Raw genomic sequence first — 67,251 nt, 5'->3', positions numbered from 1 at the left:
AAAATATTTAAGGAAATATTTTGAAAAAGCACCAAATCTTTCTGGAGAAATGGGGCTTAATGGTGTTTACTTGGTTATCAAGTTTGGCAAAACAATGTTTAGGGAAATATTTGACTGGATTGAAAACTAGCAACCTTTTTGGGTAAATGATCTTAGCAGATTAGCTGTAAGCACACGTGTTCTTAGCTGTTAGCAGTTAAAGCTAACAAAAGAGGCTTATAGCTTATCATCAGAATCAAACACGCACCTTTAAAATACCATTAATAAAAGGATTAAAATGCATAAGTGCAGACGGCACGTTATGATCAATCTTCTGTGTCTAAAATCACCTTTCAACTAAAGTTTGTCTTAACTTTAAAAACACACAAACACAGAACACAAAACTGAGCAAGTGTGCTGAGCAGATAGCCTGCTAGCACTAAGATAGCTGAGTTCAACACAAACAAAACCAAACTTCATAAAATGAAAAAATGTTTAGATTATTTACTCCTAAATTACTTCAATCACTGCTCAAACGTAACCTTGTATGTGAACTGTGCTGAGGAAAAGTTGTCCGGGCGATGAAGTCTGAAGAAAGCTTCTACAGTGAACAAAAGTGTTAGCTTCCAGCTATCCTCCCTAGCCGTGGTTGGAGGGGCGGCTCGCTCTATTGGCCGGCCGAACCGCACGCAACAGCTGCAACCACGGTCCCGCGGTCCCGTTGTCCCTCTTTCAGACCGGGAAAATCGCTCCACTTGGCGTTGTAGAGACAGGGTCTCTGCTGGGAACTCTTTATAACACAGTTTGATTCTGTAGACCTCAGAGAGAAAGTCAAGCAATGCTTGTACCGCTTGTTAAATCCATTGTCAGAAAATCTAAAGAGTTTGGCACAGCTACAAACTTATCAACAAATGGTCATCCACCTTAACTGACAGATCGTGGAAGAAGAGCATTTTTCAGTATAAAAGAAGTGTTGAAGATGACCAGCAGCTCCATGGTAGGTTGTATATCTTGAGTGAGGACCACTCCAGGTCCCGAGAGGGGGATTCTTAGAAACCGTAAGTGATCCACAGTAGACACAATGTTGTTAAGGATGGTGAGGGGAGGAAATGTGGGGGGAGGTCACCGAAAGTCCACCGTCATCTGCACAGTCTTGAGGGGGTTAAGTTCCAGGTGGTTCTGACTGCACCAGTGGACCAGCTGATTCACCTCCTGTCGGTATGCGGAATCTTCACTGTCCTGGATCAGGCCAAGAACAGTGGTATCATCTGCAAACTTCAGGAGTTTCAGAGATTGGTGCACTGAGGTGCAGTCTTTTCTGTACAGAGAGAAGAGGAATGGGAAGAGAACCCAACCATGGGGAGTGTAGGTGAAGATTGTCCTTGTGTGGGAGAAGATGCTCCCTAGCCTCACCTGATGCTGCCGGTGAGTCAGGATGCTGGTGATTCACTGACAGGTGGAGGCTGGCACTGTGAGCTACTGGTGGAGGATGTCTGGGTTAATGGTGTTGAAGGCAGAGTTGAAGTTCACAAATAGGATCCTGGCGAATGTCCTTCGGAGGTCAAGGTGGTGCAGGGTGAAGTGTAGTCCCGAACTGACTTCTTCATCTGCCAACATGTTTGCCTGGTAAGCAAACCACAGAAGGTACAGAAGGGGACCTGTGATGTCCTTCAGATGCTTCAACACCAGTCGCTAGAAGGATTTCATGACCTCAGAAGTCTGTGCGACTGATCTGTAGTCATTAAATTTTTTTATAGTGTGCTTCTTGGGGACCAGGAGCTCCAGAGACTTGCTGAAGATCTGAATGAAGATTGGGCCAGTTGGTCAGCGCAGGCTTTTAGGCAGAAGGGGAAAATACCATCAGGTACTGGAGATGTCATGGTTTTCTGATACAGGCTGGTGAAGAGTTGTTGGTGGGGGTGCATGTAGTTCTTTTGTGTGGGAGTTAGGTGTGAATGGCTGGTTTTTGTCAAAATAAGGTGAGATCTTTCCATGTAATCCATGCAAAATTTGTTAACTGCTCGCAGTTAAATCCATAAAAATTACAATAAATATCCTTTTGTGTAATCCATGCAATAATTATTAAAATACACAGTTGAAGCAGTAGAGAGTGAAAAAAGCATGTTCTCATATTCTGGAGCTGAGAGCCTGGAGAGGCCTGTGTGGAGCCACATATTATCTGCCACATGTTATCTGTCTTATCTTTTGCAGAAGTATCAACAACAAGTATCCAATGATGTATGATGATTTTAAATTCTTTCACATGTGTTAAATGAAATCGGTATGGTCTTGTGAGTAACTCTATGCAGCCTCCGTCCATCTAAGGCAGAAACTAATCGTGGCGTATCAAGAAGTACAATCTCAATCTGGGCCAGTTCTACCAACTTGCTACTGATAAAATTCTGCTCACAGCCAGAATCAATGAGTGCTAAAAGATTCCTAGTCTGCTAACTACCAATCAAGGTGGCTGGTAGGGAAAATCTAGGGGCTTCAAAATCATTAAAGTGGTCCGTTAGCTCCCCCGAAAAAACTAGCGGACCCTGTCTTTTGGCCGGGTAGGACAGGTTGGACAAGCTGCAATAAGGTGATTGGATGAACCACAGTAAAAACACTGGTTCCCCTGTCTACGACGTTGTCTCTCCTCAGGGGTAAGGCGAGTGCGACCTATCAACATGGATTCAGGTTCAGGCAGAACTACTTGAGGAAGAGACCTAGCGTTGGGTGGTGATCTTGCAGAAAAAGAACGAGCCCGGAAATGCTCAGAACGGGCTCTCCTTCTCTCACGCATACGACTGTCAGTCCGTGTAGCTAACAAAATTAGCTCATTAAGGGTCTTAGGTTCATCAATCAAGGTTAATTCATCCTTCAGTGGCTCATCTAGGGACTGGAAAAAAGCTGTTCTAAGAGCACTATCATTCCAGCCGGAAGCAGCTGCAAGAGTACGAAATTCTAGGGCTAAATCAGAGACTGGTCTATTTCTCTGATTTAAGGCCCACAACTGGCGAGACACGCTAGTCTGGTCGGTCTCAGAGGAGAAAGCCAGCTTAAACTCAAGAATGAAGTCATCAAAAGAGCAATCAAACTGATTACAGTCAAAAAAACGAGCCTCAGCCCAACGTAAGGCCCTCCCTGTAAGTAATCCCAGTATATAAGAAATCTTAGCATCATCATGGGGAAAACTAGCAGGAGAGCAGTTAAAGACAAGAGTACATTGTAACAAAAACCCCTTACAATGATCAATGTCACCAGAGAACTTCTCCGGAACAGGGGAAGTGACGTCACGTGAGTGTGAAAGACGTTGAGAAGTAGAAGCTGCTACAGCGCCCTCAGAAGAACCGGAGGTCTGAGGACTTAAAGAATGCTGGAGTAGCGAGACAATATGATCTAGCTGCTGATTATTCCGTTGGATCTGTTCAGAAAGAGAACAAAGAGCAGAGTCATGAAAGTGAATCTGGTGAGAGTGTTCAGATAGAGTTCTACTGAGACTCTCTGCTGGGTCTGTCTGGCCTGAGTGTTCTGACATAATTTTTGACACTGATCTGACCCACATGCAGAAAGAACACAAGTAGAGAGCATCAAACGGTGAAAAGAAGTTTATTATTTCTAAATTCTACACAGGGATGACAGGGATCTGGTCTCTCCAACTGTGCGAGAAAAAAGAACTGATAAGAAAACAGGACGGCAATGTATATATAAATATATAAATATAAATATCATGAATATAAATAAATGCTCTTACTAGAGAGTGAACGGAATCCGCCAGGGGAGACGGGGTTTAGGAGAACTGAAGTAGAGCTCACAGCGAAACGTGCTTTCTGTGGAAAGCGAGCGGAAGGTGAAGCAGGAGTTACGTAGGAGGGTGGACAGGTCTGCAGGAGAAGTACGCTTGTCGTAATGTAGCACAGATCCAGTAAAAGGTGAAGATTGCTCAGTCCAGGAGTGTACGTAGAATTCCAGACAGGTAATCCAAAAGGCTCCAAGCGCTCGAGGAATAGTTAAGAGATCGATGGACATCAAGGTTACTGATACCTAAGGCGAAAACACAAATGTCAGAAAGGAACAGAGCAGATCAAAACCCAAAAACTGGCTCGAGATGATTACCACATAGGCTCAACACTCAGGCGACGAGTAGCAGGCAGCCACGGCTTAAGTAGCGTACACGGCGATCAGAAGATGGGAAACACCTGTCCACATTCCTCCTGTAGCTCGACACCCTCTGCTGGACGAATAAGGTTAGCAGCAAGCAGAAAAGAGACAGGCTCCCAGAACCCGACAAGTGATGGTTTTGTAACTGTTTTAAAGTAAATGCAGAAAGCTGAGCATGGAATGTGTAATATTCATGCTGACAGAGAATCTTTTGAAGACCAGCACAAGGAAGGGAGGATGAGTCTACAGCCAGCTGCGTGGCTATTACTGGCATCTCCAAGGCCAAAAAACAGCACCAGAAAGTCACAATGACCATGACTAAGTATTGAGCAATAACGTACTGGGCAAAAGTATGTTGCACAATAACTAAGAAAACTAACAAAGGGCTTTCCAACAGAGAGCATCTGCACTATAAAAGCAATGCTAAAAAAGGGAACTGCGGTTGTTTCCTCGCAAAAGACCAGCGAACAAGATCGGACGGAGAAAAGACGCTCACATGAAAAAGGACCAGAGACACAGCCCAGCTGATCAACTGCATTAAAAAGAGGATCAACCCGTGTGCCCTGGAAGGACTGTGCCTCAAAATTAAGAATCTGATTTCATCTACAGCCTTTTTATCCAGACAAAAGAAGTGGACTTGATCGGTGAACAGCTGATTGCTCTACGTTTCAGGCTTCTGGAAGTCCTGAATCAACCTCATTTATGCCACTGGGGTTTCCTTCAACTCTTCAGCCTCTGGACGTTACTGTCCTCTGAGAAATATGACAACAAAGTTCCTGTTTAACCATCAAAACCTGGAGCATCAGTGCCTGTCCACTTAGAGGAAGAAAAAGGAAGATTAAGTCATATTTCCTTCAAGAAATCACTCGTTGTTACCAGAAGAATCATCTCCATCCAGTGCATGGATGAGCCTCCATCTTCAAAGCCTCTCCAACCTCATTAGTTTCAGCATCAGGCAAAGACAGGTTGAGTTGATTGATTCATTTCTATTATTGAAATTATTTTGTGTTGCCGAATTTAAGCTGTTACTGACCCCTGCATAAGTGATACTAATTAAAGAAAGCATATAAAATTCTAGTTAAATCGTGGACATTTAATTATTTGAGTCACCGTATTTTTTTGGTTTTTCATTGGTGGTAAAAAGTCTTGTTGCCTGGTTCTAAGACATTTTAGGAGGTTTTTATAGGTTGCCTTAGCCAAGTTTCCAGTTGAAGAAGGGCGAGATTTTTGTATGAAGGCTGTCAGAGGCTAGGCAAGTCATTTCCCAACACCAGCTTAAACAGAACTTTCAGTAAACCTGCTTAGTAAGATCCTCCAGGTTTAGGGAAGTCCGGACCCGTTGGATGGAGAGCTGGATTGAGCAATCCCCTTAGACATAGGGAAGTAGGAGGGAGGGGTTAGCTCATTGGACAACGAAAGTTGGCGCCCGAACAGGGACCCTGACAGAGAAAAAGGGGCCCCAGAAGAAGGATGCTCAACAGAAGGACGTCTCTGCCTGAGCATCCCGGACCGACAGCCTGAAAGGGAATAAGAAGTAATTGATGTTGTCAGCCAGTCAGGGATCCTCACAGCACTGGCCTGGGAAGGGCTCCTGTAGTTAGTGATGTCATTCACGCTCCTCCAAACTGCATCTGAGTCATTAGCTGAGAAGCTGCTTTTTAGCTTCTCCTTTTAGCTCTCTTAGCTGCTATAATCTCCTTGGTCTGCTTATTTTTTGATGGTGGGATATAGACACCGACTAGAACAAATGAGGAGAATTCTGGAGAGAATGTTTCATTACATGACAACATGCATGTTGCTTTAAAAATCATTTTTAACATAAAATTTTGTCTTTTAAATTTTTTATTAATTTCAGAAACAAATGACACATTTGAAAAGACTGTTTCTATCTGTCATAAACACCATAATGGATCTCCTCAAAAGGGGTAGCAGAAACTACACTGTTTATTCTTTCTGTGTTTTCCAATTAATTAGCTGTCAATTGAGCTTTTATAGGCCTAGATAGGTTGAAGTAGTCATTAGGTGCACAGCCAAATGTAAACTGTATCCACAGAGAAATCTGTGTCAGCTGTGTTTGTTGGCTCCTGGCCTAGATAAGCCTGTGTTGTGTCTACCAAAGCGATGTCCTACATTCACCTCGCTCATTGTTTTCAGAATGACTAACACATCAAAACAGTACAGGTAATGGATGTATAACTAGCATGGTGGTAACCTCCTCCCACCACTGCCTGATACATACAGAATGAGATCTGGCTTCTTTTTTTAATGATGTTCAAGTAAAAATAGTGACAGAAATGATAAATTCAAGTTTTTATGATCTTCAACATCAGGCAAGGAAGGCTTACAATAGAAATCTAGTCACTCACTTACTCTAGTATGAGTCACTGCTTCTAAAACTTTAAAGACATTTGTAGGCGAATATAATGAAAGGTATTTTTTTTTAGGATATTGAACAATGTTCTTTACGATCTGCCTTCTATATACATTTTTTTTTTTGCCAATAAATTGATTAAAACCTGAAATCAAGAAAGTGTAAATAATCTGTTAAATTTGTGTCTGCTCTTTTATTGAAATTATATATTGTCCTAGGAAAGTAGGTCGGCGTTAAGTTGGTATGGGTCAATTTTCATAACAGAAATTCCTCATTTACTTGATAGGAAAAAAATACTCTCCAATTCATGTATGCTCACATGATTTTATTTATAAAATATAGGGGTAGGGTACATTCATGTGGAACACAGAAACATGGAATATATAGTGGTACACATGCTGTAAAGAACAGTTTCAATCATTTTTGGAAAGAATGTACACTGTAGATTTCATGACACATATTGGATGTAAGGGAGTGTATTCTCATTGTTAGGCAATGACAATACTACTATGAATTTATTTTCAAACTGTTATTTGTTATCTCTATCCAGATGATGGCAAAAATAAATAAATAAATAAACACAAACATATCCCCACTCTGGGTCACTGGCTAACATCCATCTTAACAGGTGAAAATACAATAGAGAAGGATTCTGATTTCGGAGTACAGCTTAGCAAGTCACACACAACAATTGTAACTATTTTTAAAACATTTTTTTTACTGTTTTCTCTCAGTAATTAAACTTTTCACTACATGACTGAAGTGACTCAAGATACATTTACTAACTCACTTCTTTTTCCTCAGCCATTACAATTTTCTTCAAACCCTTAAACCAAATCACAACTACTTGGTTAACCATTGCATATCAGTTTATTTCTCTTAGTAGGATCTATGGTGACAAATATGTACAAGATTGCTAAAATCTTCCTTAGAATTTCATGTAACAGTTTTTTTTTAGGTTTTTGTTGCACTAGTAGCCTTTATTTATTAGTAGCTGGACAGGAAGAGGGACAGAGAGAGAAGGGGAAGACATGCAATAAACGGTCCATACCCCGTAATCAATCTGGGGCCATCTGCTTTGAGAATTATGTGGTTGGGGCATGATGGTCCCAAATCCCTGTTATCTTGCATAGGTATTTGGCCAGGAGTTATATGAGCTTTCACTTAAAAGAATATTAAGATATAAAATATATTTTTTTAAACAAAACAATTAAAAGAATGTGGAGTTAAGAAGAGCAAATGCCAAAAAATGCCTGCTAAAAACTTAAATGATCTTAGCATGAAAGAAAATTATTCAATGAATAAGTTAAACATATTCTTTAAGTTAACAGGCTTATCAAATTTTTTCAATGTCTGCGAGTCATCTTTAACAATGTCTGTACCATTGTGAGATTAAGAGCACAACTACTAAATGCAAAGCACATTTTGCTAATTTAGATATGAATCTACTGCATTTTTATTTGATTTGATATTTCAATAACCTTTTAGTGAGTACTTTCACTACATAGCCAAAAGCATGGGGTCACACCACCAATGAATGAATTCCAGTGTTACAATCATTTCCATGGCTGCAGGTGTGTAAAGTTTAGGTGTGGAGAAACCTGACTGGTTTGCACAAAGTCCTGACTTCAACCATTTCGAAAACTTCTGGGATGAATTAGAGCAAAGGCTGCAATTCCGGTTTTCTCATCTAGCAATAAACACACTCCTAAACTTAGGGGAAATGTTCACAGAATAGTTAAAGTTGCTATTGCTGGCAACGGTCGGTCCATCAATAAATTGCACCTTATAGATTAAGAACAGGATGTTATCAAAGTTATAATGATGATTTAATTATTTATTTCAGCTGTTATGAACATGATCAGCTGTGATCCAGTTTACAGCCATGTCAAGAACATTGACATGGCTGTAAACTGGATCACACCAAAAAAAAAAAATGTAGTAAGTAAGTATGAAAGTAGAGTTTGAAATTTCAAACAATCAAAATAATAAATGGGTGTAAAAGTTTTTATGTCTGTTTTTCTCCAATCCACACAAGACCTGAATATATAAAAAGTCTTAAATATATGCATACATTCACCAAAACCTTTTAATAAGTGGTAGTGATGACCAACTTCTCTTTAGTGATCAGGAATCAGTGCAACTGGTAATTTTTCTTTCGACCTTTGTGTTTCTAAAAAAATGGGATTTGTTTAACAGCTTAACAGCTGGAAGGTCCAAGGAACTTAGTGAAGATTGAAGAAAGAGAAGTGCACATTTACATTAGTTTTTAACTGTCTTTGGTAGCCATTTTTAAATAACAGAAGATTTCAGTGTCGGTGGTTCAAACTACTGTTGAGCACTGTTGTGGTGGCAATATCATGCTGTGCGGCTTATTTGATTCCACAGCTTGTGTATTGCAAAAATTGGACAGAATAGGAAAGGAGAACTTTCCTCAACTTCACCGCACATCAGCAATTACATGATTAAAACAACTGGCTTTTCCAACAGGCTAATTATCTAAAACACAAATCAAAACTGTTGGAATGAATAAAACAGTGTTACATTTAAGCTTCTGGAATGACTTTCCCAAAGTTTTAACATCAGCCCTTTTAAAAGCATTGTGGACTAAAAGGTCAGTCTGTATGAGGAAACCAAGCAATATGAATGAACTAGACTTATTCTGTCTTGAATAGAGGACTAGGCAAAATTATCCCAGATGCTTGTTGATGGCATCAAAACAAGTGTGGTCGATTTGGAACTTCCAGAACTTCCTTTTGTCAGTGCTAAGACAATGATGTAAAAGTCAGATGAAATGCAAACACCTCAATTGAGCCGTTCAGACTGCCATGAAAACAAAGAATATGGGTCACATATGGGCAAAAACAATTTGGATTTGGGCCACATTTGCCTGCTGTGTGAACGTAGCCTAAGTCAATCACTTGCCACTTTAAATATATGGACACTGCTGTGTAAAGGGAAATGCACAAACACTAAAAGTGCTGCTGGGGAAATATTTTTCTATGTCATATGTTGTACATGTTTCAGATGTATGGTTTTACATAAAAATAGCTTAACCATTTACTTTGGTGGTGTTCCACTCCCTATAATAACCAGTTTTTGTGTGCAAGCAGCTTGCAATGAGACCGCTATTTTTCACTGTGATGGCACTTCTAGTTTCCATAGTAACAGCATTTGAATAAAAGGGGAAAGATAAAATAAAATAAGATCCACATAAGTAAAAGTAAAGTTTGAAGTCAATTCTTTCTGTTTAATCAATTACCTAAATGTGTTTCAAGTTTAAATTGTTATCCTAACAGGTTCAATGTGAATAATATCACTCACATTTTTTTTTATTCATTCTTTTCAGTATGTATGAATCTTAAAATGACAGCTGAAGGAGCATGCCTTTATACCACCAAAGACCACCAGTTTTTCCAATGAGGCATTTTGATGAGTTTGATATTTCTAAGCAGAGTCTTAGTAGATTGTAATGCTGTCAAATTATGGCTACAAGCCTGACAGTCATGGTCCTGTTTAAAGTGTGTAGCTGCTAAACATCCCCACTTTTATTTTGAGACAAAACTTTTCTGAAGTTGCACAAGCATGCAGTGAGTGCAACAAGCACCTAAAAGTATTGCACAAGAATTCCACAAAAAAAAGCATCCAAACTGTGACACAATAAAGCCTTAACAGGTACTGGCAAAAAAGGTAAGTGCTATTTCTTCTAATACACATGTCCCAATAGATGACATCCTAGTTTTTCTATGCAGCTACATAAGCACATTAATTATATATTTTGTATCCTTGACAAATGGCCTGTAGTGCAAACAAAACATTTGCTGCATGATGTACATTTCTTTGAGGAAAATATTTTTCAAATATGTCGCTCAGGGATCCCACAATACAATGCACTTCAAAAAGATATGCTTTTTCTATGAGGATTGCATGCTTGGAGGTGTACAGAAAACAGTCAAGCAGGTCATTTTATTCTTGCCTATTCACAGTATTGATATGGTGTCAAAAGGTCAAAGAATGATATACTGTACAGGTACAGTTTTAGGTCCACTGTGGTCAGCAGATTTGGTCAAACAGACCTCCGCTGACCTTGCGCATATGCCCTGTTGACAATTTCCTGGTACATCTTTGACCTGATAAATCGTGGGTATGAGTCTTTCTCCATTAGGCTGTAGATTTTACCCTGGACTTCATTGAGACTGGTTGGAGTGGGATCTGACAGGCTCTGTTTGGTCTTCTCCCTTGTCCGGTGGTCAATGTTCACCTATCAAGACAGTATGAGATAAAAGGATTATTTATTTTTGTAGCAAGACAAGTAGCATTGCTTATATAAACAAAATAAATGTTAAAATAAAGTAAATAATGAAAGGCACCTAAGAGTTCTTAATGTTTTTTTTTATGACCAGAACCAACCGCCTTTGTTTGCGTACCTTCCTGACGTTTCTTCTGTCCTTTTAAAAAAACACTACTCAGTCTATTGCAAACATGGAAACTAGTGTCATAGTGCAGTATAGTTAGATGTAAAAAAACATGGTGAATGGTTAAAAACATTACACTTTGACACTAAGGCATTGTGCCATATTTTAATTTAACATTTCAGATTTTGTCAGCAAATTACCAGCTCATTAGTTGCAAAACAATTTTAAGTAACTAAATTTCATCATTGTGGCTATGATAAACCTGTGAAATGTTCATGTCCTGATATAATAAGCATTAGAATTAAAGATAGTTCTCATACTTTTTTAACCATGAAAGTCAAACACAACCCTCAAGATCTTAAAGTACTTGGAGTAGTCTGAGCAAGTGGACATTTCTGAAATGGAGCTATTATTTTGTCAGTAAGTAAGGCAGTTGTAATACCAGTTTTGATTTACAAAGTTTGTTTTATTCATAAACATAGGATTGCAGGCACACACACCTCTCTCGGTGACTGAACCTCAATGAATTCCTTGAATATCTTGTTTGCTTTTGACACAAGTTTGGTTGAGCTTTTGATTTTTTTGTAGTCCTCACAGGCCATCCAAAATTCGATGTTCTCGTCACTGAACTCGGACTTGAGAAATGTCCGAAATGCAGCCAAACCATCTGTACAGAATAGATAAAACGGGTCATACATCTCAAAAAGGATACAATGATTGAGAGATTACTTTCCGGTGTAATTGATCTAATTCATTGAAATATGTAACTTGTTATTTTGTTATTACTTGACTGTGTGTATTTTCCTTAAGAGGGGGTTGTCTAAGCCTTAATCGTTAAACCATATACAAACAAACATGAAAAATGCACCCTCAAAGATGTTTTGTTTTTGACTTTATCAATCATGATACATGGTCAGAAGAGGAAAATGTTTTTCTACTAGCTTGTGTCATGCTGACATTTTATTTCCACCCCCTTCATTTCTGCTGTTTACCTAACAAAACCAGTGAGTGCCAAATAAGCTGCTTCATTACATATACAGAAACGCAAATGGTCATGGTAGAAAGACAAGAAGTTTAGTTTACAGTTTAAATACACTGCTCATAAAAATAAAGGGAACACTTAAACACAATATAACTCCAAGTAAATCAAACTTCTGTTAAATCAAACTGTCCACTTAGGAAGCAACACTGATTGACAATCAATTTCACATGCTGTTGGGCAAATGGAAAAGACAACAGGGAGAAATCTTTGGTGATTAGCAAGACACACTCAATAAAGGAGTGGTTCTGCAGGTGGGGACCACAGACCACTTCTCAGTACCGATGCTTTCTGCTTGATGTTTTGGTCACTTTTGAATGTTGGTGGTGCTTTCACACTCGTGGTAGCATGAGATGGTCTCTACAACCCACACAAGTGGCTCAGGTAGTGCAGCTCATCCAGGATGGCACATCAATGCGAGCTGTGGCAAGAAGGTTTGCTGTGTCTGTCAGCGTAGTGTCCAGAGCCTGGAGGCGCAACCAGGAGACAGGCCAGTACACCAGGAGACATGGAGGAGGCCGTAGGAGGGCAACAACCCAGCAGCAGGACCGCTATCTCTGCCTTTGTGCAAGGAGGAACAGGAGGAGCAATGCCAGGAACCTGCAAAATGACCACCAGCAGGCCACAAATGCGCATGTGTCTGCACAAATGATTAGAAACCGACTCCATGATGATGGTATGAGGGCCCGACATCCACAAATGGGGGTTGTGCTCACAGCCCAACACCGTGCAGGACGCTTGACATTTGCCAGAGAACAACAGGATTGGCAAATACGCCACTGGCGCCCTGTGCTCTTCACAGATGAAAGCAGGTTCACACTGAGCACATGTGACAGACGTGACAGAGTCTGGAGACACCGTGGAGAGCGATCTGCTGCCTGAACATCCTTCAGCATGACCGGTTTGGCAGTGGGTCAGTAATGGTGTGGGGTGGCATTTCTTTCCGTGTGCTCGCCAGAGGTAGCCTGACTGCCATTAGGTACCGAGATGAGATCCTCAGACCCCTTGTGAGACCATATGCTGGTGCGGTTGGCCCTGTGTTCCTCCTAATGCAGGACAATGCTAGACCTCATGTGGCTGGAGTGTGTCAGCAGTTCCTGCAAGATGAAGACATTGAAGCTATGGACTGGCCCGCCCGTTCCCCAGACCTGAATCTGATTGAGCACATCTGGGTCATCATGTCTCGCTCCATCCATCAACATCATGTTGCACCACAGACTGTCCAGGAGTTGGCGGATGCTTTAGTCCAGGTATGGGAGGAGATCCCTCAGGAGACCATCCGCCGTCTCATCAGGAGCATGCCCAGGCGTTGTAGGGAGGTCATACAGGTACGTGGAGGCCACACACAATACTGAGCCTCACCTTGACTTGTTTTAAGGACATTACATCAAAGTTGGATCAGCCTGTAGTGTGTTTTTCCACTTTAATTTTGTGTGTGACTCCAAATCCAGGCATTGGTTAATAAATTTGATTTCCATTGATTATTTTTGTGTGATTTTGTTGTCAGCACATTTAGCTTTGTACAGAACAAAGTATTCCATGAGAATATTTCATTCATTCAGATCTAGGATGTGTTATTCAAGTGTTCCCTTTATTTTTTTGAGCAGTGTAGATCTGCAAATGTGTCAACTCAAAAAAAAAGATGCTTCTACTTAGGTTAAGATGACTCAACAACATGAAACTGTCACTTTTAAATTAAACAAGGGGCCAATAATTGAATCAGAAATTGTACAAGACACAAAGACAGTTAAAGCTTACAGCTGCTAATTTCCTGTTCTAAAAGTCAAGCTCATGTCCAAAAGTGCTCATTGATGTAGAAAGAAAAGTTTTCCCTGTGTATCTATTAACTTAGGTATTCTGCCAAACTGTTACTCCTGTCATTTACAATAATTGTTAGACATTCCCTTTCTCCACATTAAGCCCAAGTGCCTAAGTTCTTTCAGGTAAAAAGCCCTTGTTAGCTAGCCATTACATAAGGAAATTCAATAATGTTGAGTGTTTTTTAAAAGGTTAGAGTGTGGGGTACTAATTTAATATCTGAAGGAAACTGAGGGGCATAGAAGGACTGAATCAGATAGTCAAGTTGACATAGGAACACAGATGGACAATGAGTTAAAATAGGAATCAATATCATGTTAGAAACAGGTTATTGGGACCTCTAGCTGAGTTATTTACTTTGTGTGTAGTAAAATAAATGAATGAGACTCTGCAGAGACCAAATCTTATTGCAAATAAATCAGAGTAATTATGGGCAGCTTTAAATAGAAAGGACAAAGGGAACTCAGTAAAACTGATGTGAATAAACAGCACAGAGTTGTCGCCTATTAACTTTATAATGTTCTTGAACCAACCAGACAGGCCATATGAAATTGGCTTTGCACAAAAAAATCCAGTCAGGTGTGAAAAGCAATTCGTTATTTTTAATAAAATCAAAGCTTGTGTTAAAGCAAAATTTTTTTTAAAGGAACTTTATGTACCATGTACCATTTCTTATTAAACATATACGCATGTCTTTGCACATATTGTGGTGGACATAATTAGTGCTCACGCCACTGAAACAGGTTGCCGGTGTGTCTCGCTATTTTCTGCCAGGGAAAAGCTCCATTCCCACCTCTATAAAAGGTTTCATGCTTTCTCTGTGTGTGTGTTAAACCAGCCGTGCTTTGTGCCATAACCTCAGTCTAAACTAAATACAAAGATTATTTGAGTATCACACATTTCTTGCTCGAATGAGTCTAACCTCCTTATTACAACAGTCTATCAAATGAATGGAACAAAGAGTGCCACTTTTAAATGCCCACTACTTGATACCGGTCATGCAGTGTTTTCTATGCATTTCATTCCTTTTCTCACAGAAAAAAAAAAAAAAAACAAAACTTTCCTGCAAATAAAATATACCATTTTCTGCAATGGCATATATTAATTGATAGTGGCTCATTGGTTGTTAGCCCCTGGTCCTGGAATGCTTCACAGAGATTGTATGAAATTCATTGTACATAAACATGTAGCATCAGTAGTCAGGTATAAATATGCCAAATTCCCAGAAATTGCTACTGGTTTCAAAAAATACAGTGGCTATGGGGGTTCTAGGTGCACCATTTTAATAAACTGATTTCCATCATTGGTTGCATTTAAGTCTCTGAAGCAAACATTCAGATAATTTATTTTAAAAACTTTTTTTTAAGATTTCCACTGATCTGTTTGATTTTGGAAATGAAACAATATCTATGTAGGCCCTTATCTTCCTGTTAAAGCATAATTGTTTCACCAAAATGAAATTACAAACGATCTGAAAAAATAAATCCCTTTTCAAATAGGAACTGGGTAAAATTAAAAGAATAAGACAGGCAAACCAATAACACTTACACAATGATAAAATGTTTACATATGTAATACATACTGCTGAACTGTGATCATAGGTCACAAATAATGTGCATTTTCATAGGTCAGTTCAGCTAGTTTGGGGTCATGGATGCGACGTCACATTGCTTGTTAACTGAAAATAAACACATGACTTGTCGGTACAGAAGGAAGAGATGATAATTCTGTCCCAATTTGTGCTTGGTGCAACAAGGAAGGTCAGTGACAAGTATGTGACTCATAATGTGGTAAGGAGCCCTGACAACACAGAAATAAGATGCTTGCATAAGAAGAGCTGAAACGGGTGACGATTGGAGTTTACTTGTGTCAAGAGCAAACTACACTCATAAAAAAGGAGGGAGGTTATTTTTAGGTAGTCTTATTTTTTTAGTAAGCTGACTTCTGCAGAAGGAAGTGTTTTTAATGAAAAACAATATACGCAAACTTACATTTGTGAGCAAGAAGGTGATCGAATGACTCAGACCATCGAACAACTTCATCTGTTGATAGTCTGAAGGAGAAAAAGCCAAAGAGAAGCAACACATTAAAATGATAACAAACCACTATGTTTTCATCCATTTTTAACTCCAAATGGTTTTTGACATTTTAATGAAGGGTGTTAGATTTATGATTATTGATTAATTAACCTTTATCAATAATTATAATTAAAAATCATAATTTGACAAAATTAATTTCTTAACCAAAATCCTCATTTATGAATCGGGACCAGAGATGTCTTCTGGTGTTGTAATTGTGGCTCAACACCTTTGATAATTATGACCGTTAAATACTCAGTAATAATTAATAACTATTACCAGAGATGTCACTGTTTAATCGACCGTTTCTGCTGAAACGTGTGGAACTTCAACCTTATCTTGACTGACGAATCACTCTTGCACAAAATAAATACAAAACGCCTTCTGTTTATCTATGTGAACATTTATTAAATCACAGCCCTGATACAATCCGCTGTTCCGATTTAATAATCTTCACCTACTCAAACATACAAAGTTCTACACAAAAAGGGGGTAAAATATCTAACTAAACAAAATAAAGCAAACAGCAGTGGGTGTGTATGGGATCAAACCAGCAGTTATGGCAAAAATGATAATATGACAAAAGGGATGTGGTGGTGAGTGGAGGTTGGGAGCGGAGCTCAAACTGAAAACGGTGAATTTCACCATGAGGTTATTATAGCAGTTCAGTTTCACAGCGCACCTGCGCACAGGTGTTTGTACGGTAAAGACATACTTGCGAGACACTGCGGTCTCCGAAAGTACCAACAATGGCATGCACATACACTCAGAACACATTAGACTCTAAATGGTGACTCTAATCGCACTAAAAATCTCCTCTACCCTGCCCAACTATTCCTAAAAAGAAATAAAAGAAAATAATAAAAGGATGTGTTTTAATTTGTTGAAGCCTTCCTTCTGGGCGGAGTTGAGAGAGAGTGGGGTGGAAGTTGGAAGTTACTGTGCGTCCACAGTTAACTTCAGGAAAAGCAGTCAATCTTCGTCCTCTGGCCTCCTTGGTGAAAGGGAAAAATATGATCTGACCGTTACAGTTGACTAGAACACAAAACAAGGTGGCGATTCGTCTCCTTGAAACTCCGTGTTTTTTTTTAGTTACGTGTTAAGCTCATGTCTTCCATCGGCAAAGTGAAATTTCTGGCCTTCTCATTCCAGAAACCTCAGTTATAAATTTTTCTTTGGCCAACGAAGGAGAATAAATGAAATCCACTCGGGACTCTTCTCCAGATGATGCTTCAGTTGCGTGGTCACCGCGTCACAGTCTCCAGCTGAAGGCGAGCCCTCAAAATGGGCGCCTTCCTATATAGTGTCTTGTGATGTCAGACTTGGGACGCCCCGTCATATCAGACGCGGTGCCCGCTGGGATTTATAGGAACAGGCTGTCCTGGATACAAAATGGCCAATGACGTTGGAAAGGCATAGTGGCATCCAGCAACGTGCAAATGGTCCAATATTCAGCAAACAAGTGGTCCAACAAGGGTTTACTGTGTGATTCATCTTCAGCTCTAGAGGAATCTTGCTACAAAAATGCCAAACATTTTTGAAAGTCTATCACATTAAATCCCAATAAAATAAATCAAAGTTGACATTGTAACATGGCTGGATTGACTCTCCATTAAAAATATAACAATTAAACTCTTAACTAAGAATGCACTGAATGTTTCTACTCCAATCAAGGCACTGAATTCAAAGTAATTTAGGCAATGGTTGGAGCATGGATGAAGAAAATATTTTTTTTATTTAGCTCTAATGTTCACCATGCTTTAAACAGAATCTCTCTTCGGGGAGTGGACTTACTTTAGACATCTTGCTGTGGTCTCACGAGCAGGAGGCAGAAACTCAGAGAAGTCACTGTAGGAGTCAGATTTTTTGGACAGACAGCCTAATCTGGTCTTCATGGTGAAAAGCCTGGTAAAAAAGCATACCATACTGTAATGATCTCAGGTTTCTTTCCTGTTTTCTTGCTGCAAAACAGTCCAGGTTCATTGTGGAAAACTAGAAATACCTTCCAAGCAAATTTCTCATTTCACTACATCAGGCAGATTTTACCTAATTAAAAAAATCAAAAAACAGAAAATAGTGAAATATAGGAAGCATACCAAGTCATGACATCTTTATGTGGGCCTTCCCAAAATAAAGTAAAAATAGAAATAATTAAATAAAAAATAGATTAAAAAGTATCAAAGAAATTGAAAACTAAAAGTCTTACGGGTTTCTGTCATTTAGAAAATAAGAAATGTTGGTGTTCCTAACTGGCCTAAAACAAGGAACTTTTATTCTGATTTAATCTCAGACAGTGAGAAAAATGTTCTGTAGGCATCTGGTTTCAACTACAAACAGGCTTATGATATTGCAATGAATCAAATTAATAGAAATGAAAAAAACAAAAAACAAAGCAGAACAAATTATTTTTAATTAACTGATCATGCAAATACACAATTTAATTTTCCATATAGCATTTCATGTAAACAGGCATTGTTGCATGGACCATCTGAAATAGACATTTTATTTTAGCTGAGATAATAAAAGGAATAAAAAACTATTCATTCACTCCAACACAGTTTAAATGCATTAAAATAAACCATACCCCTATCGCCTAACACAGTCTGTCTCAACACACTTGTACACTGCTGCTGTCATGTAATGTCAATGTCAATGTTCTGCCAGAGGGACACATGGGTCACAACAGATGGGGCATGGTTATAAAGACACTGCATCAGAAGCCACAGACTTCTTTAAAAAACCTAGGTTCATTTGAAAGAAAAAAAGATTTTGCATTTTATTATGCCAGCTATAATAATTTTGCATTTCATTCACCCTAGAAATGGACTGCTATGTTGATTCCCACCTTTGTGTGCACAAAAGCCTCAGTAATTGTTTTTTTTTTAGCTGTTTATCAAGGAAACAAATGTCAGATTTTATTTTAAGTATGCATAAATAATAATAAAAAAAAGGATTTACACATTTGTTTTTTAAATCTGTTCTCTTAGAGTCAATTACACTTTATTGCTTTCATGGACAGGGGTAGTCTGAAGCTAATGGGATTTGTTTTGTTTTTGCAGCCCAAAGGTGGGTACTCAGAGAGATAGGATGAAGGGTGGGCAAATTAACAGTTTGGTACATTCAGTGAATCAAAAAAAGAACATAAGGGTAGGCTTCAAAACATAGAAAGGTATTAACATCCAGGAAAGACATCATTGTTGAATCAAGACTGTGTTGTCAAATTAGAGTCCCTTCACACATCCAACCCAGCAAAGAACTGTATCAATTAGATATTCAAGATGTTTCTTTCTATAGCTTATACCAATGCTTCAATATTTTTAAAATATTGTTTTTTTTTATTTGACTCTTTTAATCTGGGATTGGATTTTTCCCCAGTCATTGGAGATTAAATTGATAAGGTATATCAATCCTGTGCTGCCTAGAAACTGGCTTAGTATGGTCTGCTGAGGCCAATATTAAGAAAATTGGCAGCTGATATATTGATCTACCTCTTATAGGAATGTAATTTCTTTAGCCAACCATAACACATGCAAGTCAATAGAAAGGGTTTGCCACAGAAACAAACTTTTTCCAAGCACCAAGAAGTCAATGGTCAAGAGATGGATTAGATCTATGCTTAGAATAAAAAAAAATGTCAAATAAATATGTCAAATTTAGCATATTTGCTAAGTAAAGAGCATGTAAAGTATTGCATGTATGTGTGGATTACAAAAATAAGACAAAGAACAATTTCAGAATCAGGTAGTATGACTTTTGTATTTACACCCTGACTGATGTCAGGGATTTGGGATTCTTTGGGCTTTTGTATTATGAAGATGTATTCAGAGATGTGTTCTGAATAAAAGATCCCCTGTGTCGGCTTTGAGAGGAAACCAGTTGTCTTTTAATCATTCGTATATTTTAAGTTAACTTCTTCTCCCACACTTAGTTCCACAAAAGTACTTGAAACAAGAAAGGGCCATGCCTACATTGTGCAATGATAAACATCTCCAAATTCAGACAACTTCTGGTTACAATGTGTCGAAAAGCTGTTTTACAACAATCTGGTTTTAGTTAAAATATCAGCTTAAGGTTGGCAAACAACCCCAAATAGGAAATGTTATTTTATTGGAACACTGTGGTGTAAATGTTCAAAAACAATCTTGCAATGATTAGTAAAAAAACAAAAAGTTCACTCTCGCATTTTTTGTTTTTGTATGAATGCAACAATCCAACTATCTTTTTAGAAGATAAATATTTTAGATTGATAGGAGAGAAAATGCTTAGTTTTTTTTGTTAGATCACGCCTTGGCTAGTGGCCTCTTTGTTCCCTATCACTGTTAGATTTAAAATACCTGTTTTTCATTTAATTGAAACATCTACCTTTAATTATTCCTTTTTATATTTTCAAGAGAATGTTTTCAAAAAATATGCTTCTAGGAGAGCAAGCCATTAAAATCATGCATCTTTGGCTTTTATAACAGAACAATAGGAAACTATATTAAATTGTATATGATTTTTCCACTCATACATTCTTTTATTCACACTACAACCACTATTGTATATGTAGTTTACATAAAGTATTTCTCTTTGATAATATTGCTGCTGCAGAGAAATGGAAAAAAATGACCGCTTTGAAGCTTGGAAGTTAAATTGGGAACATTGCATCAAATGTACTGTTCATTGACCAGCTAAAAGCCATTTCTTGAAACTAATGGGCTTCACTCATTACATAAATTCCAAGGCTTTTTAAAATTTTACTTTTGTTCCCCACTCACTGTTTTAAAATACCTGAAATTAGAAAAAAAAAAAATGCATTTGCATTTAGACTGGAACAATTGTATATCAGGTTTATGGTATTAGCTAATGTTAACTCTTTGTCACTCTGCTTTGCGGAAAGGATAAGTGAATTGAATGTATTTCCACAAAGAACATTTGTTTGCAATACCAGAAGGTAAACGCCACTACTGAGTTGTAATTTTTTTTTTCTGAAGCTTTCCTGACCCACAGCATATAAATCTCAAAACACTCCATCCCCATGCAGTTTGTTTCAAATAAACTGTAGCAACGCTGTAGCCTCATCCAGAAATACATATATATCACCTATTATGGATCAAACAGACGCAATAAACTTAGAAAGGTAGGTTGCATGCTCATCAGCATAAGTCATAATCTCAACGCACACTCACTTCACTAATAAATAGTTATTTTTAGAAGTTGCAAAAACAATAGGTAGTGAATAAGTATAGCAGACTATGAATAGAAACATCCCCTGTCAAAGATCATAGGAGTCTCAATGACAATAGAAAAAAAAAAACATAAAAAAACACTACTATAGAGGTACATAATGCAATCTTTATCTTTTTTGTGAAGACAACAAATAGAGTATTTTAACAGTACACTTGAATGGGAAATTACTTTTCTAATTCTAACGAATATTTCATCCAAGCGTAAAAATATGTATTTTTATAAAGGTAAGGAAAAAACTGCTCAATTAGGTGTAACTAATGTGGTGTGATTAAATGTGAAGTATATCAATTTAATAAAAGTCTTGTTTATAACTTTAGTTTATTTTTCACTTCTGATAATCCCACATTTTATCTAACTCCAAAAGGAACATCTCTAAAGAGTTTTTGATTTGAAACAAGGGTGTGGTGAAGAAGAGTTGCTGGTTGGGGTTCCTGTTAATGATCAAAAGAAAAAAAGACTGTTATCACAGTTTACGATGCAGTTAATTTACTGTTGACATAGTGAGATTCTTTGATATTCTCACAGTGTGGCAAACTTGTGTAGAAATGCCTGTTTCACACTATGATTGCATTAAAATTAAGTATCACAGACATAACTAGTATTGTGATCAAGAGTATTTATTTCGATTCACTGATCCATGTAATAATTAAGCAGTAATTCCTAAGCAAACTCCTAAATAAGAGTTGTATCTATTTTATTAAATATTATGTTTATTTAAAAAATGTCTGAGTCCAAATGAGAGTCCTTGTTTTCACGACTGAAAATGTTGCATAATAGCCAAATTTGCCTTTAAGGAGCCTTCCTCTTGCAATATGACCAGCAGTGAGCAGCACTAGGTGGGGGAAGGACAGCACTGTACTAACCTTCTCGAAACTGGCACTTTCTTCAAGATCTCTATGATAGGGGTTTAAACTATTGGGATGTTATAATGGAAAGTTTCTGCAGGCTGGAGTCATTTTTTAAAACCTTCATACCCTAATATTACTAAAAAGCCCAGCCCTAATGTTAACACATCTGGTTGCAAAACGTCATCTGAATAAAATGACTGCTTCTACTAAAATTATGAACTACCCTTTAAGACATGTACTATGGCCACATGGTATGTGCCATAATAGCATGTGCCCTTTTCATCAGACAAGGACAGTCATTGTACAGTTTATGCTCTTTTCTGCTTGCCAGTCTCTTGATATTATAATATATCTCCTTCTCATGCTGTCTTGTCTTCTTGTCCTGTCTGTATGTTCACAAAATCACTGTGTCCATGGTTCTTAAGAGTTCAGCTTTTCAGTGTGCACTGTACTGCAGACATGTGCTACTGAGTTATTTATAAAAACCCCTGACAAATCCACGCAGTCAGGAGGAAACGGTGCATGTTCTATTCAGCCATGCAGTAAGGCCGGCTCCTGGAGGAAAAAAAAAAATCTAAAAACAGCCATAGCATTCTAATGTCTTAGAGATACACAAGCACTTCTCATGAATGTGAAAGTGTTGGCAGCGTTTGCTAAAACTCTAGTTTCTTTACATGCCTGATGGGATGTGTATGTTAGCAAGTAAAAATCTGGATCATGACACTTCTGTCTATGTTTGTGTGTGTTAGGTGTTACCTAACTTGATGCAATGCAGGTTTTAAGGTCTCTCTCCTTGTCCTTGATTTTTGAATGCTAACAAGAGTTTCATTCAGTAGATGTGCATTTTTAGCTGGGATTTTGTAGAGTTCATAAAAAATTGCTACTAAATTCATTAGTGACCTAAATAAAGTGATCTACTAAAGCCGTAACTGCTTTTAATAAAAGAAAACTGCATTTTTCCCCAATAGTTCAATAGTATTGATGAAATGAATAATACCACAGACATACAAGATCACTATGAATACACGAATGCTCAAGTGCATATTCTCCCTGTGACGTTGGTAGTCTCCTGAGCAAAAAGTGTATCACTGACAAAGCTGCTGAAGCTGCACTAGTATTGATACTATCAAAGTATCAGTGGAAACATATCTAGCTCTTGGGATGTTACTGATATCCATTTAAGAACAATTTTGATTTATTTTTTCCAACCATTCTGCTATAAAAAGAAATGAAAAAGTATGAATTGAATGACTGATGGTTTATTTCAAAAGACTATTGCCATTTTATGGTGCATATCATTTTTGCTCTCCAATATTGAAAGTCTTCCTTGGATGCTTTAAGGTACAAGGTGTCCTCCAACAGTGTTAACTAATCATTGTTCTTCCAAACATATGGACATATTCCGGAAAGATTTAAAAGCTACTGAAGTGACGTGCCTTATCACTGATGAAAACATAGAAGTGGGAAGTTTGTTGACATGGTGAGAAACCAACAGTCTCCCTTCAACATTAATAAAACCAAGGGGATAATTATGGACAGGAGGGGTCCATGCATATTTGTTTCGCTTGGATTTTCTTATTTGAAACAAGAAATAAAAAAACACAACAAAAAAAGAAGTTATTCTATTTTTTTATTTTAAAATACAAAAGATCTAAGTGTTAACAAGGGGTTCTTTCTAATTGTGCATCTTTGCAAGTTGGTTGTCTGAGAGCAAAACAAGAACTTCTAAATGCAATGCAGCTCTTGTCAACACACCTGTGTTTGCCCTGTTGGTTTTTGCAAGACCAACTCCTCAACTTTATGATAATGAATTTGAACTCAAGTGCCTAATGTTTTTTTTTCTGAAAAAAATAAAATAAATAATAATTAAAAATAAATAAACAAATAATCACTGGATTTCATAGTCACAAAAGTTACAGTCGGGGTTTTGGGTTCAGTGTGTGTTTGTGTTTTGTCTGCACTTTTGTTTTCAGTTTCCAGATGGTGCTGGAGTTTCTCAGGTGTGCTGGGTGACAGGTGCAACTGATCTGCTGATTGCATTGGAGGAGTATTTAAGCAGGAAGCTGCCAGCACTTCGATGCCAGAGTGTTTGCCTTCTGTGGCAGAAACCTGAACCTTCTGATCATTCTTTGTTGAACTTTGACTTTGGTTCCAGAAGTTTCTGGATGATCAAGATTACCTATGTTTGGTGGATTTCGTTTGGATTTCGTTTCCAAGTACCAAGCTGGCAGCTTCCTGCTATCCTCCGTCTCCTGAAACAAGGCAGAAGCGTACCCTGTCCACCCTCCAACGCAAGTACCTGAACATTGAATTAACTCCTGAACTCACCAGAACTCACTCTATAGCTCAAGTAAAACCATCTGGATTTCTCCGCTTCGCACACCTGGGTCCCGACTCCCTCTATCCCTGGCGATCTGACTACACTCACCTAGTAAGCCGTTCAACTGGTAATCATAGTTACTTCTCGTTTATTCCGCAACATTATAGTTCTTGTATTCACCAGTTCTCTTCCCCCTCTTTTTATACAGTTGGCGATTCTACTGTTCATGTTCCAGTTTCACTTCTTGTAAATAAAACACCTTTTACTGATTCAGTTGTTGTTCTGAGTGTTCTTCTGTATGTGGGTCAGATCTATCTTGAAGAAAATGACAGTTATAGCAATGTGGCTCCAGCAGAAAAACCCAACAGATGAAATAAAAGCACTTCAACTTCAAAATGAAGAAAAGGATAAGAGAATAATTTATCTGGAACATTGAGTGAATGAGTTGGAACAATGTACCACAACAAATTATGATCGTTACTCGACTGGCAGTGAAACTGAAATCCTGCTGTGAATCGCAATAGTGGAGGAAACGTAGAATTGGACGTCATTTCAACCGAGGACCAGTGGCCGCCTTCTTGGAGTCTAAAGACATAATACTGGACACTAACCAAGTCGAAGCTCGCCATCCACATCATTTTAAGATTTGTGAACTACAAACATAAAAATGCGCTGCTCAAACAAGGTTGGAAGCTCAAAGGCTCAAATGTCTTCCACAATGAGCATCTCAGCATAAACAATGCAGAAATTGACAGACAGCAAACTCATGGAACACAAATTGCAAAAGTATTCATATACTTATTAGGACTTCAATAACATTGTTGTAAGTTGTTTTTAAAGAACACCTAGCTCTGATATTGATATTCTTGTGGAATGGATGTGATTAATAAGGTATTAATTATATGCACAGACTTCAATATAAATTTGCTTAATGTAAACACTCATAGGTCCACACATGAATTTCTGAACACAATCAACAGTTTGACTCTTGTTCCAAAGATAATTAGACCCAACAGAATCCCATCCCATTCAGCCACGTTAATTGATAACATTTTCACACATGATATTGTTAAAAAATCTACAGGAGGTCTGTTATTGAATTATATCAATGATTATTTTCCAGTATTTGTAAAATATGACATAAATTACTGCATTATCAGGACAGAACAGCAAACATGATATAGGAGAGTAAGAACAAAGGAGTTGACAACTCTGTTAAAAAATAATTTATTTGCATATAGATCTGGCACAAGATTTTAATTCATTTGTAGACATATTCATGAAATTTTATGACAACCATTGTGTAGTAAGAATAAATACAGCAGTTCTCCAACTTGCAAATTTTGTAAGTTGGCAAAGCTTAATTTAGCAGAAGCTAAAGAGTTTAACAGTTTCTAAAGTTAGAAAAAATGCTAATCTGCTAAACAAAAAATGTGTTCCGCTGTTAGATGATTAGCTGAACTGTGCCCACCACTGCCCATAAGGTTAGTATAATAAGAGAGTTTTTGCATTTCAGTCTGTGGGGTACAACAATGGAACAGTTTGACTGGAGGTGAAGCATTGTCCACATATTAAAAAGTTTAAATCACAATACAAGACAATTGTCTTTATTGGAGATGAAAAATGATTATCTTGCTATTTCATTGCAAATATTATTATAAAAATAATAATAATTTTTATCATAGCGTTACTGTTAGTTACACTATAAAGTAACAGATTTGTAGCTAAGGTACAGGTGTGTCATACCATATATGAAAAACCATTAAAACATATCCCTGAAGATGTAGGTGATAAAAAAAATGCTGTTGCTTTTTGTCTGTCGGTCTGCCTGTCTGATTTGCAGCATCTGTTCTTGTTTCTAAGATTTTGCACAGGTTCAGACCTTTTCCTGGATAAGAAAATTCTGACAGAGTTCACCAAGATACAAGGGTTTCTGACAAGACATGTAGCTCACACATGTGGCTGTCAGTTTATTATGATAGCCACCCAGATTTCAGTGCTAAAATTAACAAACCTTTGGAGTGTAATGTCTCAGTCATGGAAATCATTTAAAGTTTGGTTGGCATCACAGCTGTGGAGAAAAAAAATAGATTAACGTGGCTCTTTAAAGTAACAAGTTGTCTATCAATGTCAAGCGAGATGTTTTGAGTTGATTTCTTTTCACATTTTCTTATGCTGTAGTTTCAGGCTTTTGGGATAACATTTGATCTGGGTGATGTGATGCCCCAACACTCGAATTTCACAAAAAGGGGATAAATGTTTGTGCTAAGTGAATGCTGGTTTGTGCAGCAACACTTTTTGTTTGCTTAAGTGTAGGTCATCAGAGGTCAACAAGGCTTCTTAGATTACTTTTCTCAAACAAAAATGATATCAAATATGTGTGCTCTGTAGTGGTTTTTGCTGCAAAAAAGGTGTTGCTTTTGCCACCATGATTTGTAATATATCAAAGTATGAAGGAAAAACAAAAAATAGAACCGTCCTTTTATTTGTAAAAGACAGGGGGCACTGCAACCTATCGATGACATTTATACCTTAAAAACCTTCAAAATTATGGTTGGATAAACAAAAATGTTTGCATCACAAACAAAACGGAAACTATTGAAACCATTTTTATTTGAGTTGCAAAGGGGTCTTGTTGACCTTTGAAGAAATTTCATTAAACATTCGTTAATATCTTTACAATGACAGTAACTGTTGATACATTAAAACCTAAGAGGTAACATGTGAAAATTGCTGAAGGGCATGTTTACAAGTTTATTGCCAGAGTAAACTAAAATGGGCACTCTTTATTTTTGCTTAGTCTTTTTTTGATACACAACTGTTTTGATAGTTGTACTTGTTACATTGCATTCATATTAAAAGCATTTTCCAAAATGTATTCTTTTTTGCACATTGGATGTATATTTGTTTGTGGCAGGTTTATACATAGGGTCTTATTTTGATTAGTTTAACTGGGCCCAACTTGGTGTCATCTATTATGTTAATCATATAAATGTTATGTTCACTAAGGCAAGTATTTTTTAACCACTTATTTATTTTTGGTAATGTAAAAATAATGGATTTTACTTTGTTGGCAGGTTAAAAAATAAATACATTCTAAATACAATATAGAATCTTTTTATTTTTTATTTGCTGTTGTGCGGTAAATAAAATGATTAAGAATCCCAAAAACACTGAAATATAAACGTGAAGAGTAATACTGGACCTTTATGCTGTCTTATCAATCAAACAGAACAGTAACAAAATTACAAACAATAATATGTAGACAGAAAAGGTCACCAACAGTTATCTGTTAGGAATAACATGATTAGAACACTGATAGTACTTGTAACACAGCCATCGGCTTTCATCTGGCCAAAATGATCCATCCAAAACTGGGCACATTCATTTCTTAAGGTGCACCACTATCGTTCCATCCTTGATTTCCCGTACTCAAACTGAGGGTAACAGAGTCAAAGCCATTTTCCTCCTCGATGTTGTGCAAAAATCTTGGCATCGCCTGTGCCATGATCCACTCTGACCTTTTTTGGAAATCCATTCCATTCCATCACAAAATCAATGACATAGCCAGCAATAATGTGAGGATCACCGTTTTATATGCTTCTAACCAGAATATTTTCCTTGAGAAGCCATCTATGCATCCATTAATCTATGCATCCATTAATACATATACCATAAGGCTTTAGTTTGTACTCATACTCGTTGTCTTCCGCTTCATCCGGAGTTGGGTCTCGGGGGCAGCCGACTCAGTACAGACACCCAGACTTCCCTCTCCCCAGACACCTCCTCCAGCTCCTCCTGGGGGAGGCCCAAGGCGTTCCCAGCCCAGCCGAGAGACATAGTCCTTCCACTGTGTCCTGGGCCGTCCCCTGAGCCTCCTCCTGGTGGGATGTGCCTGAAATGCCTCCTGAGGGAGGCGTCCAGGAGGCATCCGGTATAGATGACTGAGCCACCTCAACTGGCTCCCCTTGATGTAGAGGAGCTTTGGCTCTGCTCAGAGTTCCTGCCGGATGGCCTAGCTGCTCACCCTATCTCTAAGGGAGTGCCCGGCCACCGTATGGAGGAAGCTCATTTCGGCCGCTTGTATCCGGGACCTTGTTCTTTTGGTCATGACCCAAAGTTCATGGCCATAGGTGAGGGTAGGAACGTAGACCGACCGGTAAATCGAGAACTTCGCTTTTTGGCCCAGCTCTCTCTTCCACAATGGACTGGCACAGTGACCCTTTTACTGCGGCAGCCACACTGATCTGTCTGTCAATCTGCTGCTCCATTCTCCCCTCGCTCATAAACAAGACATTTGAGGCAAGAACTCCCCTCCATCCTGAAGAGGACAAGCCACCCTTTTCCGGTCAAGAACCATTGCCTCGGTTTTGGAGGAGCTGATTTTCATCCCAGCTGCTTCACATTCAGCTGCGAACTGCCCCAGTGCATGCTGTAGGTCTTGGCTAGAGGGGGCAAGCAAGACCGTGGAGCCTTTTAACCACCACAGCCAAGAGGACTATGGAGCTTTTTAACCACCTCGGTGACTTCAGCCTGGGTGATGAAAGAGTCATCCCCCTAGTCCCCAGCCTCTGCTTCCACCAGGGAATGTGTGATTGCAGGATTGAGGAGATCCTCGAAGTACTCTTTTCACAGCCTTTCGTTTGTCATACCCATCAATGTGCCATACATAGTTTGGTCCACGACTGACATATGAGCATCGTCTCAAGAGATTTTGTGCATGCAGATCAACCCTATTTAGATCCATTAAGCGCATCAGAAGATGAACTGCTTCTCTGTCTGTGACCATCCCAGCCATCCAACATTTCTGGTGCATCCACCTGTAGCCATGCTGTCTACCAGATCCTTGTTGTTGATCAATGAAAGATGCCACTTCTGCATCATCCGTCTTGTTTTTTCTCTGTCAAAGCTGCTTCTGTTGCAATCTTCTCTCTAATGTCCAGAGGCTTAATTTGACATTATGGGATTATTCTAAAACTTGCAAGATTTCAAGATTTGTAAAACTACTTCTGACAATTAATTTAGCAACATCCATTTCTGTCTATCAAGCCAAATGTGTCTCAACTATTTCCATAGAACGCCAGGGAGCCAATTTAAACTAAGTCATAATTATGAGATTGCTAAGTCATAATTATGAGATACAAGTTTTTTGGGGGTTTTGTTTTTTCATCAGAGTGGCAGAAATGGGCTTCAATAACTGTGCCTACTCCATACATACTCCATGTATTAAAAAAGAAGAACCATCTAAATAATGCAAATAAATCAGCTGCATTGAATGGATTAGTACAGTATGGCCTCATAGCATAGAATGCTTAATAACATCTGCTAAAAGTGTAGAAATACATTTTTCAACTCATGTTTTATCTGAATTACTTTAGCAAAATAATGTAGGTTTATTTTGTCATCTCGTGCATTTTGTTTGTTCTCAGTGTTGCACAATAATGTACATTGCTGTTTACAGTAAACACAGTTCTATTGTGTTGATAGTAGCTCAGAAAACGCTTCTGGGAATAGAGACAAATTTGAAACAAAAGCCCTGGGATCAGATATAAAAGAGGTTTATTCGTGAGGTCAGTTCATGGACTTTATCATGTAATGTTTTTGAGACATAATTGTTTTTCTTTCTACTACACCTTGTTAACATGCTCTTTAGTTCTTTTTTTGTTGTGAATATATTAAAAATATCACAGTAAAAATGACAGTTGAGGTCGCTGTTAGGAAACAAGACTGCTGCTAAATATAGCCAGGGCCATGAGTAATGGCTGCATGTTAAATGAGTCTTGACATTGTTGAAAACCTTGCTGATGTGCTAAAAAACCTGCACCTCTCTGCTGTTCTTTTGTTAGCAAGGACTTTTTAAAATAATGAATGGCATTGAGATCTTATTTTTTACACTCAGTCATTATGCAATTTTCAGAACAGTTACTTAAAATTTTAAACGCTACATCTACAAACAATGTAAAAAAAGAACACATACATTGCCTTTAATCTGAGATTTTAAAGTTGAATATGTTGAAACATATAGCTGTTGCTTATTTTAAAAGTGAACTTTAGATAAAACCACCAGAGGGATTGTAGGTACATCATACCGTTTCCATCAAGTTTATATGCAGAAACACACCATTATTAATATTTCATTCCCCTGATAGGCCATTCCTTTTCCATTTACTGTGTATCATTCAGTTCAAAATCACAAGCAATATATATTACATTATATATATAATCCTAATATACCAGCACAATATTTTCCTGTTCCTGCTACCAATTTCATGGTCTTGGTCATCTGTTGTTTTTATGGTGTTTAACTCTTGATTTCTTTTATATTAGTGCCATTTTTTTTGCAGCGGTTTTACTTTAAGCTCCCACACACCAAGTGTCGGTTTCTTCTAATATTATTACTTGTAATATTTATTATCACCATCACCATATCATCATTATATCTGATCTCAGTTCTTTAGATTTCTTATTTTGGATCCTTGGCCTTTTTGTAATTAACGTTCATCATGACAATTTTTTTTTTCTTCCATCTTTATCTAATCTATTTGAATTTCTGCCCTCTGGATTTCCTTTTACTGCAGCACCACCAATCTGTCTATTTATACATCCTTCTACCAATTTGTCTTCCATACTTCGTCCTGTTCAGAGTTCAAACTTGAATTTGACCTGTTTTTTTTTTTTTTTTGTAAAGAGGCTCAGGATGACTTTTATAGGGAATTGGTGCTACATAAAAAAAATCTGCATGATTTAACTGAACCAAACATAAATATTGATTGATAATAGAAGGAAACTATTGTACCTGGAGAAAATCTGGAAATGCACAGAGAGAACACAGAAATTCCAAACAGAAGGGCTGAAAATGGAGATGCAGAGCAATGCTGTTTTATTATAATCTTTAAGATATACAATTCCATAAGAAATGCATATTTTACTCAACTGTCTAACTTTTCAATTCAGATATTGTCATTTCTGTAAAAACACATTGCAGTAAGTTAGCAGATAGTTTGCTAGACCAGTAGCTCTGAAACTTTCTATAACAACCAGGTAATACTATTTTCCATGTACTGAGTATCGTGTATGGACACATCTTAAAACACAAGTACAAATGGTAAATTGCCTAAACTCGTTAGGTGCTTTTTTTATTCATACTGACCACTCAAAATGCATTCATTCAACTGCACTCACAAATGCACACACATGCATTCACTGATAGACTGACAACTCAGGGTAAATGCCTTGCTCAGGGGCACATCTACACACCCAAAACACACCCACATTTCTCTGGCAGCAGAAAGACTACTTCTCTCCTTGAGGAATCCAGTTGGATTAGGGATTCACAATTAGTGCAATATAATTCCTGAATATAACAATGACCACATTGATTACAAATAACCCACATTTTCCAGTGTCTTCTTTGATTTAGTTTAATCACAATATCTCACCACTCTTTGTGAGCTGTAGCTTATCAGCCACTACAAATACGCCTCAAATGTTGGCTTTGAAGACATTAGTCTATCTGTCCATTTGTCTATCCAACAGTCCAAGTGTTGGCATGTAGAATTTGCATGCTTGGCATTTAAAATATAATGTCCTACCTAATATTGTATCCCAGCATTCTTTTGCAATTGCAATTTGGCAAGGATGATTGTGATTTAATACTGTGAAGCTTAACAATGCATTGATTTTTAGATAAAAGCTAAAATTTACACAGTACCAGTGAAGAAAAAACAGAAAGGTCCACTAAGATCAGCATTTCAAGTAGGAAAGTTGTAAGTTTCTCAAATGTAATGTCAAAATCCAATATGGCTGTCACACATTTAACATTTGGACAGTTTGTAACTAATTAAAACATCCACATACAGGGATTGGGCAATGAAACTGAAACACTTGTCATTTTAGTGTGGGAGGTTTCATGGCTAAATTGGACCAGCCTGGTAGCCAGTCTTCATTGATTGCACATTGCACCAGTAAGAGCAGAGTGTGAAGGTTCAATTAGCAGGGTAAGAGCACAGTTTTGCTCAAAATATTGAAATGCACACAAAATTATGGGTGACATACCAGAGTTCAAAAGAGGACAAATTGTTGGTGCACGTCTTGCTGGCGCATCTGTGACCAAGACAGCACGTCTTTGTGATGTATCAAGAGCCACGGTATCCAGGGTAATGTCAACATACCACCAAGAAGGACGAACCACATCCAACAGGATTAACTGTGGACGCAAGAGGAAGCTGTCTGAAAGGGATGTTTGGGTGCTAACCCGGATTGTATCCAAAAAACATAAAACAATGTGAAACATGTATTGTTCTCTGATGAGTCCACCTTTACTGTTTTCTCCACATCCGGGAGAGTTACAGTGTGGAGAAGCCCCAAAGAAGCCTACCACTCAGACTGTTGCATGCCTAGAGTGAAGCATGGGAGTGGATCAGTGATGGTTTGGGCTGCCATATCATGGCATTCCCTTGGCCCAATACTTGTGCTAGATGGGCGCGTCACTGCCAAGCACTACCGAACCATTCTTGAGGACCATGTGCATCCAATGGTTCAAACATTGTATCCTGAAGGCGGTGCCGTGTATCAGGATGACAATGCACCAATACACACAGCAAGACTGATGAAAGATTGGTTTGATTAACATGAAAGTGAAGTTGAACATCTCCCATGGCCTGCACAGTCACCACATCTAAATATTATTGAGCCACTTTGGGCTGTTTTCGAGGAGCGAGTCAGGAAACATTTTCCTCCACCAGTATCACGTAGTGACCTGGCCACTATCCTGCAAGAAGAATGGCTTAAAACCCCTCTGACCACTGTGCAGGACTTGTATATGTCATTCCCAAGATGAATTGACGCTGTATTGGCCGTAAAAGGAGGCCCTACACCATACTAATAAATTATTGTGGTCTAAAACCAGGTGTTTTAGTTTCATTGTCCAACCAATGTACATAGTACCTGTAATCTTTTAGCCAATATTGTGAAACAGTATTTGAAAGCACAAATTGCAAAGAACTACACTGTTTTTTTTTAGCTTGTATTCCTAATCGTAGGCAGCCTTATTACCAACTACATCAATTGCAAATTATACAGCTTTTCCCACTTGCCACTAGAACAATGTTGATTATGGCTGTGAAGCCATTCTCTTATCCAAGGTGCAGCTTTGGCAGTAAATGGAAGTACCCATTAGTAAACTTCTAAATATCTCCATTGCTCTTTTTATAAGTAGCTCCAGTTTGAAGCAAAAGCCAATGTGCCTGAAGCACTAATCTTTCAAGCTGTTTTGCTTGTTGCTGGTTGTATGTTAACTGTATTACCATGTTAAATAATCAATACCCATATTCATTTGGAGCCTTCTAAAGTCAGTTCAAGTACCACCAGGGGTTTCTGTACCTTAACCTCAGAACCCTGGCACCATTCACTGTATTTTAGAATACCTTATGATGTAGTAAAGCAAACATTGACTAATCATCTGAATTTATTGATAAGAAATGTCAATATTTAAAGCAGCTCTTAGTATTTTTATCGATTCACTATGGATTCATTATGCTGATAAGGCTTTGTTTTAGCAACCAGATGCCTGTTTCTATAATAGAGGTGACTGTACTGGGTAATAAATGTTTAAAGCTTTGTCATTATGAGTTGCATCTTTTGGGTAAAGAAGGAAAATTCTTTGACATGATAGGTTTTGTCTGTCCATGGCTGGACCAGACTTGCGTGCTAAGGATGATAAGGGCAAACCAATGTCTTGTCTTAGCTGCTGGATAACATTTAGCTCAGTGATAAAATTAGACCATGTCATTTACTGTGGGCTAAATCTGAACCTGATCTGATTTAACTGGACAGAATAGGTTTCCGCATGCGCTTGCTAAATTTAACTTTAGAGGCAATGGTAGGTTGGCAGGACAGTCGGGATTTAGTAGGAACATATTAAATTAATTTGTGACCATAATTGGTGCCAAGTTAAATTGACACTTTTAGCAAAGCTGAAAACATGTCTTAAAATAAATTTATATTACCGCCAAAACATATTCTGGTACTTTCTATGTATGAATACAATGGATTAATCCTCAATCTTAGCAGGAAAATCCACATTTGTTTTTTATTTTTTCTCAGGTAAATGGGTCTCTTTGCTAGTGCCAAAATATTTTGTTCTTTATGGCTTTACTTGTGCTACAAACTGAGTATAGGTCTCATATCAGTCATCCCACCTTTAGCCATTTATGTAATCAGTGTGTCCCAAGGATTTATTCTAGATTGCAAAATGTGGCTTGACTCCAAGGGCTGACAATAAAAGCGTTTCTCTTCTAAGAGATGTACTGTTTTTCATATGAATATAACCAGTACACACTGATTTAATACTATGCTTTTCAGCTTATGGTGCAATGTCCGTTATACATTAACCACTGCCTTTGGTGACACAATTGGAACAGAACTGATCTCCTCAAAAAGATGAAGAAAAAAAATTATGAATGTGGTTTTTCAAGCAAAATGCCTTCCACTGTTTTTGGCTTTCCATACTGATTTCATATGCCTGTGATGACTTTGAATTTACCTTATGCACTGCAGTCCACTTCATTTATATAGTAATAGGAAACTGTTACCCTGGAAAATCTTCACGGCTGATGCAAACAGTCTTCTTTTGAAATCAAAGATCCAAATAAAAACAGCATAAATATTTGCCGGTTATTAATACAACAGCACAACCTTGGGTATAAATTGCTTGCAAAGAGGTGTTGTTTGAGAGATGAATTAGAATTACATGGTTATGCAACTGTAACGCATTAGCAAATCATTTTTTCAGGGATTTTGATACTGTTGGGATTATAAATTTTGCTTTTATTTTTAGATTTTATTTGTCCTTAATGGGTCGGGTGGGAGCTAAACAAGGGTGCAGCAGTGAAATGGCATACAACAAAGGGCATTAATACCATTAACCTCTGCCTCCTGGTTCACAGGGACACACAGGGATTATGCTATACCAAGTAAGCAGATAATGTATATTAAATATCCAGCAGAAAATACCAAATACATGCCTTAAATTGAGTCACTGTCAGTAATTTATGTAGTACTTCTTTTTTAAGGATACCATAGCTAACATCAATAACAAGTTAACACCAATAGCATAATAGACACAGCAGCACCTTGGATGTGCTTCTCAATAGCAAGATTCTACCAGAACCATAGTGCATATCAGCTGTATTGCCAAGACCATTATGTTAGAATACTTGGAGCACTGCCAGGCCTTATGCGGGATGTGATTAGGTGTTATCCCTGGTTGGAAGCCAAATGCTGCATGCATTCCACACGTCATGCATAAGTCAGCACCATTTCCTCACACATCTACATAATGCAAAAAAAAACATACCTTCAGGATTTAGGGCGGTCTACTTAAGTTTCAAAACCTTCAGCTGCACTCTGGTTCGTTTCTGCCTCTCCGCCACCCAATAACCCCTTTGGCCTCCAGGGTCAGAGGCCATTTGTCTCTTCCTATTATGTGTAAGTGAAGCAGAGGCTAGAGATGCACTCATCACTCCATGACACATTGAGCACTGTGGTCATGGAATGATGACGTTGGAGCCTGGATGGCAAACCCAAACTTTTACTATATTGTCCAAAGATTTAACTAGACATTTACACATTAGTTCTTTGACTGAACTATAGTTTTGTGTAGAGATGCATGTGGCCACATCCATCCATAGATTTTCTAAACCTGCTGATACAAATTTTATCTGATATTTATTTCTTATTAAGAACTTTATTATACGAAGATACAGCATTAAACATGGTTTCTCAAGGCTTCTAGTGTTGCATTATTTATCAATAATTAATTTAATAATAATTTATGTTAGGAGCAGACAACAAGGGTTACAACCTGTGTAAATATTATAAACATGGTTTTAATATTTTAAAACAAAGACTAAATGCATATGAATATACATTTAAAACTATCTGTAGCATCTTTTGCTAAACCACATTACTAAAACATAAGTTCCCTATAGAATGTAGACACTAACTTCAACTCCATGATATCCAAAAGCTAGCCAACATTTACAACATGCTCTATACACACAGGTTGAATGCTAAAAAGCATAACACAGTAACTTTTCTGCACTTCAATCAGCTTTCCTTTTATCTTCTTAATGTCTTGCTCTCTTGTAAACATGCATCAACATGAAAACAAACTGTTTCCTTTAAATCTCTATGTTTCTCCATCTTAATTTTTTCACACCTCATTGTCTCGGAAAACAGCTGACTTTGAGTCTTCTCCCTCCACAGCAAAGAATGTTGTCATTACCATGACCTCATTGCGCTTAGGTATATATTGTGTTTTTTTTAAATGGACTTCTGGTCTAAATGCAGTTATGTTTCAGCCAAGATTGTCAAACATAAAAGATAAATAAAAAATAAAAAAACTTGACATTGTTGTTGTACTTGTTTTGTTTCTGAACAACTGGTTGTGTTTTGTTTGGATAAATACAAATTAAAACTATATTTCTCATCTTCCTAGACTTCTTGTCAGGGCATGAGAGTATAGAGGTTCTGGTTAAAATTACAATCAACTTGATCTCTGGTGAAGAGTTTTGCTATCAGTGCACATCCTGTCTAGTTTGCATGTTCATCTACAGTTGTTCATCCACTTCCGTGACATTTCCATCCACCACTACAGTGTCAATATGTAAATATATCATGATATTTACCAGTATTTTCTAAAATGTTAGCACCAAAGCAGATAAAACTAACTTTTTTCACACATTGATATTATCTAAGAAATTGATAAAGTATCAGCTTGTTCTTTCAGGCATTTATATATGTTTCTTTTTTTTTGTCTGTGCTATTTAATTTAATCTTTAATTGACAGCATGGTATAAGTCAATACATTTATAAAAAAAACAACTATTACATCTAAATGTGGTACAAATGTGGTTGAAATACAGACGTTTAAAATGGGGTAACACATATAATGAACACATATAATGTGTAAATTAGGTCTATTTCAACCTTAATATTAAAATCAGGTGTGTTCCTTGGGGAGTAGAATTTGTTTTGAGTGTGTTTACATAACTTTGAGATCTAGTTGAAATAATCAGAATAAATATTGTTACATGGCTACAAACTACAAGAAATAAGTGACAATAGATGCAGCATCTATTGTAGCTATTGTAATTCTGATAAATATACCCTTTAGGGATTAAGCTGATAAATGACAAAGATAAGGCAAGAAGGCAAGAATGACAGGTGCTGAGTGGAGATTGTAAAACCCATTTCCATAAGTTGGCACACAAGTAGGCTTCAAGCCCTGGTCCAATCTTTGCTTAGCTCAGAGTGACATTTACTAAACTGAAAAGCCCCCAGAGTGAGGGAAGGAGGAGGAAGTGAACTGATAATTAACTGTAGAATCACAAAATTGTACAGATACATAAACAACCTCATATACAGACGTTTGGACATGCAACGTGCACAGAGTTAGATGGATGTAATATAATTGTGGATTATTAAAAATATATGTCTGCCACGCAATAGTTTGATTGCAATGTCAATACTAGCAGGACAAATAACTTTCTTAAGTTTTGTTCTGCTTTAAAAGTAAGCATGCATAAAAAAGACACTCACAGTAATCAAGCTTGTAAATGCTAAAGGATAACTAAGCTCCAAACATTGCTCAGAGTTCAGTGTCAACAAAAATAATTACATAACAGTGTCATACAATAAATTACAGTAAATCATTTACCTTGAGTCTGGTGTTTGAGAGATCAGCTGCACTTTCTTCCCTTCCTGTTTCACCACTATATATCCACCAATGTATTCTTTGGCAGAACGCAGATTCTGTCTAGCCAATGCTGTTATTTGTATGAAATTGTGCAGCACAAGACTAAAGATATCTCGTTTTTCTGATGCCAGTGAGTGGGAGCTACATGCTGCACTCTCATTGGTGTGAAATCGAAGGGAGAATAGAGAGATAGTGTGAGCAGGCGAGATGGACGGGGGGTGGGGGGGGGGGGGGGGGGGTTGGGCGGGTTGATAGAAAGGGAAAAAGAGGGGGGAAGAGAGCTTTGTTTGATTGGGGAAATCTCCAAGGACAACCCTGAACACATCTGTGAGGTGGAGAAGTGGCATTCAGTGATGCTGTGTTTGAAAAGGTAGAGATGTGAATTTGTGGATGAAAATAAAGCAAATGGGTAGATGTTCTCACTGATGAAGGAGTTAATTCTCAGAAGAAACAATACAGTACAGAATATGAAATAGATTAATGGCACTAAAATTGCCCAGTTATTTATTTTTATTAATGTGATTCCCTACATTTATTTAAAAGCAATCTGATAGAACACAAAAATAATTTCACAATATTTTCCTTTCAGTGATCTTTCCCTTACATGAAAATCGTCTGTATACACAGTACAGACCAAAAGTTTTCTTTATTTTCATGACTATAAATATTGTAGCTTCACACTGAAGGCATCAAAACTATCAATTAACACATGTGGAATTATATACTGAACAAAAAAGTGTGAAACAACTGAAAATATGTCTTATATTCTAGGTTTTTCAAAGTAGCCACCTTTTGATTTGATTACTGCTCCGCACACTCTTGGCATTCTGTTGATGAGCTTCAAGAGGTAGTCACCTGAATTGATTTTCCAACAGTCTTGAAGGAGTTCCCAGAGATGCTTAGCACTTGTTGGCCCTTTTGCCTTCACTCCGCGGTCCAGCTCACCCCAAACCATCTTGATTGGGTTCATGTCTGGTGACTGTGGAGGCCAGGTCATCTGGTGCAGCACACCATCACTCTCCTTCTTGGTCAAATAGACCTTACACAGCCTGGAGGTGTGTTTGGGGTCATTGTCCTGTTGGAAAATAAATGATAGTCCAACTAAACGCAAACCAGATAAAATAGCATGCTGCTGCAAGATGCTGTGGTAGCCATGCTGGTTCAGTATGCCTTCAATTTTGAATAAATCCCCAACAGTGTCACCAGCAAAGCAACCCCACACCATCACACCTCCTCCTCCATGCTTCACGGTGTGAACCAGGCATGTAGAGTCCATCCGTTCACCTCTTCTGCGCCGCACAAAGACACGGTGTTTGGAACCAAAGATCTCAAACTTGGACTCATCAGACCAAAGCTAAGATTTCCACTGGTCAAATGTCCATTCCTTGTGTTCTTTAGCCCAAACAAGTCTCTTCTGCTTGTTGCCTGTCCTCAGCAGTGGTTTCCTAGCAGCTATTTTACCATGAAGGCCTGATTCACACAGTCTCCTCTTAACAGTTGTTCTAGAGATGTGTCTGCTGCTAGAACTCTGTGCGGCATTGACCTGTTCTCTAATCCGAGCTGCTGTTAACCTGCGATTTGTGAGGCTGGTGACTCGGATTAACTCATCATCCGCAGCAGAGGTGACTGTTGGTCTTCCTTTCCTGGGGCGGTCCTCATGTGAGCCAGTTTCTTTGTAGCGCTTGATGGTTTTTGCGACTGCACTTGGGGACACTTTCAAAGTTTTCCCAATTGTTCGGACTGACTGACTTTCATTTCTTAAAGTAATGATGGCCACTCGTTTTTCTTTACTTAGCTGCTTTTTTCTTGCCATAATACAAAGGAGGTTTTGCCTCTGCCACAGCCCGGGCTGCAGCACACTTGGCCTCACAGTACCCGTCAGCCGCCAAAGGAGTCCCACAAGCCAACCACAGCCGATAGGACTCCTTCTTCAGCTTGACAGCATCCCTTACTGCCAGTGTCCACCACCAGGTTCGGGGATTGCCACCGCGACAAGCACCAGAGACCTTACGGCCGCAGCTACGGGCAGCAGCATCGACAATAGATGCAGAGAACACCCCCCAGAATCTGGTCAAAGTTCTCCCGGAGGTGGGAGTTGAATACATCCCTGGCCGAGGGCTTTGTCGGACATTCCCAGCAGACCCTCACTATGCGCTTGGACCTGCCAACTCTGTCCGGCTTTCTCCTCTTCCAGCAGATCCAACTCACCACCTGGTGGTGATCAGTGCACAGCTCAGCCCATCTCATCACTCGAGTGTCCAAAACATGTGGCCGAAGGTCTGACGACATGATAACAAATTCGAACACCAACCTTCTGCTAGGGTGTCCTGGTGCACTGATGAACACCCTTATGCTTGAACACGGTGTTCATTATGGACAATCCATGACTAGCACAGAAGTCCAAGAATGAAACACCACTCGGATTCAGATCGAGGAGGCCATTCTTCCTGATCACGCCTCTCCAGGTGTCACTGTCGATTCCCACGTGGACATTGAAGTCCCCCAGCAGAATAATGGAGTCCCCAGGAGGGACACTATCCAGCACCCCCGAAAGGGACGCCAAGAAGGGTACTCCGCACTACCGCTCGGCCCGTAGGCCAAAACGACAGTCAGAGGCCTGTCCCTAACCCAAAGGCGCAGGGATGCGACCCCTTTCATCCACTGGGGTAAACCCCAACACGAGACGGCTGAGCTGGGGGGCAAGCAAACAAGCAAACCCACCCCAAACATAAAATTATTCCAGACTTCTTTGAGCTAGGAATTAGCCCACTACAAAAACTTAGATGTGTTGCTAATTTAGCAACAAATTTGCTAAATTAGCAACACTGCCTTTGGGGTACGGCCCAGAGAAATCAACTCTATTAATGGAGAGTATCCGATGGTCATCTTGGAAAGAGTTTCTTCATCCCAGAAACAACCCCTTTCAATTCCTTGCCTCTCAGTCATCTCCATTATGCCAGCCATAACTCCTTAAACAGGTAGGTTAGGGTTAGGGTTCACTTAAACTGTTTTTAATAATGTCTTTGTTATTTAAAGTCCCTCAAATATTTGTTAGTTCTTGCTAAAATATTATACATTAATGAACAATTAATTTGCATTTTCTTATGGTTAAATTTGTTTTCACCCACATTTTTAGGATATAAACTGTCTGTTGAAACAAAATAAACATATATTACGAGGTTCTACTGCAAAATTGTTTAAGGTTAAAAAAAATTGCTTGTTGAGGCTTGGCAATCTCGTTCAGGTGCATCTAGGCCATTTGATACCTTTACCTTCATTAAAGTATATTAAAAACTTTAATCTATATAATTATTATTGCATGCTTGGGGATTTACACACAGCATACAGATAAAAAAAACCTGAGTCTTATAATGTCATTACAATTCTTGCCTCAGTGCAAAAAATGTTATGCAACACAGTATCAATGGTGTATTCATGCACAACTGCCTGTAACATGATTGGTTGCCAACAGTAACAAACTCATCTCACAGCATATTTTATCAGCCTTGATGTCCAAGGCAATATTACATATGCAAAAAGAAAACAATCATTTTTGCACCTTATTGGTTTGGACCTAAAACAGATAAGGTGGCAAACATCAAGTACTGGACATTTTTGTGGCGGTGATCATTAATGTCATTGTGAAGGAAGATATTATCTGCAAAGAACTGTGAGGACTGCAGAGGAGGCAGTCTGGCAGAAGAAGGATGATTTCTCCCAAGGAAGAGATAACCAAGTCTTATATAAAATTACAAGCACACACACAACCATACCAAAGAGCTGCCTACACACAAGCTGCCTTCAGCTGCTATATTCCTCAGTTTAAGATATGTACACATATAGTTAAACTATGGTAAAATGAACACAATACCATACCTTATATAATTTACAGCCACCATTATGAAGACTCAGTTGTTGAAAACATAAAAAAATATTTGAAAGAGATATCCAATAGATGTCTGAAAACATGAAGTTAGATTTAAATTAAAATGTGTATCTTTTCCATGCACTGTGTTTGCGCACATATTTAACTTGACTGCTATGTTTATTCTATGTCTCTATACATTTCCTGAGTGAATTTGTTATACTTTCCTTCTGCTCCTTAATGACATTGTGAATTTAAGGGTTTAAATCATTTGCATAGTTTAGTTTTTTTTTTCATAAATCATAAAAAAACAGTGCTGAAGCTGGCTTCTTAATGTGGAAAAGGGCTTTTTAACTGCTTCTGGGCAAACTTGAACCAGTTCAGTCAGTCAGTCATTTTCTACCGCTTATTTCATAGTGGGTGGCAGGGGAGCTGGTGCCTATCTCCAGCAGTCTATGGGCGAGAGGCGGGGTACACCCTGGACAGGTCGCCAGTCCATCGCAGGGCCACAATGCAAAGTATTAATAAAAAAATACAACACTTTTCACACTGAAAAATACCAGAGGACATGATAGGAAGTCAAAAGTGACACCTGCACTGACAAGGCTAATGGTGCCAACATCTCAAGGCAGACAGTCCAACAGACACTGCATGCTACTGGATCCATTTGAATGCAAACCAAAAAGGAAGCAAGTTATCCAAGTAAGACACACAAATATCTGCTTGACTAATGTAAAATTTAATATTGGCAAAGAACACATTCTGGTCTTCTGTTCTGTGACAAAGAACCAGCAAAGTAATCCCATAATCAAACTACCACCATCATGTTTTATGCATATATTTTTTTTCTTCTCTCATGGGGTGTCATGGAGAAAAATAGTTTCAAAAATTACTGGCAAAGCTTTGAGCAAGATTAAATCTGCAGCTTGTAAAAATTGTGTTCTATTTTTTTTTTTTTGCTAGATAATCAAGCCAATCAGAACAATCAAGGAAGAGGAAAAGCCTCCCGTGTTTAACAATTGACTTTGAAAATTTTATTTTTTCTTTACCTTCCCTATCATCCATCTCTCCAAGTATCCTGGCAAGATAAACATAAAGGTCCTTCTCAAAATATTAGCATATTGTGATAAAGCTCATTATTTTCCATAATGTAATGATGAAAATTTAACATTCATATATTTTAGATTCATTGCACACTGAAATATTTCAGGTCTTTTATTGTCTTAAAATGGATGATTTTGGCATACAGCTCATGAAAACCCAAAATTCCTATCTCACAAAATTAGCATATCATTAAAAGGGTCTCTAAATGAGCTATGAACCTAATCATCTGAATCAACGAGTTAACTCTAAACACCTGCAAAAGATTCCTGAGGCCTTTAAAATTCCCAGCCTGGTTCATTACTCAAACCCCAATCATGGGTAAGACTGCCGACCTGACTGCTGTCCAGAAGGCCACTATTGACACCCTCAAGCAAGAGGGTAAGACACAGAAAGACATTTCTGAATGAATAGGCTGTTCCCAGAGTGCTGTATCAAGGCACCTCAGTGGGAAGTCTGTGGGAAGGAAAAAGTGTGGCAGAAAACGCTGCACAACGAGAAGAGGTGACCGGACCCTGAGGGAGATTGTGGAGAAGGGCCGATTCCAGACCTTGGGGGACCTGCGGAAGCAGTGGACTGAGTCTGGAGTAGAAACATCCAGAGCCACCGTGCACAGGCGTGTGCAGGAAATGGGCTACAAGTGCCGCATTCCCCAGGTCAAGCCACTTTTGAAACAGAAACAGCAGCAGAAGCGCCTGACCTGGGCTACAGAGATGCAGCAATGGACTGTTGCTCAGTGGTCCAAAGTACTTTTTTCGGATGAAAGCAAATTCTGCATGTCATTCGGAAATCAAGGTGCCAGAGTCTGGAGGAAGACTGGGGAGAAGGAAATGCCAAAATGCCAGAAGTCCAGTGTCAAGTACCCACAGTCAGTGATGGTCTGGGTTGCCGTGTCAGCTGCTGGTGTTGGTCCACTGTGTCTTATCAAGGGCAGGGTCAATGCAGCTAGCTATCAGGAGATTTTGGAGCACTTCATGCTTCCATCTGCTGAAAACCTTTAAGGAGATGAAGATTTCATTTTTCAGCACGACCTGGCACCTGCTCACAGTGCCAAAACCACTGGTAAATGGTTTACTGACCATGGTATCACTGTGCTCAATTGGCCTGCCAACTCTCCTGACCTGAACCCCATAGAGAATCTGTGGGATATTGTGAAGAGAACGTTGAGAGACTCAAGACCCAACACTCTGGATGAGCTAAAGGCCGCTATCGAAGCATCCTGGGCCTCCATAAGAACTCAGCAGTGCCACAGGCTGATTGCCTCCATGCCACGCCGCATTGAAGCAGTCATTTCTGCCAAAGGATTCCCGACCAAGTATTGAGTGCATAACTGTACATGATTATTTGAAGGTTGACGTTTTTTGTATTAAAAACACTTTTCTTTTATTGGTCGGATGAAATATGCTAATTTTGTGAGATAGGAATTTTGGGTTTTCATGAGCTGTATGCCAAAATCATCCGTTTTAAGACAATAAAAGACCTGAAATATTTCAATTAGTGTGCAATGAATCTAAAATATATGAATGTTATATTTTCATCATTACATTATGGAAAATAATGAGCTTTATCACAATATGCTAATATTTTGAGAAGGACCTGTATGTCCCGGTCCAGTCTCATTTGTAACAGCTCCAGCAGTTTTAAACTTTTTAATGATTATGTTGACACATAGGAAAGTTCATACATCAGAGATCTGATTCATACATCAGAGATCTGATTGTTCCATATGTTCCTAACAGACCACTTCGTTCTCAGACTGCAGATTTACTGGTGCTTCCTAGAGTCTCTAGAAGTAGAATGGGAGGCAGAGCCTTTAGTTATCAGGCTCCTCTCTTGTGGAACCAGCTCCCAGCTTTAGTCCGTGAGGCAGACACCCTGTCTACTTTTAAGGCTAGGCTTAAAACTTTCCTTTTTGATAAAGCTTATAGTTAGAGTGGCTTAGTTTATCCTGAGCTATCTTCCTTATTTTTTTACCTCCGTCTTCTTCCCTCCCTGTTTGTTGGAGTAAGGGGGAGTCAGGTTTAGCCTAAACCAGCTCAGTTATGGTTGAGGTGCAAACACACCCTCCATTTCTGCTACCTGTATATGACCCCTTCTCTTTTCCGATGGTTGTGATCAGTCTGACAGAGAGAGGTATCCCAATCCTTGTGGTTTTTAGTATAACAATGACCATCAGTGGGACCCTTTGTGGGGTGCCTTGTGATGACATTGTTGTAAATAAACGCCGTTTAACTAAATAATCTGAACTGAAACTATTTGTGTAGTTATGCTGCTATAGGCTTAGGCTGCTGGAGGACATAACGACCACTTTCACCCTCTTTGCTACATTCTCACACTACTTTCCAATTTTGCATTGTTTGCTGTTATTTCAGCTTTTAACCTTGTTCTTTCTTTTTTCTTCCTAGAAGCTACACCTGGCCTGGCTCTGTGTCTGCCTTTGACACCTTTCTGGAGAGGGGAATCGTCCGAGCTTCTGCTGGCAACAACTTATTGCTCACCCTCTACCGATGATCCACATAGCCCTGTCTTTTAGTGTTTAACACTTTCTCTCTCCTAGACATGGAAATTGACTGAGCTTTTACTGTAACTAATTATATGTGCTCTCTTTCAGACTCTAACCTTGAAAACTGGCTCAGAGTTTATCTGTTCTTTCTTTCTAGGTGAAACGACTAAAGGAGCTACATCCATTAACATTTACTTTTCCTTCCCATAAAAAGTACTTCTGGATCAGTGCTTCTGTGTTCTTTTTGTGTCTCTGCTCTGTTCTCTCAAACCCCCAGTCGGTTGTGGCAGATGGCCGCTCACACTGAGCCTGGTTCTGCTGGAGGTTTCTTCCTGTTAAAAGGGAGTTTTTCCTCTCCGCTGTCACTACATGCATGCTCAGTATGAGGGATGGCTGCAAAGTCAACGCCAGTGACTGTCCACTGTCTCTACATGCTCATCCGGGAGGAGGGAATGCTGCAAGTCACTGACTGGATGCAATCTGCTGGGTTTCCTTAGATAGAAAAACTTTTTATCCAATTTGAATAAAAAGCTAACTCCGACTGCACTGTTCAATTGTTAGGATTAATTGGAATGTATGTACCTGACTGTTGTGAAGTGCCTTGAGACAACATGTGTTGTGAATTGGCGCTATATAAATAAAACTGAATTGAATTGAATTGAAAATTAACGAGTGTAATTTTTCTTGATTCATGAAAATCAACACACAACTGCCTTACTTGAACTGCATGTTTTCTTGACTTGTGTTTCCCTTTTGTCGATCAAATTGAAATGTAGGAGCGTTTGCCACAAGAAGTCATGATATGGTAAATAACATAAATGCTTCACTTACATTTATTTTCCAGGAAATATTTAGAAGTTCCAAAAGGTGTTGCACCAATGAGTGGGTTTAAAACTATTATTTCATTGCACAACAGCAGAGGCCTGTGAGAGATTTTAAAATCTCTTACACACACTTTTGACTATAACCTCATCTCCTCAGCAATCAACTTACTTAACTTTACTTTTAATACTGCTAAATTATCTTCTGAGAAAACTTCAAGATTTCTGCCATAAAGCAGAATCTGGAATTCAATGTATTCACAATCTCAATGTTATCTTCATAGAGAGTCACCTGCAGAAGCATCAAGATATCAGGACTTGATTAAATTGCATTTAGTAGATATGGCAAATTGGGAATTAGGTCTAAGATCACTGAGGGATAAGAGATGTCTAAAAAAAACTACATGCCAAAAAATAATGATGATTCATAAAAGCACGTCAGAGAACCCAATTTCTGCATGTATACACAGCTATAACAAACATTACAGTGAGTGGAAAGTCAACTGCGAAATTCGAAGCCCTTTTCTAAAACAAGAAGGCAGAGCTCAAAAGGGGACTGATAAAAAAATATTGGCCCACATAGCTGACCAGGGATGTGTGTCCCTCACAAAATGGCAGCCTGCAAGCTGCTTGTGTCAGGTTTCCAAGCTTTCTTTGTCTCTCTATGTCTCTAGGGGTGATTAATCTGAATTCCTCTCTTGGAAGCAGATCATTTCTTTAGTCCTTCTTTATTATCATAAATGTATCATAAAGTTTTGTTTTTTCTGCATATTGTCCAAGCTCTTTTTGACATTTTACTTGTTTTAAATGTCACTGAGTGACATCAAAGACAGGCTAGATGGAAAAAAAAAAAAGAACATTTACAAAAACAATATGGTTAGGTGATTTTATAGCAGTCATTCCTGTCATGGAACAAAAATAATTTAAATAAGAAATAAATTATGATAATTTTAGAACATGTAACTGAATAATTGATATAATGGGTAATTGGCATTTGGTATAGGTGTCTTCCAATTTGATCCCAGGTATCTTCTTTGGGCCCAGATCATTGCATTTGTTAATAATCAGTGTCAAGTGTCCCTTAAGAACATCAATCGGTCATACCAGTTGTAGATCTGCTGTAGGTAATTATGTCGGCAACAACCCAGCAAGATGTGCTGTGTTCTGCACAGGCAGTTTTTAATTAGGGCCATTTTCTTTTGTTTGGTTTGCTAAACAGTTCTATAATTAGTATTACATTTTGTTTATCAAATCCAATGTTCATCCAAATTGTACAGGTCTTGAACATGTCACACTGTGCTAGCTCGATATAACAGTAACTACCATAACAAAGCACAATGGAAGATGCTTGACTGCACTTCTTGCTGGAGCAGAATGGCATCTGACTGATCCATAATACATATCAGTCACACAAGGTAGAGGTTTCAATGTGCCTATTGCAGTCTGATGCTGAAATGAGGGAGAGGACAATGAGGAAAAGAATCAGTGGAAGAAGGGCTCATGGCTAAGCAAAAGTGGAAAAACAAAATTGGACGTCAGTCAAACTGCCCAATTTTCCCAGAAAATATCAGATACTGCTTGAAATTTGCCCTAGTTTGTTTTGGCTGGGAGAGAGCTAAACTGGTGGTCAGAGGGCACAGCGACCCATGTACGCAGGCCTTAGTCCTCGACACAGGCTGCCGCAGGTTCAAGTCTCAGCTCAATGACATTTACTGCACGTCCGGCCCCCCTCTCTACCATATTGCTATCTACTTATTTAAAAAAAATCCGAAAATAAAGGCTACTAGTGCCTAAAAAGAATTTAAAAATTACAGAAATTAAAAACTTATGGTCAGAGCATTTAGCACACCGAACAACCACAGACCTTCGAATCAAGCTCAAAGCCTATTTTCTTTCACTACAAAAAGACAACACTGAAAAGCAGCACAGTTTTGAGGCATATAAATAGTAATGATTTTCTTCATTTTATTAAATTGGTATGATTAGGTGTTGGTCATTTTTTTTTTTTTAGATTTTTTAGATTTTATTTTTGCTGCACTAGTGGACTTTATTTTTGTTTTCTCTCAAAACTAGGCCGACAGCTAGTGGGGTAGAGAGAGGGGAAGACATGCAGTGCAGGTCTCCGGGGTCAGGACTCGAACCCGGAACGACTTTCTTTCGGACATCATCCACATTTTGTAGCCTCAATAGGCATCCATGAAAATACTAACACTGGGCCAACTGCAACTTGAGAATGTCAAACTACTTAAAGGTTCTTTTAAACACAATCAACAAGTATGTAATCTTTATTCTACTGAAGTGACATATGTCATATCACATTAAATATTAAATTACATAACAAGCAAACACAAAAATGTAATTGGGCTTTACTTTCAATGGATTGTAAATGGTTTCCACCATTTGTTACAGACTTCATTTGATTGTCTATTCTATTTAAAATATATAATACCAAGACAAATCACACCTAACATTCTATGCCTAAACTGTTCTATACAGTTTGGAGTTGTGTGAGACATTTATGTTTGAAAACAAAAAACAACAATCTGTCTGCTTTTGGTATGAAAACCAAACAATGGTGAAGAAACCAAGCTCCCAGAAACTTCTTCGTTCCTCAAAGACCACTCCTCTTGGATGAACTTATCTCACCAAGACTACTCCTGAGTTGAGCTCCCAGACTCCACATCTCCATTCCCCCTGGCGGTTCTGTTCCTCTCCCGTTTGAGAAAGATCTTAGCAAACAATATTCAATTTCCTCATTTTTCTATACTCACCTGTTTCCCTCCTCTCTCTGAAGTTGCCGGGTTCCAGATCCTCAAACTATTCCCCTGTGTAAAAATAAACATCTTAAAATCTATGTGGGTTCTCCTGAGTGTGATTCTGCATGTGGGTCCGATTTGTACCTAAAATCATGACAATCTCATCATGTCGTCATAACCCCAATGTATTTTTTTCGATTGCAAAACAGTATCAATCTAGGGTTCAGACATGTAGAACTACACAGCTTCACCCTTTTATCTAGGTGCATGATTTAATGATTTGATTACTTTTTCTTTCTGCTCTCGGTGGAGGAGGACGCTTTTTCTTTGTTTCCCGCACCCCTCCCATATCTGCCCTGCTTCAGCTCTGTGTCTTGTCTTCTTTTTGGAGCCTCTTTTTGCATACCTTCCAAATTCTTAGTTATGGATTTGGTCAGCTGGTCTCTCAATGCAATTGATCAAATTTTCTCGAGGAGAAGACAGGGTGAAGGAGAGCCCAACTTGTCCGGACGGGACGTTTTTCTCTGGATATACAATGGACTCCTGGCAGAAGTTGAGGATTGTGTGTTTGTCGATAATGTCAGTCGACGATGTGGAAGATATGTATATAATTGGATGCCTGATATCAGGATATCTGCGTTTTGGAGTCAGCGGTTACCTTGCATATCGAGAAATTCAGAGAATGTCAGCAGCTGTTCTGGCAATTGTGAGGCTGCCTGGCATGTATGATGGGATCTTCAGGGCGATCAGCACTCAGACTGAGATGTTACGTGAGCTGAATCGCAGACTGGATGTGATCCTTACACAGGATCGCAGGCAGGTTGCGGTTCCTGGACTCAGGGGTGAAATGGGATAAATCTTGGAGAAAGTTGTTCGCTCAGATCTGGCGAAAGACCAGGAATTTGGCTGTTTGGATTCACCTTTGAGAAGCACCAGCGAGACTCTCAAGGCTGATGGAAAATTAAGAGTCAGCCTAACCCAAATAATTATTGTTTTTTTCTGAATCTGTCTCCCCTGCATGGCCTTGATGGCTGGCTATCTTCAATCTCTCCTGGAAGTTATGTAAACATGACGCTCTGCTCCCTCTGCCCCCCTCCCTTCCCTGAGGACATCTGTGGACCTGCTCAGAACTTTGTGGCGGGTTGATGTACATTCCAACGTACCATCAAGGACAATGGCCTCTGTGACAGTGCTTCATGGACTTACTTGCACACCCTCACTTGCACACACACACATGCTCAAGATAAACATATGCACCCCCTCACACCACTTTCACCGTTCCCGGCATGATGTTGTTTTGTAAACTTGTTGCTTCTTTGTGCTGAGGTTTTTTGCAATCTCAAACTGTATCCTGCTAAGGATAAAGTGTGAAATATGATTTTTTCCCTTTACTTACCTAATGTGGCCTCTTTTCTCATCTAGCAAGGGCAGCGCCTGTGAGTGGGCAGAAAAGCCTTGGTGACCCGTCCCCCCCTTGTCTTGTGTCATGATGTATGTTTGGATGAGTTGTACTGGAATTCTAATTTCCCCTCGGGGATCAATAAAGTAACTCTGAATCTGAATTTTAATTGAATTTCAATTTCCCAGCTGCAGTACCCACCAGCAAAAGATAAATAGTGAGACACACAAATACACAGACTTATTTTAAGTGTTGCTGTCTAATTAAAAAAAATAAAACATTAATCAGGATATAATGATTTTCAACCGCTAAATTCTATGGTCAATCAAGACATTTAAACTCGGATACTCTATATTCTTCAAGTTGTAAATGTATGCTCCCATAGATAAGTATTGCTCCCTCTAGAAATTTCACTGATATTCAGTCAGTGTTGAAAGCTTTTAAAGGACATGTTTCTCAATGGATGCAGCTGCCTTGAAGGGCTGCATGTGGTTTGTGGCAACGTTTTGGCTGGTGGTACGTGTCATAGCCTCAATGATGTCATGACCGATGTCACACTCACATTTAGCATCCACTCGTTATTTTCTGACACTGCATCTAACATTTATTTCCTCTCCAGGTATGTGATGAAGCAAACGTGGTACTTCATGGGCTCTGAAAGGAAATGTGATCCAAGAGAACATTGTTGTCCTATTTTTCTGATACAGATGACATTTAAGAAAGGTACCTGTTTAGTAAGAATATCGCAATGACCATTTTGTGCTGCTTTTTATTGAATAATGACATAATCCTAGGCAATTGCAACACTTTGAGACATTACTTTTTCAGTCATTATTTCTTTGCTGCTGTGTCTGTGATTGTTGGAATAATTGAATAAAGATTTGTCTTATATTTTCTCCTATTTTTTAACATAACTATTTGATCTTATAATCATTCAAGATGTGTGTGAGTAAATGATCTGATGAGTTGTCTGCAGGCAAAGATCATAAATGGAGCTGAGCTTGCGGGAAAGGAAGCAGTCCAGTTGAGGAGGTCATAAAGAGAGGCTGATTGCACTGAACAAAAGGCAACTGACCCTGGAAGATGGAGAGGACTGTGGGAATATGTTGTCAATGGATAAAGCTGTTTATGACCTATTTACGATGCAGCTGTAGTTTTCCCATCCTTTAGAGATTGTTTTTGTAAACTAGGGACCCCCAAAAGACAATAAAAAGAGGGAGCGGTTAGATGGGTTTCAGAGCAGTTGGGAGACTTGTAACTGTACACATCTCTGACCGTCCTCCTCGTGCGAGTAAAATAACTAATACTTTGTCTCTCTCTCTTTTTTTTGTGTTATAGTATTGTTAGGTGGTTTAAACCTGACAATAATTTGGTCCTTTCGAGCCGGATTCCAACTACGCCTGATGGTTCCAGCGGGTCGGTAGACTCCAGGAAAAGACCGCGCGCACGGCTGTCTTCATCAGGAAGACACACAGACCCTTTCCGGGACTGGATTTCAGCCCGCCCACTGGGATCTGACGGCTGACGGAACTCTGAGAGAGAGGAGAGGACAAAGTGGTGAGTGAATCTGGATTTAAAACAAAAGTGTGACGAATGACTGGGGGTCATTGCGTGAAATGAAAAACAAACCCTGTAAACCTAGGCACTAACAGGTAACAGCAGTGCGCCGGAGTTCTGCTTAAAGTATTAGCGAAAATACTGAAAATTCAGGATGGCGGAGTCCTTTGAGTGTTAAGAAGCATTTTAAACAACAACAGAAAATACTAAGAAAAATCTGAGTTTTAAATGTGTGCATGTGAGAAATAAATGGAGGATTTAAACCACTAGGTTTTGCCTCATACCAAAGCAGTAGGATGGAAAGTGACTAACTTTTGTGGATGCAAAGGCAAGAATTCTCCACTCGAAAGTGTTGAAGTGAGAATTACCACAAAATGACATTTTTTCTCTCACCCTACTGAGCAGAATAATCCAGCATTTAGAATACCCTAGATATTTATATGCTGGACCAAATTTAAATAAATAAAAACATGGGAGAAAGGGTGAGTAAAATAAACTAAAAATGAATAATGTAAAGATTGGAAATTTATGGAAGCACAGGATCAAATTAAAATATTAAAATTAAATATATAGATAAATGGATAACCACATATCATTATGATGGTTGTTTAAACTCTAAAAAAAATTAGGTGATCTATAGGATGCAATAATTAAAAGTACATTAAAAGTAAACGTGATTTAAGAAAAATGGACAAAGAAGGTTATGAGGATGTAGATTATTGCTTAAAAGTAACTAAAAAGAGAGAGATGTGATGCAGGAGACAAGATAAAATGGACGTTTTTGTGGAAAGCAGAAAAGGTCAGAGGAATTGTAAATATGAATCTGAGAATATTATTTAATTTTAATATTTTACCAAATAATATTTCGGTCTGTTAAGGATTGTCCTGTGAATACCAGTAAGGCGATGGTATCAGGACAGAATAGAAAGGTGTGAGACGAGCTCTGGCATTATTGAACAGCATAAACTCTGCACATATATGGAATGAATTCACATAATTTCTTAAAATACAAGAATTTATTAACAAAAATAAGTCAACTCAAAGTCAAACATATTTCATCAACTCTTTACTATGCTAAAACAATTCAACTAAACTACAAAGCAGAATTAAAGAATAATGAAGACTAATGGGCTATGTACAATATAAACAGGTTGATTAAAGATGATTGAAAATCATGACCAAAAAGAGTGATGCAACATTACCATGCAATGTTTATGTTTGAGAACCAAGTATTATCTTGAAGGATCTGGAAGTTAAGTTAAGTTAGTCTTGGAACTAACTTAGGCAATAATCAGCAAACGTTTAGACAACCATTCACAATGCAAGATCAGATAAAATATTATTTTAATAAAATAATGTTTTAAATGATGATTTGCCGAATAAAACCAACCTGCTGGATGACTAATTCTCAACGGTGTCTAATTAACTGCCTTTATTTATTGAAATAATATTTGAAGAAATATTATTGAGTATTTTGGAAAAGAGCCAAATCTTTCTGGAGAAATGGGGCTTAATGGTGTTTACTTAGTTATCAACTCTAGTAAATGATGTTCAGGGACGATTATTCACTAGCTTGAAAACCAACAACCTTTCTGTTGACTAGCCTTAATGCTAGCACACACGTGTTCTTACCGTTAGCAGTTAAGCTAGCAAGAAGCGGATAGCTTAGCACCAGAATCAACACATACCTTTAAAATACCAGGATTAATGAGAGGGTTAAAATGCATAAGCACGGACGGCGCGTTATGAGCAGTGTTCTGGTTAAAACCACCCTTTAAATAAAGTTTCTTAGCTTTAAAACATACAAAGAACACAGAACCGGCGCGTGCCGTAGCTAGCCTACTAGCGCTAAAGATAGCCAAGTTCCACAAAACAAACTTCATAACATGAAAACGTTTAGATCATTTCATCCTAAACCTATCTGTTAATCTGCCCAAACCTAACCTCTGACCATGGTGAGTAAAAGTTGTCCAAGGGCGATGAAGTTCGAATAAACGTCCACAGTCAACAAGCGGTTGGTTTTCAGCTAACCTCTGCGTTCGCTCTGTGAGCAATAGCGTTAGCTCCGGAGGGCTGGGCGGCTGTTCGTTACCGTAACACGGTGGTGCAAGCCGTAGCCCGTCCTTGCGGCTCGGCTTGTAGAAACAGCTTCTCCACCGGGATCTCTCCTCGATACAGTTTTGCTTCTGTGGGGCCTCGAAGAGAAAGTGTAAGCAACTCTTACACCTTAATTTCCCCGTTCATGAATGAAAATACCGGATACACAGACAGTATTTAATTCTACTTAACTTTGCATATGATCGATGATCGTATGGCTTTGGATCCAGTTGAATTTATGTATTTTTGCCAGCAAAAGACATTCGCGCGCTGGGCCTCTCCTGAACCGTCCTCCTCGAAGGCCGTATGGAAAGAGGAAGACTTGTGGAAAGGTGGGGGCTTTTATTTGGGTAATGGCGCCACAGGAAGTCCGCAGTTACCCCCTTTCCTGGCTGTGCTGGAAGAAGGTTAATGCACTTTACTTTGAAAAGTTCCAGGAAAGTATGTACCGGAGTTTTAGTGTTGAAACCCATGGCTGTGGTCCCAACAGAGGGCTAAGAAGTAATTTTTGATGGATTTACAAAGTAGAACAGCAGGACAGAAGAAGGGGAGTAAAAAGAGCAGGTGGAAAGTTTTTGTTTTGTACCAAAGATCTGATGAGATTTAACAGGATTGGATGGGCTAAAATGAGTCCCTTTGGTAAATAAATCCATTCCCACCATGGCTGTACCTCATGTATGTTTTATTTGTGTTTATTTTATTTTTTTATTATTGTTTTGAGACGCTGGAGGTTGTTGATACAGCGTGTCACGGAGGTTCATGGCAAGACATGTTTTTTTTTTCTGTGTAACCTTAGAAAATATTTTACTCTTTTTAATAGCCAGAGTGAAACAAAAAGAGGAATAACCTTTTGAAGAATATAGGATTAGACTGACAAAAGTGTTTAAAATACATAGTGGTCTACAAGAAGATGAAGACGAGCAAGGAGCTTATTAACAGCAGTTAAAAAATGCACTACATGCTGGTTCCAGGGATGCAATTTATACCTGGGTAAGGAGATATTTTATAGGGTTCCCCACAGCAAATCTAGAACACTATGTCATGCCCTCCATGCAGAAAAAGGTATGAAGGATAAAAAAAAAAAGGAAATAAATAAATAAATGAATAAATAGGCAACACCTTTTTTCAGCAAGAAGAAGAAGAAGAACATATTTCTTATTAAAACAACAGAGGAAGAGAAAAATTTAGAGGCAGAGGACAAAAACCGCAGGGGTCAGAGAGGAGTGAGCAGAGGAAATTACAGAGAATACACATCAGGGTGTTGATGTTAAAAAGGAGTAGGACCACCTTATTACCACTATTAACTGGATGTTCTGAATAAGCCACCCCTAGATGTAGGGACAGCTTTACTAACAGAAGGAAGAAATGTCATTACTCAACTACAAGATCAGATGACACCAGATGATCTACATATTACCATGTGGTATAAAAATACTCCTGGACCAGATAAAACTTACGAAGAAGCATTAAATAAAGTAACCCCTATAAAAGTCATGGTAACTTATGTTTATACAGATAGGAAGAGTACGTCAGTTGCTGAAGTAGTGTTAGAGGAAGACACTAGGAAGCTCTGCAACATGTGGTCACCTCCACACGCATCTTTATTGAAGGATAAAGAACTCAAGTAGCATGATATGGGAAGAATAGTGCAGAGGGGAAAAGATGCCACAGACTGGTTTGTAACAATAATGAATACAGAAACTTGTGCATCCACAGGATTAATTAGAAAATTATTATTTTGGACAGTGACAGTGCAGGAAGGGATACATTTGCATACAAAACAACAATGAGAAATATTCCTTACTGAACAGGAGGAACAGTTTTTGAATGAAGTCCCTGATAAGTTATGGTCAAAAGACCCTACTGATGTGGGTTTAGTAAAGGAGCATTACCTGTTCAGATTAGAGCAAAAACAGAATACAGGCCCACAGTAAAACAATACCCTTTGAAATATGATGCTCGTGAAGGAATAAAACCAGTAATAAAGGATTTAATAACTGCAGGGGTGATAATAAAATGCAAGGATTCACCATGTAACACCCCAATTTTTCCGGTTAAAAAACAAGCTCCATCAACAGGAAAGATAGGCAGTTCTGGTTTGCATTTACCTTTGAGGGACAAAGATATACTTATACCAGACTACCTCAAGCCTACTGTGAAAGTCCAACTATATACTTTCAGGTAATGAGTGCAAGTATGGCCAGGTTTGACCCTCCAGGAGGTAGTCAGAGTTGATTATATGTTGATGATGTGCTATTACCCTCTCCTGATGAGGAGACCTGTAAAAATGACACCATAGCATTGTTAAAACATTTAGCAGAAGAGGGACACAAAGTCAGTGAAAATAAAGTTCAGTTGTGTAAAAATGAGGTTAAATACCTAGGACACAATCTTAGCGCAGGGGACGCACAATTGTAGAAGAAAGGAAGACTGCAATAGTACGAGTACTAAAACCAGTAACAAAAAAGCAAATGATGTCCTTCCTTGGACTAACTAATTATTGTAGAAACTGGGTGCCAAATTATGCAGAAATAGTAATTCCATTAAACAAATTAATGTATGAGGAAGAGCTGAAAATGACGTCTGAACTAAGATGGAGTGTAGAAGCTGAAGAAGCATTTACCAACATAAAACAAGTTCTAGTTTCCAGTACTGCTTTGGCATTACCAGACTATAGTAAACTGTTTGTTCAGATGGTACATTGCAAGGGACATTTTATGACTTCAGCTCTGGTTCAACAACATGGAGATAAAATGAAAACAATAGCCTATTTCTTTTCAAAACTAGATAGTGTTGCGTGTGTGCAACCATATTATGTGAGAGCTGTAATTGCAGCCTAAAATGACAGTTGCAGTGCTACAATAGTGTTGTTTCACCTTTTAATCTTAAGAGTTTCCCATGCAGTTTCAGCATTATTACTGCAGAATTAGTAGAAAAATAAAAAAATAAAAAATAAATAAATAAATTAGAAGTGATTTGCAGGATCGCGAAATAGTTTATGTGAATGATTTCTCTAAAAAGATGAGAGGGAGAAGACACAAACAGGATATGCATTGGTGACAATGGATATAGTGTTAGAAAAGATGCAACAATAAAGCCCACTACAGGAGATAGCAATGTGGAAAAAACATGGAGCTGCATTAAAAGATGAAAACTATATTTGACCAGATAATAATCCTGTCCTACCAAACAACCTATATAAATGGGCAGCAATATTTGAGCCATCGTGTTTCACAATGTCTCAACAAGGAGGAATAGTAGGACAGATATATTAATATTATATAACATATTGATTAAATTCTAAAATTTTTATTAAAAAACATTTTTGTAAAACATGTTTAGCATGTGTAAAACATAATCCACAAGGGAATTTAAGACCACAAAGGGGACAATTTTCAAAACTAAGATACCCTTTTCAAACAATTCATATGGATTTTATTGAGTTAAACCACAGTGAAGGGACAAAGTTCTTTTTAGTCGTTATAGATGCATTTTCTAAATGGATAGAACTATTTCCAACTAAACAGTACAAGCACCTCAGGGCTAACACCCTATGAAATGTTATTTGGAAGACCATACAGATTACCACAGTTCAAAAATCAGTGGGAGTTAGATGAAGAAGCTAACCTAGCTGATTATATGAGGAGTATGTTAGAAAAGCAACAGAAACAAATTTAAGCTATGAGGAATGTTCTATTTCCCAGCAGGAAAACTAACTAGTGAAACCAGGAGACTGGGTGTTAATAAGGAGTGTAAAGAAGAAGCATTGGTATTTCACCTAAGTGGGAGGATCCATATTAGGTATTATTAACCACTGCAAGGGCAGTAAAATAACTGAGAGATCAACCTGGATTCACCTTACACATTGTAAAAAGATCATTTCGGTTGAAAGCTCCGCCAGGGGAAGTGATTTATAGACTTATAATAGGGTGGACCCAGACATTTAGAGTCTGGAGAGATCCGAAAGTCAGTGAAGACAATTAAGACACTGGAACCATTTAGAGGAGTGAAAATGTCAGCCAAAATGATTTCTAGATGGATGAGCAATGCTTTCCGATGCTGGGTGTTTATATTTTTCCTCATATTGATTTTTTTTATTTTTCTGGTACTTCTGGGAACCAGTCAAGATAAAACAGAATGTAACAACATCTGCTATGAGTCATATGAAACAAGTAGCGTTAAGTCAAGGTAGGCAAGATAACCTAACTATGTGCACTAAACAAACTTCTTATACTTATGGCATTCAAGTGTGCGTGAAATATAAAACCATAGCTGTGGTGCTGATCCCACTCATTAGCTTGACCAAACGAGGAAGGAAAGGGCAGGATTATAGAAGTTATAAATGGTACTTAACTAATGACAGAAGAGACACCTCATGGTCCATGATGGTAGCTGATGAAAGAAACAATTGGACACCAGAGTGGGCTGCTTATGCTAGTCATCAAAAGAAGTTGTTTAAGCTCCATAAAGCTGATAATGCCATCCAAGTAACAAAGCGAAGAGAGTACAAATTATGTTAGGAAAGTTAACCACAGATGACTAAGTTCCAGGTTATTACTGGAGTAGCAGGAACAAATAATAACTGGTTATTGATGGTAGAGCAAGCGGCTAACATGACTAAAAGAGATTGTGTTGTGTGTATGGGTCCTCGGTTTTTGTTACAAATAATTCCAGCTGTGATACCACAACTCTGTGTGATGGAAGTAATGAATCAAACTAATCCTAATGAAATGTGTTAGCACAAGGATTCTGTTTTTCCTGTAATTAGAGCAGATAAGGATAAATCAGTTTTCCATAAGCGAGTCACCACTGGAAACTATACCTGTATAAATATGACAGAGAGAGGTAATAAATTGGGAAATCTCATTGCAGTATGGTGTACTGCAATTGTAAAAGTAAATAAGTATTTTAAACCAGTCTCTAGAGGAGACATTTGGTGGTGGTGTGGTGACGACAGGTTGTTTGATTGATCACCTTCAAAAGTAACAGGACTCTGTGCTTAATTACTTTATGGTTATATCCTATGTTAGTAGATGAAGTAACAGATGGACTATCTAGTGTTAACCACATGACTGGCGTGATAGAAAGTGTAGAAAAGTAGCTTGGCAGACTGAGGGAGACTCTACGTACATAAATGCTATAGATGAATATAAACTAATCAAGTAGCTGCAAGATTTGAATCAAGTATCTGTTGGTGGTGTACGTTGAACAGAAACATAGACAGGATCAATTATATCCATTACAATGTACAAAAACTAGGAAGTTGGACAAAGCGGGTTTGAAGCTGTCCATGACTAATTGGCTTCAACTTCCCTGATGGCATTCCAGAATAGAATTGCTTTGGACATGTTAGCTGAAAAAGGAGAAGTTTGTGCTATTTTTGGAGGAAAATGTTGCACATTCACACCTAACAACACTGTTGCTGGCTGATGGCAGCCAAATGAAAGCCATAGAAGGTTTGAGATCTCTAAATGGCAAAATGAAAGAGCATTCTGGAGTAGACACCTCGATGTGGGACTCCTGGCTGGATATGTTTGGGAAGTATAAAATTTTAGTATCATCAGTAATAATTTCCTTTGCAGTATTTGCTGCAATTTTGACATTGTGTGGATGTTGTTGTATTCCCTGCCTTTGTTCTCTGTTTAACCGTCTTATCACCACAGCTATTTCTCCTATGGAAGACAGAGTTACACAACTCTATCCGTTATTTAAACATCAGGATGATGAAGATGACGAGGATGGAACTGACCACTTTTCTGACCTGTACGCAGATCCATTTCTATATGATTCTGTGATTTAAATGTTAGTAAGTACCTCTGAGTATAATTGTCTTTGTACTCATGAAGATAATCTTACAGTTAAAAATTTGAGAGAAGTGGCTGTTAAGTGATATGAGAATGTGAGCAAATATAAGACAAACAGGGGGGAAATGTTGGAATATTTGAATAAAGATTTGTCTTATATTTTCTCCTATTTTTTAACATAACTATTTGATCTTATAATCATTCAAGATGTGTGTGAGTAAATGATCTGATGAGTTGTCTGCAGGCAAAGATCATAAATGGAGCTGAGCTTGCGGGAAAGGAAGCAGTCCAGTTGAAGAGGTCATAAAGAGAGGCCGATTGCACTGAACAAAAGGCAACTGACCCTGGAAGATGGAGAGGACTGTGGGAATGTGTTGTTAATGGATAAAGCTGTTTATGACCTGTTTACGATGCAGCTGTTGTTTTCCCATCCTTTAGAGATTAATGTTTTTGTAAACTAGGGACCCCCAAAAGACAATAAAAAGAGGGAACGGTTAGATGGGTTTCAGAGCAGTTGGGAGACTTGTAACTGAACACATCTCTGACCGTTCTCCTCGTGCGAGTAAAATAACCAATACTTTGTCTCTCTCTCTTCTTTTTGTGTTGTTATAGTATTGTTAAGTGGTTTAAACATGACAGTGATATTGCTTTATTTCGTGACCAAGGTTTAGTCATGCTTCAGCCATTGTCAGATGTTCTGAAATCCACCTCTGCAACACTTACAATTATTAAAGATGTCATGGTTGGATATTACCCAGATCCAGTGGCTGCTAAACAACACTAAATCAGCATGCCTGTCAGTTTGGGTAAGATTTCTCTGCGTTTGGTGAAGGTTGAAAAACGTCTTGTTTGCTCAGATGGCATGTTCTTAATGAGACTTGTTTAGTCGACCTATTCCGACTTACTGATTACTAATACTAGGTTTAGGGTTTCTAAAATATTTGCTATTGTTTTTTTCTATTTATAGTTGCTAATCAGCAGAATAACACAAAATAGTTAATTTTTTCTAGAATGGTCATTACTTTTTTCAAATTATTATGTTTACCGTCAATAAGATTTCTATGACTTAAAAAAACAAATTGGAAAACCCAAATGATAAAGTCTTGGCTTGGTCAGGTTTTGATTAATTCACAACTTTTGAGCTAAATGGTTGCACACTTGTGGATTTATTTTTAGGTTATCCTGAGCTATCTCTGTAGTTATGCTGCTATAGGCTTAGGCTGCTGGAGGACATAATGACCACTTTCACCCTCTTCGCTACATTCTCATACTACTCTCCAATTGTGCATTATTTGCTGTTATTTCAGCTTTTAACCTTGTTCTCTCTCTTTTCTCTTCCTAGAAGCTACACCTGGCCTTACTCTGTGTCTACCTGTGACACCTTTCTGGAGAGGGGCATCGTCCAAGCTTCTGCTGGCAACAACTTAATGTTCACCCTCTACCGATGATCCACATGGCCCTTTCTTTCATTGTTTAAACCTTTCTCTCTCCTAGACATGGCAATTAACTGAGCTTCTACTGTGACTAACTCTATGTGCTCTCTTTCAAACTCTAACCTTGAAAACTGGCTCAGAGTTTATCTTTTCTTTTTTTCTAGGTGAAACGACTAAAGGAGCTACATCCATTAACATTTACTTTTCCTTCCCATAGAAAGGACTCCTAAATCAGTGCTTCACTGTTCTCTCTGTGTCTCTGTTCTGTTCTCTCAAACCCCCAGTCGGTCGTGGCAGATGGCCACTCTCACTGAGCCTGGTTCTGCTGGAGATTTCTTCCTGTTAAAAGAGAGTTTTTCCTCTCCACTGTTGCTACATGCATGCTCAGTATGTGGGATTGCTGCAAAGTCAACGCCAGTGACTGTCCACCGTCTCTACATACTCATGCAATCTGCTGGGTTTCTTTAGACTGAAAAACTTTATTTTCTTTCCAATTTGAATAAATAAATTAATCTGACTGCACTGTTCAATGATTAGGATTAATTGGAATGTATGTACCTGACTTTTGTGAAGTGCCTTGAGACGACATGTGTTGTGAATTTGCGCTATATAAATAAAATGAATTGAATTGAATGACAGCTGATTGGTTTCTCAATCAGAAATCTGCTGGAGGCCATTGCCCTGGGCTTGCTGTATGTATTGATCTTTTCTAAACTGTTTTGTGAGGACTGTTTTTTTTCTTGATAAACTAAGAAGAATTTGCTACTGAACACACTCAAGTGGAATTGTCTGCCTTTTCAATCCAATGCAACTTAAAACACTGCTCTCATTTTTGCGTTAACAGATATACATATGTAAAATGATTTTATTTATTTTTATTTCTGGACAAATTACATAGTGCTGTCATACAGGACATAACATAGTTCTCAACACGCCACAGCAGAAGCTAAGTGTTTATCACTTGACCCCTTCCCCCTCTTCTTAGAAAACAGGCAAACATTTACAGGGAAATGTTTGTATAATTGTTTAACAGCTGAAGATATCAGTCTCACAACAGAAAATTAAGGATAGCTCAGATTTTTACCTTTTTTTTTACTCCCTAAGTACAGGGCAGAGTGTACTAAAAGTATGTACAGTCTTTCATGATATCAAAACAGACATATGGTATCAGAAATGCAATCACAACAATTAGACCTAGTAATTTGACCCAATATCAGTGTCGGACCTAACTTTAGAGACTAAAAGGAGAGTGCAATTAACAGAAACACAAAAAAGTTGCAGATCATGACACATTCCACCAGTATATATTCTATTGGTGGGATATCTGAGTGTGAATTATTCTGAAATAAAAGGAATTCAAATAGGACACTATATTTTGATGACAGACTAATCTTTTTTCAGTCACCATCCACTTACTTGAAATGAAGCATGTCCTGCTGCCCTTGGTCTAGACATGCTGGACTCTGGATCAAAACCACAGCTACAACATCCACTGAAAACAAATGAAAAAAGACAATGTTTATATATGGATTTCTTTCTGTGTAGAACATGAAAAAGAAGGAATGATAAGTGAGTTAAGTCATACTCCCTCACTTGTCTCCTTCACTCACTGTCTGCAGCTAAGTCAGTTAACATTGAGCTGGATGTATGTACTCTTCAGAGCTTTCTAAGTTGGTTGTGTAACTTGTTACCAGATTTACATATTTATTGGAGAGGTGCCATGTAGTTGGGGTTCACCCATGAATTGTGGCACTGCATCTAACTGAAAAACGTTTGGTATGTTAGGTAAGTAACTAAAAGCTACTGTAAGTCTGGGGCTCTGTTATAGGTTAGCTGGCTAATAAACTGCCATAGGCAGATGTTTGCATCAACAACTACATTACTACAAGTACAGCAATGGTCTTGAAAACGCTGTCCTATTGTCTTGGTTTTGGTCCTCAGTCTTGCCTCCTTCACAGTTTTGGTCTTGACTTGCTCTTGGATTAGGTGGTTTTAAATACATTACTAGCACAGCTGGCATCTGTGACAGCAGTCTTCTGGTGTATGTTTTAGATTGTAAATGTACCTTGCAAATGTACCTTGTGTCAAATCTTTCAACAGGCTGCCAGCATTTTTCCCCTTCATGTCAACCTCTATTTGACATAGAGGTTGAAAGTTTAAAAGAAGAAAACAACTTTATGGGGTCCAGTTCATCTGCCTGTTACTGCTGAAATTCCTTATTGCTCCTCTGTAGATGCTCTCCTCAATGATAATTAGTGTAACTTCCACTGCCCTAAACGTGTCTTTAAAACTCATAAGAAACATCTATCTTAATGCTCATTTTCAACAATAAATTATCATAGAAGAAGGTAGTGTTGAACAGCAGAGTGCAGACCCTGTCAACTGACAATGGGCTTCTGCAACAAGATTTGAAGAGTTTGTTAAATTTAGTAATCTTCAAAATCCAAAAAGGACATTTATTTATGCATTTGAAACATCTGTTCAAATACAATTTATAAGATAACTGTGTATGTAAAAATTTAATTGAGCATTTTTTTGGGGATGTAAGCTGACACATACAAATCAGTCAAAATATGACCTCCAGTAAGACAGGACCACACTGTCTGGATCAGTGGCCAAATATCTGACCCAGGAATTACATCCATGTTAGAGACTAAATGTACATCCTTCAATCAAACGAGGTTTGAAAATTTTGACAGGTGGTCGGGACTTCTGGTGGCGGGACATCCTAAGGTGGGACTTCCGGTGGCGTAACCAGATATTGTCATTAACCGGAAATCGTCATTAACCGGATGTAGTCATCACAAGGAAGCAAATCTTTCTACTTGTATGTTTTTTAGATGTTTTTACATAAAAAAAAAACATGTGGTTTCTCCACTTTAAAGGTCACTCAGGTTAATGCAGGCACGTCACACAAAATTCTGATAAAAAGAGAACCTGACAGAATTGTAAATTCATTTTGTTTTAACTCAGGGGTTATTTAGATGGATGTTTTTACATCTAAAGAACAAGGAAAACAAAAAGTAGATACAGAACCTTTCTTTCTCTGCCCAAATGTTTGAGTAATCTAATCTGCACCAGCAACTTATAGAGATGATCTAAAAACAGAGAAACAAATGAACTGAAAAAATAGTTGAAAAGTAACTGTAGAAGCTGTAGCTGTAGAAATGGATTCTACAGCTAACAGACTTTTGTTAGGAATCATGAGGGACTCCATTTGGTAAAAATGGATGATAATTTTAATTACCTTAAGCTTTTCTTTTTTTCATCTTACAGCAATAGTTATTGAGGATTTAGAGAAAATAGTTTTCTCCTCATCCCACGTGGGAGCCAGAGGTTGTATCCTGTAGGTGTGGTCTATGTTAGACGTCACAAGAAATCTGAAAAAATAAAAATTATAAAGTCCTCAGACATGTCACTGTTTATTGAAGGAACAATCCGCAGCTGTTTCTTGTGAATTATCTCAGACAAAGTCTTCACACTGACTGTAGTCAAAGTAATTAAGAGGACCGTGCTTCTTCCTGGCCCATAGTGTCAAGCATTGTCTCTGACAATACACATCCACTGTTTCTGTGTTTGATCTGTGTTTAGACTGTTTTGATCCTGTGGAGCTTCCTGAGTTATCAGAAATATTAGCTTCATCTAAACCTTCAACTTGTATGTTAGACCCAATCCCAACCAAATTATTTAAGGAAGTGTTCCCCCTGATTACCAGCCCCATTTTTGGTATGATTATCCTATCCTTAGTACATGGATATATACCACAAACTTTTGAGGTAGCTGTAATTAAACCTTTACTTCAGAAACCTTTGCTTGATCGAGATGACTTGAAAAATTACAGAACTATATACAATATTCCGTTCTGATATAAAATTCTTGAGAAAATAGTTGCTAATCAAATGTGTGAGCATTTACACAGCAATAACCTGTTTGAAGAGTTTCAGTCAGGTTTCAGAGCTCATCATAGCACTGAAACAGCTCTGCTGAAAGTCACTAATGATATTCTTATGGCCTCAGATAATGGACTTGTGTCTGTACTTGTCCTGTTAGATCTCAGTTTTGCATTTGATACAGTCAATCACAATATTCTCTTAGAAAGGCTGGAATATGCTGTAGGTATCAGGGGAACAGCACTAGGCTGGTTTAAATCTTATTTTTCTGACAGATTCCAGTTTGTTCATGTAAATAATAAATCATCTTTAAACTCCAGGGTTAATTGTGGAGTACTACAGGGTTCAGTACTTGGTCCAATTCTCTTTACTATATATATGCTTCCAATAGATCAAATTATCAGGCAGCAAAGGATAGATTTTCACTGCTACGCTGATGATACTCAGCTTTACTTATCCATAAATCTTGATGAGCCCAACCAGTTAGATAGACAACCAGCATATCTTGAAGACATAAAAACTTGGATGACTTTAAATTTCTGCTTCTAAATACAGACAAGACAAAAGTTGTCTTCTTTGGACCGGAGTCTTTGAAACAGAAACTGCTTAGTCAATCACTTAACCTGGATGGCATTAAATTGACCTCTGGTAATAAAGCAAAAAACCTTGGTGTTATTTTTGACCAGGACATGTCATTTAAATCCCATATTAAACAGGTTTCTAGGATTTCCTTCTTTCACCTCCAGAACTTTGCCAAACTTAGAAATATACTATCCAGGAGTGACGCTGAAAAACTAGTCCATGCATTTGTTACTTCAGGGCTGGACTATTGTATTTCTTTACTATCAGGATGTCCACAAAATGCAGTTAAAAGCCTTCAGCTGATTCAAAATGCTGCAGCAAGAGTTCTGATGAAAATTAAAAAGAGAGATCATATTTCTCCTAATTTAGCTTCCTTTCACTGGCACCCTGTTAAATCCAGAATAGAATTTTAAATTCTCCTTCTCACACATAAAGCCCTTAATGATCTAGCTCCATCATACATCAGATAACTGATTGTTCCATATATTCCTAACAGAGCACTTCGTTCTCAGACTAAATAACTCAATCTCACTACACTGTTCAATGGTTAGGATTGATTGGAATGTATGTACCTGACTTGAAATCTATACGATTTGCTTGAATTCACTTTGCCCATTTTAAAGTTACCCACCTTTCACACAATGCAACAGGAAACAACACTCTCCAATTATTTTTACCTCTGCCTTCCTCCCTCCCCGTTGGATGGAGTAAGGGGGGAGTCAGGTTTAGTCTAAACCGGCTCAGTTATGGTTGCGGTGCAAACACACCCTTTATTTCTGCTACCTCTGCGACCACTTCTCTTTTCCAATGGTTATAAATCAGTCTGACAGAGTGAGGTACCCCCAATTCTTGTGGTTGTTGGTATAACAATGGACACCAGTGGGATCTACATGGACAAACTTTATCAGTTTATTATTTTACTTAGTACCCCTACACATAGCCCCTCCTAAAAATAGCCGAAACTCTTAACAGTCAGCGGTTTAATCTAACCTCCCCAACAACCCCGCACCATTCCAAACCCGTTGTGAAGTGCCTTGAGACGACATGTGTTGTTAATTGCCGCAATATAAATAAAACTAAATTGAATTTCCAAACACAGATCAAGTTCTGCAGTATTTCCAATGTTGTCTCACTTCCTGAGGATAAAGTAATCATCTTCAGGAGTATGTCAATTATTTTATTTTTAATAGAATCAATTTTATTAAAAAATAATCTCATAAAGTCATGACTGCTGAGAGCTGAGGGAATGGATGGCTCAACAGAGCTATGACTCTGTGTAAGTTTAGCAGCTGTACTAAAGAGAACCTAAGATTATTCTTGTTCTCTTCTATTAATGATGAGAAATAAGCTGTTCTGGCTTGGCGAAGTGTCTTTTTATACAACAGTAAGCTATTTTTTCAGATTAAGTAGGAATCCTCTAGGTGTGTAGAGCACCATTTTC

At 38.3% G+C, this 67,251-nt stretch overlaps 1 protein-coding gene and 1 long non-coding RNA gene across 4 annotated transcripts; both read right to left on the bottom strand.

Moving 5' to 3' along the window:
• Positions 1-3,557: 3,557 nt before the first annotated feature.
• LOC124873341 lies at positions 3,558-3,968 on the bottom strand. Its single transcript, XR_007039502.1, has 2 exons — positions 3,719-3,968; positions 3,558-3,623 (listed from the first exon to the last, which is right to left on the bottom strand). It is a non-coding gene; the product is annotated as an uncharacterized LOC124873341 (long non-coding RNA).
• Positions 3,969-6,806: 2,838 nt separating this feature from the next.
• On the bottom strand, positions 6,807-38,148 carry rgs8 (regulator of G protein signaling 8). Of its 3 annotated transcripts, XM_047373910.1 has the most exons (6): positions 37,964-38,148; positions 26,258-26,314; positions 17,641-17,751; positions 15,760-15,821; positions 11,412-11,578; positions 6,807-10,757 (listed from the first exon to the last, which is right to left on the bottom strand). In XM_047373910.1, exons 3-6 carry the CDS (start codon positions 17,739-17,741, stop codon positions 10,563-10,565), a joined length of 525 nt encoding a protein of 174 aa, XP_047229866.1. In that variant the 5' UTR covers positions 17,742-17,751; positions 26,258-26,314; positions 37,964-38,148; the 3' UTR covers positions 6,807-10,562. The 3 variants fall into 3 exon arrangements, with proteins under 3 accessions (XP_047229866.1, XP_047229864.1, XP_047229865.1); XM_047373908.1 differs by lacking the exon at positions 26,258-26,314 and having other exon boundaries at positions 17,641-17,772; XM_047373909.1 differs by lacking the exon at positions 26,258-26,314.
• Between the last annotated feature and the right edge of the window lie 29,103 nt (positions 38,149-67,251).

This window comes from Girardinichthys multiradiatus, chromosome 9 (assembly GCF_021462225.1).
Source record: "Girardinichthys multiradiatus isolate DD_20200921_A chromosome 9, DD_fGirMul_XY1, whole genome shotgun sequence".
NCBI lineage: Eukaryota > Metazoa > Chordata > Actinopteri > Cyprinodontiformes > Goodeidae > Girardinichthys > Girardinichthys multiradiatus.
Note: the sequence above shows the minus strand (reverse complement) of the source record. Positions and strands in the feature narration are given on the sequence as shown.

Excerpts from the sequence above, each read along its gene's own strand:
- rgs8 (XM_047373908.1), bottom strand. The coding sequence starts at position 17,771 with ATGGTATGCTTTTTTACCAGGCTTTTCACCATGAAGACCAGATTAGGC. Across the intron at positions 15,822-17,640 it reads ACCACAGCAAGATGTCTAAA|ACTATCAACAGATGAAGTTG; the intron begins GTAAGTCCACTC and ends TTTCTCCTTCAG. Across the intron at positions 10,758-11,411 it reads AGGTTCAGTCACCGAGAGAG|GTGAACATTGACCACCGGAC; the intron begins GTGTGTGTGCCT and ends CTGTCTTGATAG.